The following is a 72,089-nucleotide window of genomic DNA, read 5'->3' on the forward strand; positions in this document are numbered from 1 at the left end:
ACAAACTTCAAGGGGAGAAATGTCACACAATACCTCATCCATGAAGGGCTTGATGTTGTATGGAAGGTGACACTTTTGGCTCACATGAAGATCATGTCCTTGGTGAAGCCACCCGATGGTGTACGATTGTGGATGTACTGTGGCTAGTAAGCCTAGTTTCTTCACGACCTCTAGAGAAATGAGGTTCTTTTGGCTCCTGCTATCAATAATGAACTGTAGCGGGGAGCCCTTTACCCACATCTTGGAGTGGAAGAGATGCTCCTCCTCCTCTGGATCTTCGGGTTCCTCCTCCTGGATCTTTGTGGTGGCAACGATGGCGTTGGGCTCCACATTGATAATCTGTTTCCCTTTATCATTCCCTTGTCAGGTTTTGACTCAGAGTTGGAACATGCATATGATTCTGAAACCTTTAGCTTGGCCACTAGTGACTGCTTGGCCTAACATTCACTTGTGTTGTGAGTGGAGCTCTTATGGAACTCACGCCACTTTCTTCTGTCCTTTTCAGCTTTGTGGCACTATTCTCTGCTTGCAGCTTTGGCACGTTGTCTTTGGATTCACAAACCCAAAGTCTTGCTTCTTCCATTTAAACTTTTTCTCCACCTTGAGGGCATATCAGTATGCCTTGATGAGCAAGGAGATGTTCAAGAATTCTATTTCTTCCTGAATGTACTTTCGTAGGCAACCACGGTATTTGAGTATCAAATGCTTCTCCAAATCCTTAATACCCAACTTTATGCGAAGGGTATGGAAAATATTTGTAAACTCCAGCATGTCTTGGTCCCTTCCATGCCATAGCGTGGTCCACTTTATGTATTGATCCTCATAACCTCTGATAGGGTAGTACTGCTCCTTGATGGTATCCCAGAATGAATTCCAAGTGGGTGTGGCTGAAAATAGTGAGCCTGTACTTTCATCCTTCTTCTCGTAATAGGTTTCCCACCAGTCCTTGATGTGGAGGGCTGCTTTGAGAAGAGCGAAAATAATATTTTCCTGACTAGAAAAATCATGAACAGAAAAATAACCATCTAGCATATTTAACCATTTATTGACGACATTTGCATCTATCTGACCCTCGAATATGGGGATTTCAAAATTAACTTGTACCTTAAACAGTGTGGCATTTCCAAAGTAGCTGTTGGAAGTCGATGCGTCACCCCTAGGTTGTTACAGGGAAAAGTGTCTATATAGAACTGCTTATCCCACTAAGGTGTGGTAGCTACCTTAGAAACAAACAAAGTAAAGTTACTTTCATTTTTCCTTTATGAAATATAGATGAGAGTAGAATAGAGGAGACCAACCTCCATCTTGCGCTTAGATCCTAGTTCGATTCCTCTCTCTTCTGATAGTCCTTTGCTACTTTCTTCCTTGTACGCCCAGCTTCACAGAGTACCTGTAGAATCCGAGTAGCATAACACTATAAAAGAACATGGATCTATAATCACAAACAATCTAGGATCAGATGTAAATTGACCATACAAATGTATAAAACATAAATGACGCAAGGGTATGGAGGAAAACTTGAATAGCTTTTATTGATAATCAAGAAAGAGCCAAGGGAGTTACAACCAGTTGTTCTGACCCAACATCATCCTCTCAGCAAGTAAACCCTTCTTCACCTCATACAAAGCTTAGATCACCCAACACTATGATGTTATCTCAAGTGTAAATGGGAAAAGTGTGTATATAGAACTTCTCTATCCCACTAAGGTGTGACAGTTGCCTTAGAAACAAACAGAGAAAAACTAATTATGTTTTTCCTTTATGAATTATAGATAGAGATGAATAGAAAGACCAACCTCTGTCTTGCGCTAATCCCTTGATTCGATCCCTCTCTTCTTTGATAGTCCCCAGCTACCTGCTCCCTTGCACGCCCAGCTTCACAAAGTACCTGTAAGATCACAGAAGCATAGCACTATACAAAGACATGGATCTATATTCATAAACAATCTAGGATCAGATGTAAATTGACCATACAAATGTAACAAGCATCAATGATACAAAAGCATGGAGGAAAAACTCAAATAGCTTTCATTGATAAACAAGAAAGATCCAGGAGGAGTTACAACCAGTTGTTCCAACCCAGCATCAACCTCCCAACAAAGAAGCCCCTCTTCACCTCAAACAAAGCTTAGATCACCCAACAATCTGATGTTTGTCTCTAGAAACCAACAGCAATTCCTTACAATATGCAAAATTCCAGCCTCTCGATCTCTGGGATGAGGGATCCATATATAGATATCTGTAAGGGGGATGAGTCAGCTTGTGATTTGATTAGTGTCTTCTCTCTGACAATTCTTGCTTCCACTTGGAGACTAAGGGCCTCTTACTCATCCTTGGTCGAATTCAGTGAGGCAAGTGTCACAGGAGAAGATTTTGGAAGCTTCCATTGCCTCTCCACCTCGCGGAATGACACTGCCATTTGTCATTTCTCGCCCATCGCATTCCATAGAAGGGACTTTTGAAATGCAACACACCCTCACAGTGTATTTGGGTGAGATGCAACGCACCTAGCCAGTGGAGCAGCTGCAATGATCCTGTTTTGACCAATTCTGAGTAGTTTTTCATGGAGAAATTCTGGGAGAAGTTGTAATATGTTGACCTTGTTCCTTTAGGGGTTAGAACAACACTTTTAGGGACTTAGGAGCCCTTGGTTTATGGAAATTTCATGCTTGGGGTTGTAGGGCACAAAAATTTCTATAACAGCTGCCCCCTAAAGTATGAGGCCGTTAACCTTTTGGTGTCGGGTGAAATGCTTTATTATGAGGATCTGAGGTTCTTTCAATGCTGGGAGGAGACCTGTAATAAGATACAATACAATACATTATCTTCATAATATTTTCATGATCTAGCTGAGGCGGGCATTCCCATGCTCAGATTTATAAATTCATTTTCATGTACATAGGACAGACAACCGTCTCAGTGTAGATTGATGATTCTGATAGAGCCATCATCCTTTTGATAGGATGATTATCTGTGCTGCAATGATGTACATTTAATGTCTTTATTTCCCTAGATATATATCGCAGCCTGGATGGATGGAACTAGATCCGAGGTCTTGAATCTCGTCCGATCTTCACTCAATGTACAAGTCGATCCATGTGAGAAATGTCTTGAAGTCGAACATGGAAAGACATCGCTTGATTACCAGTCAATGATGTAAACTGTTAACAAGCACGAGAGGAATCACCGATAATGATAATGACCCTCAAGGTACTGCAGTACAATTCACGTGGTGTGAATAAAGGACTTGGCGTCGAACACCACGAAAAATCTTTCAGTCGAAGGCCATTGATGTATACCTGTCACCAGAAGTGAGAAACTTGCCATTGAGGCATGCAAGCTTCAAAGTACTGAATGGGGTGTTCCTAGATCAACTTATTGGATAATGAGCTGATGTCGACAAGAAGTGATCCATCACAGGAGGGCCTTAATGAATCCCACATCAGTGAAATGGAACGGAGCAAATGATTTTAATGGAGGTGAAAACGATCTGGTGATATAAGGTTCAGGGTGGCGGTCATGAAAGAATGAAGTATAATGTATGGTAGTGGGTGAGACACAGGTGAATTCTCTGAATGACTTCTCTTGAACATATCGACAAAACTGATGTGATCGATTGGTAGCATTAACCCCAAATGTGGATGGTATGGCGTGACCATGGTGATGTGACCGGTGAATGAAACAACCCAACCCGACTCGACACGGAGCGGAAGTGTCATGTTCAAGAGCGACTTGCTACCAACAAAGTCTCTTTGAGTTTTCTTCCCAATTTTTCCCCAGTCATTGCTGACCAGTACCTCTTTATTTTTGTCTAGCTTGAGGAGGATAACATATGCTTGTTCTATAATTTTCCCTTCGGGCAAACCCATCGCTATGTTTTAACGAGCCTAGCGATAGTGAAACTCGTTCTCGTCTAAAGACAAGTTTGTCGCTATTAGTTTTTTTAACGAGTTTAACGACAAAGATAACTCGGTCCTTTTCAATTTTAGAGAGTCTAAAAAGGAATGTAAAGGTAACTCCAAAATTCCTTTTTCGTCATCTAATCACTTAAGTCTGAAAAAGTATAAAACAATACAGAAGGGATGTATTTTCGATACTTTTAACGAGCCGAACAAAACAAGTGCTCGATCTTTTTGTGTAATAATCCCTCAGGTCCAAAAAGATTAAAATCTAGAGGAGGGATAGCACTTCTTATCCCTTTAACGAGCTGGAGAGGCCAATGGCTCGGCAATCTTTTCATATTTTACGAGTCAGTTGAAAATAGCTTAAAGGAGACTCATCTTTTGAGGAACGAGTGATAAAACGGGTAGCAGCTGATTCCAAGTAAGGTTTGGAATTTTCCAATCATGGCAGTGTCACAAGGATGGCTAGTGAAATCACTCTTCGCAGTTGTTCCTCAAAATGGGTAAACAATCAAATGGAGGTGAATGATCGACCAATGAAAAAGTGGAGGTGATGGTGCAAACACGACCAAGGCTTTAATGGCTGAAGTACTACATTCACGATGGTTATTTACTGGGGAATAGTTCATTTTTTAACGAGCTTAAACACGGGTGGAAAAATTTGCTCATGTCTTATGTTTATTTTTTAACGAGCTTGAACTATGTGCTAAAACTGCTCGATCAATCCAGTCGTGTGATAAGAATGTCTCATATAAAATGACAAATTTTAGAGTTTTGCCCCACATCCTTTCCTTATGCAAGTTAGGAAACGACCAATCCAAAAAACAGATAAATGATCGCTTTTTGCTTGCACTCCAAAAGGCTTGCATGCCCACAGGTATAAAACAGAGTTTCAAGGTTATCCTTTCTTTAGTCTGTTAAAACATTTGTTTTACCGAGAGAGGCCTACCTCTTACAGGTTACCAAATATAGTTCTATTTACGGCGTAAAAAAAAAACTTCTCTGGCGATGTCTACCGAAATAAACGAAGGTGAGTAGCGATGCCAGCCAACTCACATAACTTTGACAAGAGAATATTGTTCTAGAATAACCCCCTCTTCCAATCACAGACGGGGGGTACAGACTAGTCATATTCTCCCGCGGAAACCTACCCTATACCCGAAGCTTTCCTGCTGAAGCAGACCAGGGTGCATGCTCCCTAGGTTTCAGTCATGTCCTCTCGAATCACTCGCGCTCATCGGGTGGACGGACTGGAGATTGAGACATTTCTTGCGTGAAAAGACCATTTAGGGATGGTATATGACTATTTGCGATGCGTGATCCGGGAAATGAAAGCTGGTCCACGATCTTGACCACTCTTCCTTCGTGCCAAAAACACATTACTCTAAAGAGTGAGGAGACAATTGCTCCCATGCAATAAATATAGTCTCATCCAAGGAGTAGATTGTAATCCAGGGGTCCTTGAACTACCATTATGTTCATGTGAACGGTTTTCCCTTTCAATCTTATGGGCACATTGGGAAGGATCCCTAATGGTCGACTGGTTCCTTTATCAAAACCTGTTAGATTTCTCATCTCAGGCAAAAGCGATGGCAAACCAAGCGCTTTCCAAGCAGTTGAGGAAAGGATACTCACAGAAGCCCCCTCATCTATGATGGTACCAGCCATAACCATTCTATATATTTGAACAATTATCCGGAATGGTATACTGGCCGGTAAACGGGGTCTGCCTAGTTGATTCTAGTCAAAGGAGACAACTAGGTTGCTTGGAGGTGGGACCGAATAGATGGCCGAGTACGACTCTGACGAACTCCCTTCCTGCGATAAAGGAACGGGTAAATTGCCCCCATTTTCGTTGGAGTCTGTGCTTATGAAAATAATTTGGATAGTGTCATCCTTGTTCTCTTCAGTGACTGTATCATCTAAAGATGGAACCTCTGAAGGCAAGACCGGGTCAACTGCCGCCTCGACCTTTTGACTTTCGTCTGGCATGGATTCAGATGGTTTATCCTCAATGATAGGTGCTTCAGCCGACCACCTGGACGGGCCAGCCAGATTTTCAACTAGTGACGGACTCGGCAAGAGTTTTTTATATCCAGGAGGAAGTCGTAACGATGAAACCGTACGATCATCCAAAACTCTTTTAGCTTCGTCTAAGAAGGGACAACGGTGGACGGCATGATCGCCTTGACACAGTTTACAAGGAAATATATATTTTCCTTTCTGTCCTAGGGCTTCACTTTCACTAGTTGACGGTGTGTTTTCAACATGATCATCAGAGGTTGATGACACCGAGTTGTGCAAATGAGGAGACCAGTCCCTTAAGATCCGAGGGATGCAAGGACAATCTCTGTGATAGTGGTCTCCTTTCCAAATGACACATGGCGATTTAGGCCTGGTCAATGCAGTGTGTGGATTTTCGTTAGACGACACTCATTTGCCCCCATTCGCTTTTGGCTCCTTCTTCTTCTTCTCTTTCTTCTTCTTCTCCTTCTTCTCCTTAGGTACTTGACTTTTGGCTTTACCAGCCCCATCAAGCGAAGAGGAAGGAGGAGAGGAAGAATTAGAGGAAGTAGAAGGTTGGTGGGTAACTCTGGACTCATCTAATTGCTGATTCGATTGTTCAGGAATTGTGGTGTTCTGAACGACAGAGGTTGAGAAGAGCCATACAGGAAAACCAATTGTCAATCCTGGAAGCGACAATGTGGCCATATGGGGTGCACCAACATCTCCCCAAGAGGAGAAGGGACTAGGATTTCCTCCAAGGGGAATTCCTTGGTTGGTGGATTCCATTTTCTCAACCCAAGATCAACGTAGGAAAGGGGTAATGAATATTCCATTTAAAATAAATTTTAGACGCTTTGACACAACTTGTTTTTTCAGTTTTTAAGAGTCGAGAAAAAACAAAATATGACTCTAGTCGCCTTCGATTTTTAATGAGCCTGAAGTGACAAGTGCTCAGATGGACCTTTTCTGTTAAGGAGTCTCAAAAGGAACGAAAGGGACTACTCTAGAAATCTAGGTAGAGGGAGTACTAAACCAGTCGCAAAACTGCAGAATACTTTTTATGGTACGACAGTCAATCTTCCCGAATGTTGTGTTCAATGCATTGCGATCGATAGGGTGGCAGACATGGCTTCCTATGGATAAAGGATTTAAGCCTATAGGGGTCTCCCAAAATATACTTGACAGTACGTGGGAGCACAAGTCCGTACTGGCACTTATTGTCTCAAAGTGGAGGAATCACCCAACCATCAGCGAGAACAACAGTTACCAGGCTTTACGACACCGGAATACGTCTCTAGCGTAGACCTCTAAATGTTGTGCGTTAAGATCCAAAGCGTTGTTAGATTCATTGAATTTATTTTAAGTTGATCTTGCTTATGAAGTTTGCCTTTCGGGTTCACCACGAGATGTAGTTGTAATTCCTAAAATGCAATCTAAAGATGATAAACAAACTTTTTACCTCTTTTGTGCAATGAAAATCCTAGCTACTAGGGAAAAGAAAGACAGAATCTTTTCACAAAGAGCAAAGAGCACACTGTAAATGCACTTTCCTAAATCAAGCCAAACAGACTGTCTATATGCAAATGCACATGCATGTATTTGTTTTCAACTTTCTTAATATATGGATGCTAAAAATAAAATTGATGTACAAATCTGAATTTCTTTTCAAGCGACAAATATAAACAAGCTTCTTTTCAAAATAAAAAATAGAGACGATTACGACACCTTACGATTTTGAAATGAATACTTGTTTTGACACTAGAAAATTACAAATTCAGACAAAAAGCAATAGTAATAGGATAATCGACCATCAACAACAATCAAACTTTCTCCTATGATTGAAATCGACACTTGCGACAGATCCAAATCAAAGGACGACAGTACGACTATGCTACTTTTGCAAAGGAGAACTGTAAATGACTCAACAAACACACAAAAACATCTACAGTTCTTTTGTACAAACGAGGCAGAATAACAACAAGGAAAAGGGGTTTCAAATAGACATATACTGATAATAGGCAGTAAAATTCAGGAAGAGAACTGGAAAGGATGATCCACAAAAGCCACAACTGCACAGCTAGTCTGATCAGCGCACCTGTAACACAGAGAATCAGAAATGCAGCGCAGGTTGTCCACTCGGGAAGTGCGCTGAAATTCAGAATCTCTGAACAATACCTGTGCTGGGCCAGAAACGAGACTCTGTTCGGGTTCCGGGTCACAGTTTGCAGTTCGGTTCTTGGTTTTTGGCCGAGTAAAAAGCAATCAGTAATGCAACAATCAGGGGTAGATCCAAGGAGGATCTAAGAGCTATCACAAGGGAAATCAGATAGTTTGTGAATCATTTGTTTAAATCATAAACAGATCCAGTGGATGGATTGAAGCAGTAGTTATCTACTTAGCATTTGTTATGGCAAATGCAGTTCGAATGCTACTTATAAGTTTATGAAACAAACAACAAAGAATGATACACAAACAAACTAATTAGCTCCCTAGCGGAGTCGCCTTTTGTTACAGGGAAAAGTGTCTATATAGAACTGCTCTATCCCACTAAGGTGTGACAGTTTCCTTAGAAACAAACAGAGAAAAACTACTTCTGTTTTTCCTTTATGAATTATAGATAGAGAGGAATAGAAAGACCAACCTCTGTCTTGCGCTAATCCCTTGATTCGATCCCTCTCTTCTTTGATAGTCCCCAACTACCTACTCCTTTGCACGCCCAGCTTCACAAAGTACCTGTAAGATCACAAAAGCATAGCACTATACAAAGACATGGATCTATATTCATAAACAATCTAGGATCAGATGTAAATTGACCATACAAATGTAACAAGCATCAATGATACAAAAGCATGGAGGAAAAACTCAAATAGCTTTTATTGATAAACAAGAAAGATCCAGGAGGAGTTACAATGACTTGCTCCGACCCAACATCAACCTCCCAGTAAAGAAGCCCCTCTTCACCTCAAACAAAGCTTAGATCACCCAACAATCTGATGTTCGTCTCTAGAAACCAATAGCAATTCCTTACAATATGCAAAATTCCAGCCTCTGGATCTCTGGGATGAGGGATCCATATATAGATATCTGTAAGGGGGATGAGTCAGCTTGTGATTTGATTAGTGTCTTCTCTTTGACAGTTCTTGCTTCCACTTGGAGTCTGAGGGCCTCTTACTCATCCTTGGTCGAATTCAGTGAGGCAAGTGTCACAGGAGAAGATTTTGGAAGCTTCCATTGCCTCTCCACCTCGCGGAATGACACTGCCATTTGTAATTTCTCGCCCAATGCACCCCACAGAAGGGACTTTTGAAATGAAACGCACCCTCACAGTGTATTTGGGTGAGATGCAACGCACCTAGCCAGTGGAGCAGCTACAATGATCCTCTTTTGACCAATTCTGAGTAGTTTTTCATGGAGAACTTCTGGGAGAAGTTTTAATCTATTGACCTTATTCCTTTAGGGGTTAGAACAACACTTTTAAGGACTTAGGAGCCCTTGGTTTATGGACAATTCGTGCTTGGGGTTGTAGGGCACAAAAATGTCTATAACATCAAGAAACCAACAACAATTCCTTACAAGATGCAAAATTCCAGCCTCTGGATCTCTGGGATGAGGGATCCATATATGGATATCTATAAGGGAGATGAGTTAGCTTTTGATTTGATTAGTGTCTTCCCTCTGATAGTTCTTGCTTCCACTTGGAGATTGATGATCTCTTACTCATCCTTGGTCGAATTCTGAGAGGCAAGTGTCACAGGAGAAGTTTCTGGAAGATTCCATGCCTCTCCACCTCGCGGATTGACACTGCCATTTGTCACTTCTTGCCCATCGCACCCAATAGAAGGGATTTTTGAAATGCAACACACCCACAAAGTGTACTTAGGTGAGATGCAACGCACTTTGCCTATGGAGCAGGTGAAATGATGCTGTTTTGACCAGTTTTGAGCAGTTTTTCATGGAGAACTTCTGGGAGAAGTTGTAATCAGTTGACCTTGTCCCTTTAGGGGTTAGAACAACACTTTTATGGAATTAGGAGCCCTTGGTTTATGGAAATTGTATGCTTGGGGTTGCAGTGCCCAAAAATGTCTATAACAGTTGCCCCCTAAAGCATGAGGTCGTTAATCTTTTTTGATGTCGGGTGAAATGCTTTATTATGAGGATCCAAAGTTCATTCAAGTTTGGAGGAGACCTGTAATAAGATACAATACAATACATTATCTTCATAATTTTTTCATGATTTAGCTGAGGCCGGCATTCCCATGCTCAGCTTTATAAATTCATTTTCATGTACATAGGACAGACAATCGTCTGAGTGTAGACTGATGATTCTGGTAGAGCCATCATCTCTTTGATTGGATGATTATCTGTGCAGCAACAATTTACATTCGATGTCTTTATTTCCCTGAATATATATCGTAGCCCGGATAGATGAAACTAGATACGGGGTCTTCAATCTCATTCGATCTTAACTCCAAGTACAAGTCTATCCATGTGAGAGATGTTCTAGAGTCGAACATGGAAAGACATCGCCTGATTACCAGCCAATGATGTAAGCTGTTAACAGGCGTGAGAGGAATCACTGATAATGATAATGACCCTCAAGGCACTGCAGTACAATTCACGCGGTGTGAATAAAGGACTTGGAGCCGAACACCACGCAAAATCTTTTGGTCGAAGGCCATTGATGTAAACCTGTCGCCGGAAGTGAGAAACTTGCCATTGAGTCATGCAAGCTTCAAAGTACTGCACGGGGTGTTCCTAGATCGACTTCTTGGATAATGAGCTGAAGTCGACAAGAAGTGATCCGTCATAGGAGGGCCTTAATGAATCCCACATCAATGACACAGAATGGAGCAAATGATTTTAATGGAGGTGAAAACGATCTGGTGATATAAGGTTCAGGGTGGCGGTTATGAAAGAATGGAGCGTAAATGTATTGTAGTGGGTGAGACACAGGTGAATTCTCTGAGTGACTTCTCTTGAACATATTGGCAACACTGACATGATGGATTGGTAGAATTAACCCCATATGTGGATGGTGTGATGGGACCATGGTGATGTGACCGGTGAATGAAACAACCCAACCCGACTTGGATGCGGAGTGAAAGTGTCATGTTCAAGAGCAACTTGCTACCAAAAAAGTTTCTTCAAGTTTTCTTCCCAATTTTTCCCCAGTCATTGCTGACCAGTACCTCTTTATTTTTGTCAAGCTTGAGGAGGATAACATATGCTTGTTCTATAATTTTCCCTTCGGGCAAACCCATCGCTATGTTTTAACGAGCCTAGCAATAGTGCGACTCGTTCTTGTCTGCTATGGATAAGTTTGTCGCTATTAGGTTTTAATGAGTTTAATGACAAAGATAACTCGGTCCTTTTCAATTTTAGAGAGTCTGAAAAGGGACGTAAAGGAAACTCCAAAATTCCTTTTTCGTCATCTAATCCCTTAAGCCTGAAAAATTATAAAACAATACAAAAGGGATGAATTTTCGATACTTTTAACGAGCCGAACAAAACAAGCGCTCAATCTTTTTGTGTAATAATCCCTTAGGTCCAAAAGATTAAAATATAAAGGAGGGATAGCACTTCTGGTCCCTTTAACGAGCTGGAGAGGCCAATGGATCGGCAACCTTTTCATATTTTACGAGTCAGTTGAAAAGAGCTTAAAGAAGACTCGTTTTTTGAGGAACGAGTGATAAAATTGGGTAGCAGCTCATTCCAGGTAAGGTTTGGAATTTTCCAATCACGACAGTGTTACAACGATTGCTAGTGGGATCACTCTTCACAACTATTCCTCAAAAGGGTAAACAATCAAATGGAGGTGAATGATCGGCCAATACAGAGTGGAGGTGATGATGAGAACACGACCAAGGCTTTAAAGGCTGAAGTACTACATTCACGATGGTTATTTACTGGGAAATAGTTCATTTTTTAATGAGCTTAAACGTGGGGAGAAACATTTGCTCATGACTTATGTTTATTTTTTAACGAGCTTGAACTATGTGCTAAAACTGCTCGATTAATCCAGTCGTATAATAAGAATGTATCATATATGAAAACGACAATTTTTAGAGTTTTGCCCCACATCCTTTCTTTATGCAAGTTAGGAAATGACAATCCAAAAAACAGATAAATGATTGCTCTTCGCTTGTACGCCGAAAGGTCTACATGCCCCCAAGTATAAAATAGAGTTTCAAGGTCACCTTTCATTCTACTGACAAAACATTTGTTTTATCAGGAAAGGTCTACCTCTTTCAGGTTACCAAAGATTGTTCTATTCACACTGCAAACAAAACACTTCTTCGGCGATGTCTACCGAAATTGACAAAGGTGAGACAATCCACTCACATAACTTTGACGAGGGAATCTTATTCCAGTCTAAACCCCTTTTCCAATCACGGACGGGAGTACAGACTAGTCATATCTCTCTTGTGGAAACCTACCCTATAACTGAAGTTTTCTTGCTGAGGCAGACCAGGGTGCATGCCCCCTAGGTTTCAGTCATGTCCCCCGAATCACTCGCGCTCATCAGGTGGACGGACTGGAGATTGATGAGAAATTCCTTGTGTGAAAAGACCATTTAGGGATGGTATATGACTATTTGCTATGCGTGATCTGGGAAATGAAAGCTGGTCTACAAGCTTGACCACTCTTCCTTCGTGCAGAAAACACATTACTCTAAAGAGTGATGAGACAATGGCTCCCATGCAATAAATATAGTCTCGTCCAAGGAGTAGATTAGAATCCAGGGGTCCTTGGACTACCATTACATTCATATGAACAATTTTCCCTCTCGTGTTATGGGCACATTGGGAAGGATCCCTAATGATCGACTGGTTCCTTTGTCAAAGCCTGTTAGATTTCTCACCTCAGGCAAAAGCGATAGCGAACGAAGCGCTTTCCAAGCAGTCGAGCAAAGGATACTCATAGAATCCCCTTCATCTATGACGGTACCAGCCATAACCATTCTATATATTTGAGCAATGATGCAAAATGGTACACTAGCCTGTAAACAGGGTTTGCCTAGTTGATTCCAGTCAAAGGAGACAACTAGGTTGCTTGGAGGTGGGACCGAATAGATGACCGGGTACGACTTTGACAAACTTCCTTCCTGCGGTAAAGGAATGGGTAAATTTCCCCCATGTTCATCGGATTCTGTGCTTACGAAAAGAATTTGGACGATGTCATCCTTGTTCTCTTCGGTGACTGTATCATCTAAAGATGGAACCTTTGAAGGCAAGACCGGGTCAACTACCGCCTCAACCTTTTGACTTTTGTATAGTATGGGTTCAGATGGTTCGTCTTCAATGATAGATGCTTCGGCCGACCACCTGGGCAGGTCAGCTCGATTTTCAACTAGTGATGGACTCGGCAAGAGTTTTTTATATCCAGGAGGAAGTCGTAACGGTGAAACTGGACGATCGTCCAAAACTCTCTTAGCCTCGTCTAAGAAGGGACAACGGTGGATGGCATGATCACCTTCACACAGTTTACAAGGAAATCTATATTTTCCTTTTTGTCCTCGGGTTTCACTTTCACTAGTCGACGGTGTGTTTTCAACATGATCATCAGAGGTTGACGACACTGGGTTGTGAAAACGAGGAGACCAGTCCCTTAAGATTCGAGGGATGCAGGGACAATCTCTATGATATTGGTCTCCTTTGTAAATGACACATGGTGATTTAGGCCTGGTCGGTGCAGTGTGTGGATTTTCGCTAGATGATGCTTGGTTGCCCCCTTTTGCTTTTGGCTCCTTCGGCTTCTTCTCTTTCTTCTTTTTTTCCTTCTTCTTCTCAGATACTTGATTTTTGGCTTTACCAGCCCCATCGAGCGAAGAGGAAGGAGGAGAGGAAGAATTGGATGATGTAGAGGGTTGGGGGGTAACTCTGGATTTGTCTAGTTGCTGACTCGATTGTTCAGGAATTGTGGTGTTCTGAACGACAGAGGTTGAGAAGAGCCATACGGGCAAGCCGATTGTCAATCCTGGAAGCGACAATGTGGCCATATGGGGTGAACCAACATCTCCCCAAGAGGAGAAGGGACTAGGATTTCCTTGGTTGGTGGATTCCATTTTCTCAACCTAAGATCAATGTAGGAAAGGGTGATGATTATTCCATTTAAAATAAATTTTAGACGCTTTGACACAACTTGTTTTTTCAATTTTAAAGAGTCAAGAAAAAACAAAAGATGACTCTAGTCGCCTTCGATTTTTAATGAGCCTGAAGTGACAAGTGCTCAGATGGACCTTTTCCGTTAAGGAGTCTGAAAAGGAACGAAAGGGACTGCTCTGGAAATCTAGGTGGAGGGATTACCAAACCAATCGCAAAACTTCAGAATACTTTTTACGGTATGGTAGTCAATCTTCCCGAATGCTATGTTCAGTGCATCACGATCGATAGGGCGGCAGACATGGCTTCCTATGGATAAAGGATCAAGCCTATTGTGGTCTCCCAAAATATACTCGACGGTACGTGGGAGCACAAGTCCATACTGGCACTTATCGTCTCAAAGTGGAGGAATCACCCAACCATCAGTGAGAACAACAGTTACCAGGCTTTACGACGCCGGAATACGTCTCTAACCTAGACTTCTAGATGTTGTGCGTTAGGTTCGAAAGCATTGTTAGATTCATTAAATTTATTTTATAGTTGATCTTGCTTAAGAAATTTTCCTTTTAGGTTCACCGCGTGTTGTAGATGTACAATTCCTAAAATGCAATCTAAGATGATAAACAGTCTTTTATCTTCTTTGTGCAATGAAAATCCTAGCTACTAAGGAAAGAGAGACATTATTCTTTCACAAAGAGCAAAGAGCGCACACTATATGCACTGTCCTAAATCAAACCAATCAAACAGTCTAAATGCAAATGCACATGCATGTATTTGTTTTCAGCCTTCTTAATATGTGAATGATAAAAAGAAAGCTAATGCGCAAATCTGAATTACTTTTCAAGCGACAATTACTAACAAGTTTCTTTTCAAAATAAAAAACGAAGACAATCACAACACTTTACGATTCAGAAATGAATACTTTCTTTTGACACTAGAAAAACTACAAATCCAGATCAAATACAACAGTAATAGGGTAATCGACTATCAAGAGCAATCAGACTCTCTTCTATGACTGAAAATGACACTTACGACACTTTCAAATCGAGAAACGATAGTACAACTACGTTACTTTTTTGCAAAGGAGAACTGAAAATGACTCAACAAATACACAAAAACATTTACAGTTCTTTGCACAATGGAGGCATAATAACAAGAAGGAAAAGGGGTTTCAAATAGAGATATACTGACTACAGGCAGCAAAATTCATGAATAGAACTGAAAAGAATGAACAAAGAAACCAAAACTGAAGAACAATGCCTAGTCTGGTCAGTGCACCTGTAACACAGTGAACTTGAAATGCAGCGCACCTACTACACTTGGGAAGTGTACTAAATTTCAGATTCACAGAACAGAGCCTACGCTGGGCCAGAGACGCGACTTTGCTTAGGTTCCATGTCATAGTTTGTAGTTCAGTTGAGGGGTTTTGGCCAAACAAATGGTAATCAGTAAATCAACAATCAGGGTTAGATCTAAGGAGGTTACCAGAGCTACCACAAGGGTAATCAGAGAGTTTGTAAATTAGTTGTTTAATTCATAAACAAAACCCAAAGATTAACTGAAGCTACATTTATCTACTTTGCATTTGCATAGCAAATGCAGTTCGAAAGCTACTTGGCTCGACTTCAGGCTCCATTTATAAGTTTATAAAATAAACAACAAGGAAGATAAACAAACAACCTAGTCACTCCCTAGTGGAGTCGCCATTTTGTTACAGGGAAAAGTGTCTATATAGAACTGCTTATCCCACTAAGATGTGGTAGCTACCTTAGAAACAAACAAACTAAAGCTACTTTCATTTTTCCTTTATGAAAGATAGATGAGAGTAGAATAGAGGAGACCAACCTCTGTCTTGTGCTTGGCTCCTAGTTCTATTCCTCTCTCTTCTGATAGCCCTTTGCTACTTGCTTCCTTGTACGCCCAGCTTCACAGAGTACCTGTAGAATCAAAGTAGCATAACACTATACAAGAACATGGATCTATAATCATAAACAATCTAGGATCAGATGTAAATTGACCATACAAATGCATAAAACATAAATGACACAAGAGTATGGAGGAAAACTTGAATAGCTTTTATTGATAATCAAGAAAGAGCCAAGAGAGTACAACCAGTTGTTCTGACCCAACATCATCCTCTCAGCAAGTAAGCACTTCTTCACCTCATACAAAGCTTAGATCACCCAACACTATGATGTTGTCTCAAGAAACCAACAACAATTCCTTACAAGATGCAAAATTCCAGCCTCTGGATCTCTGGGATGAGGGATCCATATATATATATATATATATATAAGGGAGATGAGTCAGCTGGTGATTTGATTAGTGTCCTCCCTCTGATAGTTCTTGCTTCCACTTGGAGATTGATGATGTCTTACTCATCGTTGGTCGAATTCAGAGAGGCAAGTGTCACCGGAGAAATTTCTGGAAGATTCCATGCCTCTCCACCTCGTGGATTGACACTGCCATTTGTCACGTCTCGCCCATCGCACCCCATAGAAGGGCTTTTTGAAATGTAATGCACCCACAGAGTGTACTTAGGTGAGATACAACGCACTTTGCCTATGGAGCAGGTGAAATGATCCTGTTTTAACCAGTTCTGAGAAGTTTTTCATGTAGAACTTCTAAGAGAAGCTGTAATCAGTTGACCTTGTTCCTTTAGGGATTAGAACAACACTTTTAGGGACTTAGGAGCCCTTGGTTTATGGACATTTTATGCTTGGGGTTGCAGTGCCCAAAAATGTCTATAACATAGGTAGCCGCTGGAGGATCTTGGAAAAGTTTTCCATCATCATGTTCCTTTGTCGCTCGATAGCTTCTTCGATCAAGATTTTGATAGGATCTCTTTCCCCCTAATATTTCTTTTCACCTACCATGGGAGGCTGTTGGGATTTGTGAGTGTTAAGTTATGGTATGTTCTATGCTTATAACAATTTACTTCTTTTTCTTATTATATTCCATAGATTAGCAATCACATGTACATAAAGTAAAGTGCAGATAGAACATTAAATGATCGATATAAAACAAGCTAAGACAAGAGACACAAGATGTGGAAGCTAGCCAGGGAAAAACCCCACAATGTGTGGGGAAAACCTTTGATAAATTCTTCTTTTATCTTCAATAATTCAGTAGAGAGAAATAATACGATAAATCTGATTTATATCCCAGTAGCAAACCCTAGATCAACAACATCACCATTTGCAGCTTCATTATCAAACTAGGGCAGACGATATCTCACAAACGGACCATCGGATCGAGTTTATTCCACCACCAAAAGTTGCGGCTTTCAGAGGAGGTTCAGGTGAACCTATAGTGCAGTTCAGATGTGGAGATCTTCTAGTCCACATAGGTCAAACTTCACTTCTACAGTTACAGCTTTAGCTTTAGCAACTTCCTTCAAACTAGGGCAGTCGATATCTTGTAAACTATCCATCAGATTGACTTAATTCCACCACTAAAAGTTATGGCTTTCATAGGAGGTTCAGATGAACCTACAACGCAATTCAGATGAGAGAGATTCTAGTCAACACAGGTCAAACATTACTTCTGCAGTTGCAGGTTCAGTTTTAGTAGCTTCCGGCTTCACATGTGTGAGGGAGAGACCCTTTTCTGCGTAGTAGAGAAGAGACTCTTTTCTGTGCAATAGAGAGAGGGATGTGAAGAGATGAGTGAGTCCAAATGAGGAAAATTCCTCCTATATTTATACACAATGTGGGTGTTTGAATAGATGCGACTGTTGGGCTTTTGAGCCTACATGAGTTGTAGGTCAGCTTGATAATAATTCCATAATCAAAATAAATTCATATCTCCATGAATACTTACGGAATTGGATGATGTTTATATCAATCCTACACCTCTCAACGAGAGGAATCTAATGAACATATCGTCAGCCATGAACAAGATGACCCACATGAAGTTTTTCCCTAGTTTCCAATTTTAACTCTCCCTCTCAATTAGGGAGAACTTCATCTGCAATTTGTCTATCAGTCATTGCTATTCATCCATCAAATGCACTACCCTGTATAGCCTGACCCTTCCCCTGCTCTCCTCTATTATTCCTATTCTGCTTTGTCCTGTTCTGCCCTGTACTGATCTGTACGGCTCTGCTTTGTTATGTTCTTCTCTAATTTTGTTCGAATTATGAAGAAGAAGAAATGATCGAGGATGTATCATACTGACTCTAAGTCATTCTCATAGTATATACCACTCGTCCCAGACTAGTCTCAACCAACCTGAAGTCACTGTCATAGTGAGTACAACTCCACGGGTCCCAAACCAGTATCATCCTCCACTAACTCAAAGTCAGTCTCAGAGTGCGTACCACTGCTCCCAGACCAGTCTCAACCAACCTGAAGTCAGCTTCATAGTAAGTACCACTCCTACCATTGGTCCTAGACCAGTATCACAGCCTCATAGAGTGTACCACTGGTCCCAGACTAGTCTCAACTAACCTGAAGTTAGCGTCATATTATGTACCACTCTCATAGGTCCGTAACCAGTACTGCACTAACACGAAATCAGTCTCAGAGTATGTACCATTGGTCCCAGACTAGTCTCAACTTACCCAAATTTAGTGTCATAGTATGGTACAACTCCTACCACTTATCCCAGATCGGTATCATTGATCCCAGATCAATGGAGGTCATCCTAGCGTAGGTAGTATGGTAGATACAATGATGTGTCCATCAGTACTACTATGGTCGCTAGATTCATTTCCCTGCTCATTGATCAAACAAGAGGTACTTCCCATGAGTCCCAGACTGCATGGGTAGGATGCCTCGATAGGAGAACTAATCAATCTTGTCCTCATAGGAGAACACATGAATCATGCTACAATCGCCATGGAGAAAACATCAATCCATTCTGCCATGGAGAACACATCAATCCAAGCCTCAGAGGAGAACACATCAATCCTACTACAATTGCCATGGAGAACACATCAATCCAGGCCTCACAGGAGAACACATGAATCCTAATACAATCGCCATGGATAACACATCAATCCAGGCCTCACAGGAGAACACATCAATCCTGCTACAATGTCTCCATAGGGTGTACATGTATACCATCAGGTGGTAGTGAATTATCCTGTGGTCATATGTTGCTCCAAGAAGTGCCCCACACCCTCCTAGAGCTCCCAGACATCAATGCATCATACACGTCCCTCATCGGAGGGTCTTTGAACAACTCCAAGCTGTTCTTGGAAAGTCAGAAGTTTTACTTTCCTAAGTGGTTTTGTTAGAATGCCAGCAACCTGTTCATCTGTACCGATATGTTGGAGCCTTATAGCTCCCCGTTGCACCATATCTCGAATATAGTGGTATCTGATATCGATATGCTTAGTGTGATCATGAAATACATGATTCTCTAACAAACGAATCCCACTTTGGTTGTCATGAAGGATCACGGTGGTATCCAATGTAAATCCAAACAGTTCACTGAAGAGCTTTTGCTACCAAACTACCTCATAGGAGGCCATGCTGGCAGCAATATACTCTGCTTCGGCGGTACTTAAGGCCACCGACTTCTACTTCTTGCCCATCCAAGATATCGAAGCAAATGCCAAGGAGAAACAACACCCGTAAGTGCTCTTACAGTCCTCCACAATGCCTAACCAATCAACATCTGTGTATCCAAATAGTCTCACATCTCCAGTAGTGTATCTTATCCCATGTGTGATAGTTCAACGAAGATATCTCAATAGATTCTTGGCAACAATCCAATGTATGTGGTGGGGTTCAACTATATGTTGACTTAACGTGTTGACTGTGAAGCATATATCTGGATGGGAGTTCACTAAGAACATTAATACTCTGACGAGTTGTGGATACTACTGGCATTTCGTAAAACAGGTCCAGTAGCACTGTCGTTTAACTTCTTGAAGTCAAGCTCCATAGGGGTAGTTACAGACTTGCAGTCCACCATACCGAATCTTTCCAATATCTTCACCACATATTTTCCTTGAGATAGGAAAGTTTCCCCTGGCTTCTGCCATACTTCAAGTCCTAGGAAATAGTGCATCAGTCCTAGGTCCTTCATTTCAAATTCAGAAGCCAACTCCCTCTTACATTTGAGAATGAGAGGGTCTACACTTGTTAGAAAGAGGTCATCCACATACAACACCAATATGAGGGGTTTATCATCTTCAACCTTAAAGTAAAGGTTAGGATCGGCTTCACTCTTAGTGAATCCCAGCTTCTTCAAGTAGTTGTCGATCCTCTGATACCATGCTCAGGGTGCTTACTTCAGCCCATAGAGAGCCTCTTCAATCTGCATACATGAGATTTTCGATCGTAAATCTCAGATCCTTCGGGTTGCTCCATGTAGACCTCTTCTTTGATCGAGCCATGAAAGAACGCGGTCTTCACATCCATCTGATGTAGGTTTCATCCTTGTGAAGCGGCAAGGGCTATGATGGAGCGGATGGTCGTATATCTGGCAACAGGTGCAAATATCTCATCATAGTCTATACCTTCCTTCTGGGAGAAACCACGAGCAACAAAACGAGCCTTATACTTTTCCGTACTTCCATCTGCTGCATGCCTTATCTTGTAAAGCCATTTGGAAGTAACAATTGTCTTGTCCTGGGGTCTGGGAACTACTTCCCAGACATCATTCTTCATAATAGACTCAGATTCTTTGGTCATATCATCCTTCCATACTTGATTCTTGATGGCATCTGAAAATGATTAAGGCTCATTTTGTATGATCGTGCTCATGATGGTCAAGTATCCCTGATACCTATTAGGTTTCTTACTTTCACAAAATGTTCCTTGGGATGCAACATGTCCTTCAGCATCATCAAGTAGCTACCTAAGCCATGAAGGCCTCTTCCTAGAAGAGGAAGGCTCATGTGGAGGAGGATCGATCAGATCCATGGGTTCTTCTACATTAGGCATTGATTCATCATCTTTTTCTTAGGGTTCCCTGGTGTTGGCTTCTTGAGAGCTCCTCAAACTCAGAAGATTGTCCACCTTTCTGAGAGCCATATCTTCGTCAAAGGAGACATCATGACTAATCACGATTTCCCTTTGACTGGATATACGTAGATCTTATAGCCTTTAGTATTTTCACCATAGCCCACGAAAATTCCCTTCTTTCTAGATGCACCCAATTTATTTCTTTTCTCTTTCGGCAGATGAAAATATACAAGGCTTCCAAAAATTCTAAAATGAGAAACATCAAGTTTCTTACCAGTGAACTTTTCTTCAGGTGTCTTGGAACCCAATGCTTGATGAGGGCATCGATTTTGTACATATATGGTAGTGTTTAAAACTTCAGCCCATAGAAACTTCAAAAGTCTTTGATCATGTAGCATGGCCCAGACAGCTTCCATAATCGTGTGGTTCTTCCTTTCTGCCACACCATTCTGTTTAGGAGTATATGGTGTAGTAGTCTCCCTCTTGATGCCAACCTCTTTACAAAAATCATGGAACTCATTAGATTCATATTCAGTCTCATTATCAATTCTTAAGATCTTGATCTTCTTTTTGGTTTGATTCTCGATCAGGGCTTTGAAGTGTCGAAACCAAGAGAACACTTCATCCTTCTTTTTCAAGAAGTATATCCAGGTCTTTCGAGAATAGTCATCTATAAAAGTAAGATAATATGAATATCCTCCCAAGGAGTTCACAAGCATCATACCAGATATGTCTGAGTAAACTAGTTGTAATATATCACAGGTCTTGCTTTGACTTGAGGGGAATGGTCCTCTTTTGAGCTTTCCTTTGGCACATCCCGGACATACACATTCTTTCTCTACTTGGAATTCAGGTTTTCCTATTACCATCTGTCTTACATCGGGTAGAGCTTTGTAATGAAGGTGGGAAAACCTACGATGCCAACGTTTGGTCTGAAGAGTTGTGTCACAAGACATGATACCTAACGGACTTCCACTTACCTGAAATAAAGAATCAACTCGAAACCCAAGAGTGAAAGCATCTTTAACATTATTTTTCCATATACGTACCTTGCCATCACTAAAGGTTACCTTGTAGCCTTTGTCTTCCATTTCCGAGATGGATACTAGGTTCTTTTTTAGATCAAGTACATATAATACATCTTGTAAGTGGATTGTATTACCTTGATTCAATTTGAGAGATACATTGCCTACACCTTTCACGGGGTATTTCATGTCATCTCCAAGGACAATTTCTAGGTTAGTTTCTTTGTCTACCATATTATGGAGTACTTCTTTGTAACTAGTGAAGTGGCTTAAGGCACCACTATCAATGAGCCAAATTCCCATTGAGTCCAAAAGAGCGGAGCTAGATAGAGTAGCTAGTAGATAATATTCAGCCTACTTATTGTCAACAGTGTTAGATTCATACCTGGAATTTCTAGCGTTGAATGGTTGCCCTCTTCCTTGATTTCTAGCATGCCTTTTACCTTTTCTATTGAATTTTCCATTCCTTCGATTACCATGAGAGGGATTTTGATCATTGTCATGGTGAGAGTCCTTTCTATCAAGGCATTCCCTTACATAGTGACCTGCTTTATTGCAAATGTAACATCGTCCTTTTCTTCCACCCTTAAGTCCAACCTTTCTTTTCGATTTAGACACTGAATTATTTCTTTTATTAGCATGAGAAGAAAAAGCAGTAGGAGGACCTTTAGGCAAGGGCATTTCTTACTCTTCTACCCTTGTTTCTTCTTGAATGCATCTAGCCATTAATTCCTCACAACTAGGAATTACATTATTGTTTAGAAGAGTAGTCCTGAACACGTACCATTCAGATGGTAATCCTCCAAGAGTCGTGAGTGCCATTTCTCTGTCAGTAATAGTCTCCCCAATAGATAGGATATCGTTATTGATCTCAGTGATTCTTAAGAAGTATGCTTGCATACTCTCATCTTTACCCTTCTTGATTTCCCTTAGCTTATTTCTAAGAAACAAAACTTGATTTGCATCATTAACTTTAAATAAACTCACGAGTCTATCGTAGATTTCCTTGGAGGTGTCCAGTTCAGAGATGTATGCCACCAAGTGCTTGTCGATAAAGTCCTAGATGATCTTCTTTTCTTTAACTTCTCCATTCTTCAATTTGTTCCTGGCAGCAGGAGGTGCATTTGATGGAGGCTCAATAATATTGCCTCTCACATGATCCAACACTCCTTGATCCTCAAGGGTTAGATTGGTAGACATCTTCTGTTCATCATAGTCAACTTTCTCACAGAGCATGTCTTCGATAGCAAAGAGTGTTGAGGACCCCATCGTTCTTTCAGGATAGCCTTGCTAATCTTCTCTTCGGTGATTTCTCTTGCTCTTGCTCTTTCTCGGGCTTTGTCTTCACCTCATTTCTGATATCATGTTAAGTTATGGTATGTTTATGCTTATAACAATTTACTTCTTTTTCTTATTATATTCCATAGATTATCAATCACATGTACATAAAGTAAAGTGCAGATAGAACATTAAACGATCGAAAGAAAACAAGCCAAGACAAGAGACACGATATCTGGCGGCTAGCCAGGGAAAAACCCCAGAATGTGTGGGGAAACCCTTTGATCAAATCTTCTTTTATCTTCAATAATTTAGCAGAGAGAAATAGTACAATAAATCTGATTTACATCAGTAGTAGCAAACCCTATATCAAGAGCATCAAGATTTGCGGCTTCATTATCAAACTAGGGCAAACGATATCTCACAAACCGACTATCAGATCGACTTTATTCCACCACCAAAAGTTGCAGCTTTCAAAGGAGGTTCAGATGAGCCTACAGTGTAGTTTAGATGAGGATATCTTCTAGTCCACATAGGACAAACTTCACTTATGCAGTTGCTGCTTGAGTTTCAGTAGCTTCCTTCAAACTAGGGCAATCGATATCTTGCAAACCATCTGTCATATTGACTTGATTCCACCACCAAAAGTTGTGTCTTTTAGAGGAGGTTCAGATGAACCTACAAAATAGCTTAGATGAGGAGATATTCTAGTCCACGTAGGTCAAACTTTACTTCTGCAGTTGCAACTTCAGTTTCAGCAGCTTCCAGCTTCACATGTGTGAGGGAGAGACCCTTTTCTGTGCAGTAGAGAAGAGACTCTATTCTGCACAGTAGAGAGAGAGAGAGATGTGATGAGATGAGTGAGTTTGAACGAGGAAAAGTCCTCCTATATTTATACACAACATTGGTGTTTGAATAGATGCCAATGTTGGGCTTCTGAGCCTACATGAGTTGTAGGTCGGCTTGATAATAATTCCATAATCAAAATAAATTCATATCTCCATAAATACTTATCGGAATCAGATGAATATCAATCCTACACCTCTCGAAGAGAGGAATCTAATGAACATATTATCAGCCATGAATAACATGACCAACATGAATTTTTTCCCTAGTTTCCAATTTTAACAGCGAGTCTGGTCTTGCAAAGGTTGCACCAGTTCAAGCCCTAACTCCTTATATGCTGACCTCATTGGGGGCATGAAAAGAAAAATAGAGAAAAGAAGTAGACCACTATGATACCACTGATCCAGATTTAAACAAGAATTCAACAAATTATAAAGACAACCATAAGCACAGAGATGTAGCGGAAATAATACCTCACTTCATTAATGTAAAATACATAATATGCTTACACAGAAAAATGGAAATAAACTAGTTAGGGTGATGGCAGCTTATCCCTAAGAAGAGATGTGACAACGACATGCCTCTAAACTCCTTACAATGAAGCTCAAGGGCATTTTTCTTATTGAATAATAAGAGCAAACCCTAAACAACCAAAACCCTAACCCAAGGAAATGTAACACCAAGAGTTTATGGGCCCCATTGGGGTGAGTTAGATAACCAACTTCCGGGGGTCGTGACTTTGTCATATTATCTCCATTTGATGTGAATGATAACCTGTTGGAAAGATCTCTCTGAAGACTACGACAAAAAAGACGAATTTAGATTAAAAAATTGTTGGAGATATATTTCCAAAAAAACGTCATTTAGGGCCTCAAAACGACTCTGGAAGTTTAGAACCCGAAAAACTGCTAAAAATAGTAAACTGTGCTACAATTAAGGAAACTAAAAAACTAAAAGAAGAGATTGTGGGGGTCCAAGTGGAATTTGTGGGTGGCCACCAATATCCCCCTGGATCACGCACCTTGCCTTGCTAACCTTGGTTTATCGACAAGACATGCTCCCTTGATCTCATTTTCCAATGTATTGACCTCTCCATCTATCAAAATGCTTTTCTTCCCTAACCATACCCGGTCCATTTCAAGTTCATGAAGTCCAAGGTTCCCTTGCCAAATGGCTTCCTGAAGTATTATGTGTCCTGCTTCACGTAGCAATGTGATTTCCTCGTCCTGGGCTTCACTCACTGTCACAGCTATGGGTTCTATTGCGTGTGGATTCATCTTCTCATGATACTTTGAAATTACAGTCCTTACTTCAGTGCGCCTCCTTGGAATTTATTTCACAGTGAGGGTTTTGCATATGGTCCCATAGGCCCATCGAACTGCTGGTACGTGCAAGTCCCAATCAGTGAGTCTCACCTAGTGAACCTTGTTCAACACTTCGCACACCATGTCGAGTGATTCCCCATGGATAATCGTTAGCACGTTTCACCTTTCTTGTTGTTGTGTTTTGTTTCGATTCTCTATTCTGGGAGTGGTGTGCGCTTGTGCAGGATGCATGTCATATTTCTATATCCATCGGGAAAGGTGGGCACACAAGTTGCTTTTCCCCTCGTAACCAACTCTCATCCTTTGCTGGGGTTTTCGAAATCGTAGGCACATCATCCTCTTACATCCATGCTAGTCCTTAAAACTTCCCTAATGTGTACTCCACTATCTTGTGGGCGTCGGGCACAATTCCCATTTCAAAGCGTCAAACCGCTGTTGTTCTGGCACTACGCTTTCCAAGTTGTCCAAGAATTCATCCACCATTGTCAACCCATCATACCTAGGCAGATCATGTACCTCTGTTGTCACATAGCGCAATGATCTAACCATCATGTTAAAATTAAGCATGGTTACTTCATGTAGTTATTTCTACCATTGCTCTATTTCTTCGTCTGAATCCAAAGTGTAGCAGCTTTTGCGCTCCCACAAAATCCTACCATCTTCTGTTGGATTCACCCAATCCTGTTCTCACACAGTTATCTTGTAGATACAATCAAGATCATCATCACTATCATCGTTGCACACTGTTATGAAACCAGCTCAAGAAAAGATAGAAAAGATAGATCAACGCCTTAGAATTCAGCCTCTTCGAGGGGGCAACCTCCTTTACATTACATAAATGAACAATTCTTTGATGATTCAAATGACAAAAGCTCCTTTCTATATATAGGAGTCTAAGGAGTCACAATATAATCCAGCCGACCTATCAATAATAATATAAAGCCACAAAAATAACAAAAGAGGGATTTTATGGGGTACAGAAATAACAATAAGGGGGTAATAGGGGCACAACAATATAAATAAGGGGTATAGCTATAATAGTAATGGGGTAATCACTAGTATTATAGGGACCCAACATGCCCCTCTCCTTCAAAAAAGTGTTGTCCTCAACGCTTGAGTAATTCTGGATACTTCTGCATAAAATTCTCATCCTCCCATGTGGAATCTTCAGCGGATAAGTTCTTCCACTTGATAAGATACTCTGAAATTGATCGATTTCGTAGCTGTCGAGTTCTTGTTTCTGTGACTACTTCCGGTTCCAATATAATTTTTCCTTCCTCGTCAAGTTCTGGAAATATTGTTTGAGTTGGGAGCTTGTCGCCTATAACCTTATTTAAACATGAAACATGGAAAACTGGGTGCAATCGAGAAGCTGCAGGAAGCTCCAATTTGTATGCCATAGTACCAATATTTTGCAACACCTTGTACGAACCATAATACTTTGGTGATAATTTATTATCCTTCTTAGCTTGCTTTAGGGACATTTGCTTATATGGTTGTAGCCGTAAGAATACCCAATCACCTACATCAAAACTTCTTTCACTACGATGTTGATCTGCCTGTTGTTTCATTCTATTTTGTGCCAACACGAGGTTATCCTTTAAGAGTTGGAGGACTTGTTGTTGATGTTCGATGTGATGTTCCACTGCCTGAACCTTAGAATTTTCTCTTAAATATGATGTGATGGATGGTGGTTGATACCCATAAAGTGCCATAAATGGGGTCATTTTTGTTGCTGTATGGAAGGAAGTGTTATACCACCATTCAGCCAGAGGCAACCATTTGACCCATTGTGTCTGTTTATCAAATACAAAGCAACGAAGATATCCTTCCAAACATTTGTTTACTATCTCAGTTTGCCCATCAGATTGACGATGATAAGATGAGCTATGAGCTAACTGAGTACCAAGACAAGAAAATATTTCTGTCCAGAAATTTCCAGTGAAAATGGGATCTCTGTCACTTACAATAATCTTTGGGTTTCAATGTAGCTTTTGAACTGTTCCCATAAATGCAGTAGAAACTGTAGTGGATTTCAATGGGTGTGATAATGCACAAAAGTGTGCATACTTGGTAAGTCTGTCAACTACCACCATGATGACACTCTTTCCCTCAGACTTGGGTAAACCTGCAATAAAATCCATTGAAACCTCCTCCCAACGTTGGCTTGGAATGGATAAAGGTTGTAATAGACCCGGTGTCTTAATTGTTTCAACTTTATTTTGTTGGAAAACCAAACATTCCGCCACAAACTTTTGAATATCTGATTTAAGGCCATCCCAAAAAAATTCCTTCTTAACCCTGTGGTAAGTTTTTAAAAATCCTGAGTACCCTCCTAAGGGAGAAGTGTGCAATTCCATAAGAATCTTTTATTTTAGCTGGGAATTCTTACAGAGGTATAAGCGATCTTTGTACCATAATGAATCATTTTGCCAGCTAAATGTATTAGAAGTACTGGAATATTGTTGTAGCTTTCGAATAAGTTCCCACACTTCTTCATCATTCTTCCATTCCTCCCTTTCTTTGTTTATCCAATCTGGTTGGATAATAGAAATGGCACACAACAATGCTTCCACATCCTCATCCTTTCTTGAGAGTGCATCTGCCACCACATTTTGCTTCCCTTTTTTGTAGATGATTTCAAAGTCATAACCCAACATCTTTGTGACCCACTTTTGTTGCTCTTCAGAGGATAATCTTTGTTCTAAAAAGTATTTAAGGCTATCATGATCCGTTTTTACCTTGAAGTGTCTTCCCATTAGGTAGGGTCGCCATTTCTTAAGTGCATGGAGTATTGCCAACATTTCCTTCTCATAAATAGCTTTGCTTAAAAACTTTCCCTTGATTGGACGACTTTCAAAAGCAATGGGTCTTTCATCTTGCATTAGAACAACACCAATTCCATTTCCTGAAGCATCACATTCCACAGTAAAGGTTTTTGTGAAGTCCGGTGTAGCTAAGACCGGTGCTTGGCACATTGCCTCTTTAAGATGTTCAAAGGCCGTTGTTGCTTCCGGAGTCCCTAAAAATGAATCTTTCTTCAATAATGTTGTTAGAGGTGCTGCTATTCTCCCATAATTCTTAACAAACTTGCGATAATACCCTGTCAACCCAAGAAATCCTCGCAGATGCTTTATCGATGTGGGGATTTTCCATTCCTTAATGGCTTTAATTTTGCTAGGGTCTACCTTAACTCCTTCATGAGATACAATATGACCCAAATATTCCACCTCCTAGACTCCAAAGAAACATTTGGATCTTTTTGCATATAATTGTTTCTCCTCCAATAGTTGTAGCACCCTGTCAACATGTTCAACATGATCCTTCCAAGACTTGCTGTAGATTAGTATATCATCAAAAAATACTAACAAAAATTTTCTAAGGAATGGTTTGAAAATTGAATTCATCAAACCTTGAAATGTTCAAGGTGCATTGGTAAGGCCAAAAGGCATGACCAAAAATTCATAATGACCCTCACGCACGCATAGGCCACATAATTCTGCACATAAGGGAACCAAGTCTAGTTGGGTCTCCTGCAGAACTAGAACAAGTCACGACCCTGCTATCATGGCTATGCGAGTCGTGAGGCTGCCCCTATTGCCGATTCCACTGTAATAAAAAAAAAATACAGCATGAACCATTGTGAGCGTCTCTAGAGCAACTCAACTCTGCATGGCCATGTGAATGAAATATTATGTGCGAAGATGTGTGGTGTTCAAATCCCCCTCATTCATGCTTCGGTGAAAAATAGGGATATGTACCTCCTTAGAGTTTATAGTGTTAGTGGTTGGAATCAACACCATGTCACGAGTACAAGACCAACCTAGTTGTGGATTCTGCTAGTAAAAAAAAAACCCTAACATGAACCATTGTAAACCATAATGTAACATTAATAAATTGATGTAACAATAATACGTTAGTGCATCAATGGTTAACCATGGTCAAACTTGGTCAACCTTCTTCAATGTGAGTGAATCTCATCAACTATGCTCAATAAATCCACCCCACATAAATCCTTTATCACTAATACAACTACCTTTATTAATATATCAATAAAATTTTCTACCTTTTATAAATTATATCCTAATCAATAGACTTATATCAACCACATTAATAAATGTGATTATACTAATTTATTAAAAATTTAATTTAACTATCCACTTCCACATTTTGGCATACTTAATTATTTCACGCGTAGGATTTTTGAAAATTAAAAATCTATTAAAAAAAAAGTGAACGTTAGCAACAAACCTCTTTAGGGGTATGAAATGAAATTGAGAAGTGTCGCTCCAATTCGAAAATTATAAATATGGTTTCTCTTCTGCTTCAATACCTGTAACCGAAGTCGTATTTCGCAGCATGGTTAACGATTTTCTGTGACGTATCTCGATTCCAATCTGCGAAATATTCTACGTTTTCGTCCTTCACTGTTTTCGCTTTACTGGGATTTTGTTGTTGTAGGCTCGCCTGTTTCAGCTGGTATTAATTTAGTTTCTTTCCTTCAATCCGCACTCCATTCTATAATACTCAGAAGCTTTGGGGTTTTCTTGATTGTTTTACCGGCAGGAAAAATGTCTGAAATTGAGTACTCGGAGAAATACTACGACGATAACTATGAATACAGGTTATAGCATTTCCCATAACTTCTCCTTTCAGGGTCTACAAAGTAGGGTTTGAAGACTCATTACAAATTAGGGTTTGAATGTGATGTTTGTTTGTTTGGTCAGGCACGCGACGCTTCCCCCTGATGTTTCCCAGCTTCTTCCTAAGGATTGCCTTTTGACTGAGGTAAGCTTCGGGTCCAATTTAATGTCATTATTTTCTTATTGGTCGAATTTAATGCCACACATTCTCTTGTTCTGGGCATCATTTCTTTCGATAATAAGAAAATAAATCGCATGTTGCGTCTGTTGGGCACTTAGGATTTAGCTTTCAGTTACATTGTTGGAACAACATTATATGAATCTTTATCATGGGATTATTCTATTTAAGATCATGAAGAAAAATTTTATTTTCTGTATTTTTCTGAAATATGATATTATTTTTCTTTTGGAAGGGTTTACTTTGAGCTGAATTGAAGTAACTTATTTCGGAATTTTCGCTCAATTATATATGTTAAAAATATTGTGGAATCTGCAACCAGTATATCTTTGCATACATCATCAACTGAATTTAATATTTACATGGTTTGAAATATATGTATTTACAAACTTGAACTAAACAAATTATTCATCAACTACCAGAGCTAAAATTCTTATTATTCATTCACCAACCATCAGAGCTATAATTCTTATTACTCACCAACCACCAGAGCTACAATTCATTTTCTTTATTGGGTTAGATGTAGAAGTAGCTGGAGGAAAGTACCCACGAATGAATCTCTCCAAATATCATGCGTACACTAGTGGTTGGCTTTTGCAATTTATTGTGGCCTTTTCTGAAGTGAGAGGGCTCTTATTTTCCCTCACAGTATTTGGGCTCTTACTTTCTGAAGTTATTTTGTGTTATATTTAGTTATTTTGCATTGGGTTCTTGTAGAGAAGATTGTGTCATTAATCGCTGCCAATGATCAAACTACGTTGTCTTTGCTGCCAATCATCAAACCACTTTGTCTTTCTTCTATTTTTAGCGGGTTTATTTTTTTAGGATATCCTATTTTATCTTCTTAGTTTATTATACTAATCATTTTATTGGGCAGTGCTTTTCTTCTATGTTTTAACAAAGAGTTGGATTCTGTTTATGGTTTTAGTTTTTTTAATGATGTGGGTTCAATTGATTTGAACTAACTTAGTTATTTTTGCAGAATGAGTGACGAGCACTTGGGGTTCAACAGTTGCGGGTGGGCGCACTATGCTATTCACCGCCCTGAACCCCAAGTTTTGTTATTCAAAAAACCTTTGAATTACCAGCAAAACCACCAACACGAAGCCCAACAAAGTTAATGACTTGCATTCAAGCTATGAGTAATTTCACTATACATTTAGAATAATAAAAGTATGAAATCTATATTAATTCTTATTGGTTACTTCAAGTGAAGTTGATGTTGTTGGAACTACTACACATGTACATGCGGACTCTTAGTTAGAGCATGGGACTACATGCAAGATTCCTTATGCATGATTTACTCCTTGATTTGCTCCTTCTTTAACTCCGCAACTCGTTAGTTCTTCTGCATGATTTACTCCCTAATTTGCTCCTTTCACTCCGCAACTGGCTAGTTTTCTCCGGAACTTGTTGTAGGTGTTGAATCTTCTCATTGATCACCACAATGGTGCATTACCTTGGGATCTTGTAACATATTTTCGAATGAATCATTCTTTTGTTCTTTCGATTTTCTTTTAGTGTTTTTGCTCTGCAAAGCTGTTGTTCAACCTTTACTAGCTAGATTCATCTCTGCATGTTTTCTAGCACATTTACATGGTATCAGAGTCCACAGGTTGCTAGATAAAAGGCACGCTGGTACTTTATTTTGCAGGTATTACAGCTTGGAGATCGAAGATCGATAGAAAAATGGAGTTTCCCAAAGCATCGATCCTAACACCATACAACTATCACGAATGGAAGGACCAAATGGCTCGATACCTTCGTAAAAAAGGGTTGTACAAGATTACCATGGCTACAGAAGTGGAAATCCAAGTACCTCAACCGCATGGATGAGGCCCACAGATCCATATGCATGTGCATCTCCCAGAGTTGTAGTTTCATCTATCTGACTACAATACTCCCAATGAGATTTGGAAAAAGGTTGAAGAACTCTACAGGAAATAGGATGAGATGAAAGGACATCTCCTCAAAATGGAGTTGTTGTCATTGGATCCACGGAACTATGACAGAATTCAAGACTTCTTCACCAAATATAATGATCTATTACTGCAACTCAAGGGTTGTGGAATTGACAAATCCAAGGAGGAGAGTCGCCAAGTTCTCTCTGTTATGTCAAAGCTTGGACTGGAATACTCTGTTTTTGTGTCTACATTTCATTCAGTAAGACTCGCAACAGGTAAATCCTATACTATGCCTTCTCTCAAACAGTTCATGGAGTCCCTTACTTTTGAGCAAGATAAACTCATTGGCATGGGGAAAATCAAACCTCCAAAAGCGCATGCACTTGCTGTGCATGATGGCAGCGACAATAAAAATCACAGATCTCATTTAAATCAGAAAAATCAGCAGCAAAAAGACAAGGGAAAAGCGCATTCCCATCCAAAGAATGAAGGGTACACCAAGTCCTTCAATGACTCCTCGAGCTCAAGAAATGAGAAAGGGAAGAAAGGAAACAGATGCACCTACTATCAAAGAGGATTCCATCCAGAATCCTCTTGCATGAAGAAACAAATTAACCTAATGGCAGAAATCCTTCAGAAGCACAACCTTGGGGACCACATCCCTCAAGGCGCCAAGAAGAAAACTGAGGATCTGCCACACAGGAAAGGTAACAATTTTCATGCTTTAGGTGCAATTAATTCTTCCCCTGATGCATGGATTATAGATTCTGGTGCATCACATCATATGGCTGCTGCAAAGGAAGTCTGTTCCTCTTTGGATGCATGCAAAGGACCTCCCATCTTCATGGGAGATGACTCACCTATTGAGTTCACCGGAAAAGGTAGAGTGGAACTTTTACATGGAAGCTTTGAAGATGTCCTTCATGTTCCAAAACTTTCAGTAAACCTACTTTCAGTTTATCAGATCACTCATTTCAGCACTGGAAAGAGAGTGGAATTCACTCCAGATGGAGTGAACATATATGACCTACATAGCAGCTCTAAAATTGCAACCGGTGAGGTAAACAATGGAGCCAGACTGTATACATTTTCTGAATTTATTGAATTTGAATCCTCCTTATTGCTTACACATGTTGATGATAGTAGTAGGCTTTGGCACGAGAGTTTTGGTCACTTAAATTACAGGTATATGCAGCAACTAAGCAAGCATGAGATGGTGGAAGGCTTGCAAAATATCAGTTTCTCCAATGGATTTTGTGAAGGGTGTGTCCTTCGTAAACATCCTAGAGAAAAGTTTGACACTAGCAAAACTCACAGAGCATCCTCTCCTCTAGATCTGATCCATAGTGATCTCATGGGGCCTTTTCCTCATCCTTCCATCAACAAAGCAAGGTATGTGCTTACACTTATTGATGATTTCTCATGGTATACTTGGGTGTATCTTCTTAGGAACAAATCTAACGTTTTTGCGCACTTTGAAGATTTCAAAGCACTAGTTGAGACATAGCCAGAGAGAAATATCAAAGCCCTCCATACAGAAAATGGGGGGGAATATGTTAACACAACACTTCAGAACCTTTGCCTTGATTCTGGCATACAGTTGCAGTACATAGTTCCATACACTCCGCAGCAGAACAAAGTTGCTGAGAGAAAGAATTAATCTCTCAAAGATATGGCTTTTTGCATGTTTCATGCTAACTCACTGCCTCATAAGCTATGGGCTGAAGCACTTAATTGTGCTAACTACATTTAGAACAGATCTCCTCATAGGTCTGTCAAGGATCATACCCCCTTTGAGGCTTGGAGTGACACTAAACTAGAGGTCACCCACTTCCGTGTTTTCGGCTCCCGAGCATGGGCGAGGATCCCCTCTTAAAAGAGGAAAGCTCTTGATCCACAGAGCATTGAGTGCATATTTTTTGGATACACTAATGGTGTGAAGCGATACCAACTATTGATTTCCTCTACGGACAAGCTCATCATTGAGCGAAGTGTCAAATTTGAGGAAAGTCTCTCTCATGCACCTTAATTTCTGCATGCAGACACCTTTTATCTACCTCATGTCCGAGATGATGACTCAGTACACTCAGATGCAGATACAGAGCATGCAGATGCCGCGGTAGAGCATGCAGATGCAGAGACAGAGTCTTCAGATACAAATCCAATGCATGCATATGATGATCCACATCCAAGCCCAGATCGAGCTTTGAGCAGTGAATCAAATTCCTCTGTCATAAATCAAACAACAAGGAGCATACGTGAGATATATGCACAAGACCACCCAACTGCTAGAAATGGTCTTGTGGGGGATAATTCTGATCTGCATAAGACTAGCTCAGAGTTTATTGAGCCTCCTCTTGTCCTCACTGCCACTGAACCATCGCCATCCTGGCATTGTCATTTGGTTCAGTCTTCTGATCCACAATCTTATGGTGAGGCTGCTAGGCATCCATCTTGGGAGTCCGCCATGGAGGAGGAGTATAACTCCCTCCTCGAGAACTAGACCTGGGATCTGGTCCCCCTTCCTTAAGGAAGGAAACTTGTCCGATGCAAATGGGTCTACAGGACCAAGAGAGATGCAGATGGGAAAATCACCAGACGGAAAGAAAGGCTAGTAGCCAAAGGCTTCCAACAAGTGCATGGCATTGATTATGACGAGATCTTTGCTCCAGTAGCAAAGATGGATTCCATATGCCTTACACTTGCCATTGCGGTTGCCCAGGGGTGGGAAGTACATCAAATGGATGTGAAGAATTCCTTTCTTCATGGAGACCTATGTGAGGAGATCTACGTGGAGCAGCAACATGGTTTCATTCAGGATTCATCTTTGGTCTGTAGACTGAAGAAATCTCTCTACGGCCTTAAGTAGGCCCCAAGAGCTTAGTATGCGAAGATGGATTCTTTTCTCTTATCACAAAACTTTGAAAGATGTAAGTCTGATCCAAATGTTTACATGTTCAGGGCACATGATTCTCTTCTTATCTTAGTTTTTTATGTGGATGATCTCCTAATCACCTGCAACTCGGCTTCAGCGATTGCTACAGTCAAGAGGGCTTTGCATGATAGGTTCTTGATGACGGACGTGGGTCCATTACACTTCTTTCTTGGTTTTGAGATGAGCTAGGATGCCACAGGCATCAAACATTCTCAGGCTAAGTATGCATGGGATCTCCTCGAGAGATTTCACATGATTGACTGCAAGCCAGCACCGACTCCTTTTCTGTCTGGGGTTCGCCTTGAGGATGGAGGTGACACTCCATTAGTTGACAACACTCTCTACCGATAGCTAGTGGGCAGCATATTGTACCTCACCCACTCCAAACCAGATCTCTCATATACAGTAGGGGCAGTTTCTAGATACATGCAGGAGCCACATGAGCTACACTGGAATGTTGCCAAGTGCATCCTCCGATATTTGCAGGGCACCATAACCTTCGGGATTCACTATGCAACAAGCATTGCATTGAATCTCCTTGGCTTCACAAATTCTGATTGGGCGGGAGACAAAATTGATCACAAGTCCACCTCCGGATATTCACTCAGTCTAGGATCTGGCCCTATCTGTTGGTCGAGCAAGAAGCAAGCTGCTATTGCTCTCTCTTCAACTGAGGCCGAGTACAGAGGAGTAGTCAGCATCACCATTCAGGCTCTGTGGCTACAGCGCTTCCTCACTGAGTTGGACGTCCAGTTTCACCAGCCCATTCTCATCTGGTGTGACAACCAGAGCACTCTCAAATTTTGCAGGGATCGAGTACAATGGCAGTGGATGAAGCACATAGAGATCCATATGCACTACATCAAAGACTTAGTACATGATCGGGTCATTGATTTGCAGTTTTGTCCTTCAGCAGAACAGACTGCATACATCTTCACCAAGACATTCACTAAGCAAAAGTTTCGCTCTCTGCGTGATCATCTTGGAGTGAAGGACACAGTTGCTTAGCAACTATCTTTTCTTCCTCTTTTCTTCTGATTACAATGTATTTTGGGGGGGGGGGTTTCCCACGAGGTTTTCCCTCTTTCCTCAATTTTAGTGCAAGTTGCACTGTATTTTGGGTGACCTTTGACCTTAGTTGCGACGACCCATTTCCTATTTTTCCCCATAGTGGTGTTCAAGGGGGGGGGTTTGTTGGAACTACTACACACCTACATGCAAACTCTTAGTTAGAGCATGGGACTACATGCAAGATTCCTTCTGCATGATTTACTCCTTGATTTTCTCTTTCTTTAACTCCACAACTCGTTAGTTCTTCTGCATCATTTACTCTCTGATTTGCTCCTTCTTTCACTCCGCAACTGGCTAGTTCTCTCCAGAATTTGTTGTAGGTATTGAATCTTCTCATTGATCACCACTATGGTGCATTACCTTGGGATCTTCACCCAATAATGCTATATCGTCAGCATTGTAACCTATTTTCTAATGAATCTTTCTTTTGTTGTTTTGATTTTCTTTTAGTGTTTTTGCTCTACAAAGCTATGTGTTCAACCTTTACTAGCTAGATTCATCTGTGCAGGGTTTCTAACACATTTACAGATGTTCAGAAATAAGTTTCCATGATAGCTCAATTTTGGCAATGTGCATGATTTTAGTGAATTTAACATTGTTAAAAAATAAAGTTTACAAGCTGATTGATTAAGGTTAGCAAAGTTATTATTAAAGTTTATGATTTGAGTCTATTTCATGTTTGTCTAAGACTGTAAAAATTTAGTGATCCAATTAGATTTATTGAAATCTTCCCTAATTTGGTCTTAAGCTTTAACATCAATATATTATTAGAAATAACTATATAGAGAAGATGTAAATAATTTTTATAGATGTTAACCTATTGTAATATGAATAATTTTAACTGGATAATAGTATCTCATAATAAATTATTGTTCACATATTTTTCTGCTTTGTTGAATTTTCAAATTTAAAATTAATAAATATAATTTTTTAAATCTAATAATTTCAATTATTTAAAATATTTTCATAAAATAATTTTTATTTAAGAATAAAAAATCATAACAAATTTATCATTATCTCAACTAGCTATACAAATCCCAATCTTAATTATCGTAAAACCATTAATATTAAACTACTAACCAAAAGTCTCGATATTCATGAGAGAGCATAAAAATCATTGAAATTCAACATTCCTTAGAAACGTAGTATATGATAGCAGTTGATGTCCAGGCCTGCCTCGCTGCCACGCCTAGTGGTGAGAAGTTGAATCATCTTCATCTTGAATATTGAGAATTCGACGAATCTGTTGGGGGGTTTTACCTCTGATCATGTGAGCGATAGCTTTACACGTCAAGTCGAGAAGACTCTTTATACACAGATAATTGGCTGCCACTACCACTTTCAAAAGGGTTTCATGATCATCGAGGCTTTCAAGGAACTCTGAATCCCACCTACTGCTGTTAACATCATCAGCCGCATGGTATGTGCAATATTGGATCACCTTTTCCAAGATGTTTCCGGTAACGAGAGGCAGAGGAATAGCTGTGTGGGTGCCCAAGTCGTCCATCACCTTCTTTATAATCTGGGACTGAGAGGCCACCGCGTCCTCCACTTGGAATATTTTTCCATCACTGCTCATCAATCTCACAGTACCTGTATTATTACTCTGACTGGACTCCATTCTCAAGGCACGAGTAGACACGTCAATGAAATGAAGAAATGGATTAATGTTGCAGAAAGCGTCTCTTGCAATGTTGCGTCTGACTGAAATGAGTTCCTGGGGTTCATACTAATACAACACAATTCTTGCACACAACCAATTTTCGAAGGGCCGACAGAGACGTAGACATGATTTCGATCTTTGGGTTTTCCTTGTAGTAAAAGTGGGAAAAAAATTTGTTAAGAGAGATTTTTATGATGTTAATTTATTTGATGGTTTTTTTAATTAACTAATTTAATTAAAAAAATGAAAATAGCTTGAAAATAATCTTGAATTTTTATTTACAAATTTATAAATTTAAATATTTTATATATAAAAATAGTGTTAAGCTTAGCTCAAATTATTTTAATTAATTATAAAATTACCATATATATATATAAATGGAATTATAATCTACTTTTAGGCCTCCACCCCTTCACTTCTTCCATGCAGATTAGGTTTCATACATTTTAAAATTGGATTCTCAATCTATTCAACATGACCAACCCAATAGCACCATCATTTGATAACATAAAGTGTGAATAAAAAATTAGGTGGCTACTTCTACTCTTTTTGAAAAACTGCTACTTCTAATCTCAAATGGTTTAGTCATGCAAACGTACAACTACACAATGGTGCTTGTCTATGCCATGACATCTTCTCAACTAAATCTCAGCCACGAAGATTTGATCTAATACATTATGCCTCTAATTTTCTCTTACAACAACCTCTACAACCTCTGTCACTGACTCCAAAATTAAATCTTCCTTTTCAATTACTAAAATAAATCTCTACATGCATTTCACTAACTTCTAATCTTCGCCATTGAATTCTATGTGTACCCCTCTCTAGAAACTTGACCTTTGAATGTTCATCTATTGTAGGAGATTTCTATTCTCTTTCTGCATTTAATTTTTCTCGCCCTATTCAATATTCCAACCTAACAATGGTCAATTTGGTCCTCTATTTAGACAATTTCTACGACCATCTCCACTACTTAATTCATAATGAATCCACGCCTAAATGATCATCTATCTGTAGATGAAGTCAAATTAATTTTCCAACCATTACCATGGGCTATTACCTTGGTTAAATCCATTGGAAATCATTTGAGTACAGGAACAATAAGGAAAAAAGTCATTTACAGGAAGTAACCCAAGGCATGCCTTCAAGAAGAGAGTTACTAGGATGGGTAACACTTGTCTAATGAAGGAAACTTGAGTCACTAATGCTCGCAATGCACTCGTAACCTTTGTTACCCATTCTTCAACTCCAAAACTAAGTTAACTCAGCTCTGACTCCTGAAACCGATTATCTATGCCTGCAACCATTTCCCAATCTTGTAGAATCATTACATCACCTTATCAAGCACATTTCAAGGTTCTATAGAACCATCCAAAACTCATTGAATGATGAGTATGTCAAACAGGCTGAAATCATGCTAATAAGTCTCTACTCTCCCTAAGACACCTCCACATCTTCGACATATCAGTGAGACACCCTAAAACTAGTCACACTCAACAAAATCAATAGACACACTCATCTATCATAATACATCCCATCAAACATGACTTGATAGTATCCAACCACTATCAACTAGTAGTAGTTTCTCCACACCCTTTACAAATCAAGCATGTGCATGAACAAATATCTACAACACATGCTACCAGGTTGACATCAATGTCGACTATCAACATTGCAACTCATCACCAAAACCATCTTGTTGACGTCAATGCCAACAAACAACTAAGCCATAATGCCAACAATCTTCCCCTTTGGCATTGATGGCAATCCCAATTGAACCATATAACTGGCCTCTAAAAACAAGCCCCAATTGAACCATCCAAAAAATATATCTCCTAACTCTTGGCCTCTGACATACAATTTTTCTAAGTCTCTCCACCTTTGACATCAATGGAAAAGGGATAAGGACCTTAAGGGTATAAAATATTTATCAGTCATCCAATAATTTTGCAATAGAATACTCTCTCACTCCCTATGGAAATAACAAGAAATAATAACAATAACTCAATCACATTCTCTCTCGCTCCTAAAGCATCAATAACAAACTCTCTCTATACAATGACATCGCTCTCAAGCCAAAAAAATTGTGTGAAATTTCTATGAAAACTAATTTTTAGACAATGCAATGAAACAAAAACTAGCATCACATTGTGCCAAACGAACTAATGCGACAAAGAGAGCAATGTCACACGTTGTAACAAACATGTTTTGATTTCAAAATGGTACATTTTTATCCAATGTTGCACTTAGATAAATTTGTCTCACATGTAGATGTGACAAATATTGTGGCAATGTGTCATTACACTGGAATGTATATATTGACCAAATGTGAAAAATGTTACTGTAATATGCCATTACAAAAATAACAAACAATTTATCCAATATAGCAATTGGAAAAACATTGTCACGATTTGACATTACAAAACCAACAACATGATCTGATTGCATAAAAAGGTTTGTGCACAACTACAATAAAAATAAATGTTTGGAAATTCTGATGAAAAAACTAGCGTCACATCATTAAAAATGACTAACATGACAACGAAACTAATATCACATTATAACAAACACGCTTTGACATCAGATTGTAGGAAAAATTATCCAATGTCACAATGTGAGAAACATTGTTCAACTTTGCAATGGCATAAACATTGTCACTACGTGACATTGCATTATAATTTATCCAACATCTTAATGTGAAAAAAAATGTTTTTCTGTGACATACATTGCCACAATGTGATATAAATTCCCAAAATAATGGACACATATTCTCAATGTCACTATAGTCAATAATGGTCATAATGGTCAATCGTTATGACATGTTTGACCATAGTCAACGTCATCACATAGTCAACACAGTGAATGACATCCATCACATTCAACGTAGTTAACCATAACTAAAATATCCAACATATAAAATATGTTCAACCATATTCAGCCATAGTGAACCTACTCAAATGTAGTCAATGATGTCTAACCTTGCTAGAGAAAACTTGATCAACCATGGTCATCCATGGTCAACCATATCCCTGGTCATCTATGGTCAACATGGTCAACCATATCCATATATTACTAAACATTTCCAAGCATGGTTAACCATTTTCACCCTTAGTTAACCATACTTGATCATAGTGAGCAATGTTATTATAAGCTCATCTCTGGTTGAACACATCGACCATGGTTAAACATTGACAAGAATTTCAACCATAGTAAAAAAAAATAACAATGGTCAACCATGGATAACATGATCATTAGTGGTTATCCATAGTTAACCATATGTCATGATTATCGATCCTTGTCACCAATGGCCTATCATGGTTATCTATCATCAATCCTCATGAACCCTAAGTCAACCATGGTCAATCCTCATAAACATTGCTAACCTTAGTTGGCCATCATCAATAATCATCAACCATGCTTGATCCTCTTAAATCACTATTAAACATGACTATCTACAATAAAACACAATAAACCTTAATCAACCATATTTTCACCAAAGTCAACCATATTTAGCTATAGTTAAACACAATCAACCTTAGTTAGCAATAGTCAACCATCGTGCACCATATACAACTTGAAAACCATGGTCAATTAAGGTTAAATATGGTAAATATATTTTCAATAATGGTCTCCAAGGCCAACATGGCTGAACATGGTTGACCATAGTCAACATGGCCTTATTGGTTAGCCATGGTTCACCACAGTCATCTATAGAAAACACTCACAACCTTGATCAACCATGAACACCTATAGTGAACCATATGTTTACCATATTCAACTAGGTTTGACCAACTCAACTATGGTTAGAAAAACTTAATGATGGTTAAACATGGTTAAACATTGTCACTCACTAACACCCATGATGAACCATACATAACCTTCAGTACTGATAGTTAACCATGGTCAACCATAGTTGGCCTTGGTGAACCTTAGTCAACCATGATCATCTCTAGTCAACCATAACCAACATAGAACAACCCATGCTCTACCACATCTTGATGGCCAACCGTGGTTAGAATGGTTGAACAAGGTCAAGCAATATCTCTCTGCTTAAATATGGTCAACCATTGTCCACATGAGAAACCATAATTTCTCATAGAAAAACATGGTCAACAATAGGTAAATATGCAAAACCATGTTCATCCATGGTCAACATGGTCAAACCATGGTCATCATGCCGAACAATAATGAACCATGGTCAAACATTATTAACCATGATAAACATTGAAATCCATGGTTAAGCATGGTAACCATTACCAATCATACAACCATAGTAAATGGTGAACCATGGTGAAAATTTTCAAACCATGCTCTAACGGTTTACCATGGTCAACATTAATGTAACAATATAACAATTGAAAACATTAATGTTATATTGCTATATTAATGTAACATAAATACATTATTGGTTATGGTTAACCATGGTCAAACTTAGTCAACCATGTTAGTCCACAATCAACACTCTTCATTCTTGGTCAACCATAGTTAACAATGATAAACCAAGGTCAACCTAACCTTTAATCCTTAGTCAATTATGGTAATCATAATCAATCATGGTCAACTATGGTCCACCATTTTAATCATTGTAAATTGTTGGGAACGGGTCCTCTAGGGTGAATTTTGGGGTAAAGAGCCCACGTTTTGGGGAAGAAAGCCAAAGTTTTGTATAAGAAGTGTAAAGTCTCTGCATTTTGTGGTCATAGAGCGCGAAGATGTAAACTTTCATAAAGGGTTTCCCCCCTTTGTTTAATGTAAGACATGTCAGCTTTAGGAGATCTACCGAACCATGGGATTGTATAAAACAAAGCCTTAGAAGAGTCTTTTAGTAGTTCAGTTCATATGGGTTTTTGAATATTCATTAATGTAATGGGTCTGTGAGAGCTAAGAGCGAAGAGTCTTAGCATAGGAAAGAGTTTCTACAGTTGTGTGCATAGAAGCCTAGGGTAGAAGTCTGCAGCTGAGTGCGCGGACCCCTGCAGCTATGTGTGTAGAGTAGTTAGAGTCTGTAAGGGAGATCTGAATATCAATAAAGAGAATTATTCTAGAATTACCTACGTATGATATATTTTACTTTTATTATGAATGAATGCAATTATGTTATGTTGAATATTGGGTTTATGATTTATTGTTGTATTTATGCACGAATCTATGTGTTTTACTTTGTTATATGAATGCAAGTAAGAATATCTGTTTATGAGAAGATAATCATAATGCATGTTGAATCTATCCACTACTTAAGCTAATGTGGGTAAATACAAGAGTAATAGTAATTACATAGGTGTGTAAATGTTTGATTCTTCTATTTAGGGTATGCAAAAGATATTCGTATACCTTCACGAAGGTCGAGAGGAGGACTAAGGGGAGTATATCGCTAAGACCTAAAAGGCTTATCAATGTGCTTGAAGGAAGATTTAGGGTATAAAGCAGCATCTTTGCCATCTCACGGTGTGGAAACTCGGTTGCTGCATCCCCCCATACTGTTGCGAGTGAGACTTCAGTCCATGCTCCGTGGATTGATGCTGAAAGGGTCATTAGTGTAGGGATTCGCTTAGCTAATTAATGCTGAACCTGGGTTAGGCCCCATCAATCCAACAAATGGTTCTATTGTGGGGACCAAGATCTACATAAAGAGATGTGTCATGTCGCATCACTGGAATCCAACTAAGAAGGAGATCGAAGACTGGTTGGATAGAAAGATCCACGAATTCGTAGCACAAGAGAACATTAATCCATGATTGATGAAAGAACAGTGGTTGGACAGATATATGTACACAAAGATAAATGAGATCTTTTTTTGATCCTTCTCGATCGAATTGTAAGAGTGGATTGTGAAATTGGCAAATGACCAAGGAAGGTGGAGGCTTGCCAGTCCAATAGTCTGGACGCTAGAGTTAGTGCAGAGATTAAAAGCCTCTAAAGATAAGATCACATGCATTGTTGATCTTTGGCTCGATTGTATCATAGGAGGGTTGGTGGTAGATTTCGCGTTCAATACCTCAGTCAGTCACAACGAAGCAGAGCATCGCTTCTTCAAGGGGTTGAGAGGTAAGTATTTAAGGTCTTTCAATAACTCGATTAAGATGTTCTTGTGTGAAAAGTAGGTTATGTATCTACCTTGATGTTCGGGGCTACGCGAAGTGGAAAGACCTTAAGGAATAGAGGGATAATAGGCCATGAATGTAGTTCAATGATTGAACCTCCTATGGGTGATGATGAGGAAGTAGCGCAACCTTCTCACAGAGCATTGTTCATTTGATAAAGCAAGGGTTCCCACGAATACCCAATCCACCCACACCACCTCCATCTTCACCTCCATTGCATACACATTCAACTACACCACCACCACCTTCGCCACCATTTAGTATGGCGAACTCAGTAAAGCTATGTGTGTTCAAGGGCTTGGGAAATGAGGATCCCGACCAGTTTTGGTTTTTCGCAAAGGCTATATGGGAAGCTTAGGGTATCACAGATGATCAAATGAAGAAATCAATGTTTTTTAGTGCTTTGTAGGAATGCGCGCTAGTGTGGTACATTAAGTACTGCACTGATAACCTGACATCTGTGTTGGTAGATATTCAGATCGTGTTGAATAAGGAATTTAGTAGACCTAAGTCTAAAGCACAATCAATTGTGGGATTCAAATAAATCACAATGAAGGTTGACGAGACACCCTTGGATCTGGATCAGAGATTGAAGTGTACAATCTGCGAAGCTAACATGAATCTGACATATGGGCTGCATCACAAATTTTTTATGGCTTCACTCCTGCCTCATCTAAGGGTTGTGCTATCACAACAAAATATTGGGACCCAGGCCGAAGCTCTAGAAATTATGATGAGATTGCATGACACACCAATGCAAGATGCTAATTTGGGGGTTCAACAGATCCATGCGTGGTTGTAGAACCTTTTCCTAGAAATGCAGATTCTGAAGAACGATGGAACAGTTTAGCCAGAGGTGCATGAAGAAGTTTGGTGCTTGAAATGAAAAAGCCAATAGGATGAAAAATATCACTACTGAATCTTCACTAATGATGTTACGGCAGGATGACCAATGTCTCTAAGGCCGGAGGCTCAAGAAGGGCTAGGTGAAGGGCTCACGATATGGTGTGCTATCTATTGCATGGCTGGAAAACACGTGACGGGCAATTGCCATTTGCTGTAGAAATTTATACAGACACTGCAAAAACTCTTCTAAAACTTTTGTCAATCAGTGGGTCATGATGAGTGAAATTTCCGCAATTAAGAGTTAATGATGGATAAGATGCCCACAGATAGGGTGCAGGCAGAAACCTAGCCTCTTGACCAAGGTGTTGGGACAACCTGAGGTGAATATTAGGGGTGCAGACAAGGTTGAGGTGGACGAGGAGAGGGTAGAGGTCAGGGATACGTCATTTGTTGCAATTGTGGAGGACCAAGACACTACACATGAGATTGCCTGAATCTGACATGTCTGTCATGCCAATATTGTACTCAGTTTGACCACGCAACCAAATATTGCCTCATATTGCTATCTAAGATATGTGAAAAGGGGGCGCAACCTCTGCAACTGACTTATATCCTACAGATGATGAGGGTTGAGCCTGATGAAGAGAATCCCAAGGTAAATATTGTGCTGTGAAGTGGGATGACGACTCGCGAAGATAAGAGGAAGCAACTAGAAGAAAGTGAATGGGTCCCCAAAGCTCTAGAAAAGGAGATCGATTTTGATCTCAAGCGTGCATGGTAAAAATTTATGGAAGCAAAGGAAAACTTCACTGAGGTCTCTACCTTAGGAAGTCAGGATAAGCCAGCTGAAGAGATGGACCCTTCCATGTTTACTACTTTCTTATGGACCTGTATGAAGCTATTGTGCAACAACAAGGCTATGAAATGACTACAAGAACTGATAAATAAGTGTGCAAGAAAGAAAACGATCCTGATTAACCACGTGTAGTTAGGAATATTGGTAAGGATAAGGCAAGAACGGGGTGTGAGATGAGGCTCACTACGCAGATACGAGAATATGAGATGGACCAAGTCATTCTGGAACTGGGGTTATACATGAATGTTCTGCCTAAAGAAACATGGGAAAAGATGCTAAGACATACACTGCAGTGGTCTCTGATTCAATTAAGGATGGAAAATCAACAAAAAATTATCCCCATGGGAGGATTGTAGGGAGTGACAATGGATATTGAGGGAATGAGTGCATTGCTTGACTTCAAGGTGATAGAGATTGTGGATGAAAGAAATCCCTAGATTGTGCTCCTTAGGATTGATTAGGCTACTGACATGAATGGGGTAATCAATTTGAAGAAGCAAAAGATGATATTTGAGAAGAAATCGCTCTGCGTAGTAATGCCCCTAGACCCTGTAGAAGGACCACGCTATACAGAACCTTTTCGCGATTATGAAAGACACGATGACTTCGACCATATTTATAAGATAACGACTCAAGATCCTGATTGGGTGAATCTTACAGCGAATGGATGTATTGCATGGGACCGCAAAAGCTCTTGAACTTCATATTCAGATGAGGAGTTGGAACACTCGCAGAACCATTTGCATGAAGTATCTACACTATGCTATAATATGATGACCAAGTCGCTACACTTTGTATCATCAGAGGTAAGAAATCTACTTTATTATGATGGTTTAACTGATGTTGATAAATTTTTGGATACATTTAAGAGGGAAGTGCCATAGAAGAATCACTTCTAGGCCTTGGATTTGCTGTTGCGCGCTATGCCTATGAGATGGTGAGGTATGCACAAAGACAATTTTGATGATTGGCGCGTGTATAGAAAGATGATGAGAATACGATTTGGTCACCCAAAAGTGTGGCTAACAGAGGAATATGATGGAAGGGATGATCTGTGTGATAACCTGGCCAAATGGGCTAACGTCTATGGAATGGATCCTCAGCCTGAATGGGTGCATCTATTTTTTCATACTTTGGATGTAATACCGATGAACTGGTACTTAGAAATGGGGCTCCACCATGGCACTGAAGAATGGGATGTTTTTCAACAAGGTTTCTTGATGACATTTAGTTTTGAGGATGGATTTGAATGTATTAACGAGGCATTGTAGGAAGTTAAGGTAGTGATCTTCATAATACCATGGGATCCCTTCAACTTAATTCAACCAGATTGGACTACCCATCTGCGCCATGCGTTGGAGTGCTATAATGTGACTGCTAAGGAAGAGGATGAAGACCCGAGGAACATTAATATCCCAGTGACTGTAGGTCACCGCGTAGTTGGAGGACCCCAAATTGAGAATCCAGATATCATTGAGCTACTAAGAACAAGACAAGTGAACATTGGGATAGAATTAGAGCCAAAATTTGCAAAAATTGGGGACTACTAGGATGATGCAATGGTAGATAAGGTTTTTGAATTGCTCCAAGAATATCAGTACTTGTTCCCTACGAAGTTTTCTGATTTGAAAGTGATAATAAGGGACCTAGGAGTCATGAAAATGACATTGAAATTAGACGCAAAGCCAATTAAGCAAAGGGCTTATCGCCTTAACCCCAAGTATAAAGAGAAGGTCTGCTTAAAGTTGGATAATATGCTTCCACAGGTATTATTGAACCGGTTGAAGAATCTGATTGGGTGAGCCCAATAATGGCTCAGGAAAAAAAAACAAAATCATGAAATAAGGATATGCATAGACCTTAGGAAGTTTAATGATGTATGCGTACATGATCTCTTTCTAACTCCATTTACCGATGAGGTACTGGCTAATGTTGGCAGTCAGGAAGCGTATTCATTCATTGATGGGTTCTCTGGGTACCATCATATCAAGATCGTGCCAGAGGATAGAAGTAAGAAAAATTTTGTGACTAAATCCGGATGCTTTTAGTATATTGTGATGTCGTTTGGACTCAAGAAAGCATCAGCGATATTTTCACGTGTAGTCATTGTTGCGTTCAAGGACTTCACTCTTAAGTTTTTGGAGGTATACTTCGATGATTGGACAGTGTTTGGGTTGTTAAAGCACCATGTAGCCAGTCTATGCTTGATAATGGATACATGTCATAAGTACAAGGTCGCACTCGATTTGAATAAATGGTTGTTCTGTGTCCCTTTTAGTATCTTGCTAGGTCACGTGGTATGCATACAAGGCTTGATGATAGACCCCGCTAAGATCACAATTATAATTCATTTGGAGGCACCAAGAAGTGTGAAACAATTACTCGCAATGTTTGGGCATACAAGATACTATAGAAAGTTCATGACAACCTATACCTAGATTATCGCACCAATGGAGAAGCTGCTTGCTGGGCAATTTAATTGTCTGCTAAATTCGTGTCATTTAATTTATCAATCCAGGGTATCATAAACTTAGAAGCAAACCAAAACATATGGGACCTCAGATGAAACAGGTGTAGGAAGTCTGTTTAGAATGGAAATGCATATTACAAATCTAAACTATCAGATCTATTTTATGAAAGCATAAAAAAAAATGTTTGATCAATGGAATTATTTTACTTTAGAAGATAGAGAAGAGTCTCTTGTTCAAGAGTCCTATAATAACATTACCAAACACCTAAGAAAGCAATAAAGAAAGCATATAAATGAAATCAAGTAAATATTGTTTTCAGTTCAATTCTTAGCTCATGGAGAAGAGTTTCCTAACTTAGGAGGACTTGATTGCCCTTCTCACATAAAAACTATATACTGACAGGGAATCAATATTTACATAAATGTAATCTAGGAAGGAATATGAGAAAGTAAATCTTATTTCAATTTAATCTAGCTCATGGAGAAGAGACTCCTAACTTAGGAGTTCCTGGTTGTCCTTCTCACATCAAAACTAGCTACTGAAAGGAGATCAACCTTCACACAACAAAACATGGCCACAACATGAATTCATACTGAAATTATCTACAAGTATTTACAAGAAAGAAATAAGATGAACATCATAATTAAAATTAGTATATTCACAACATTACTTTACAACAAAGTGCACTTATCTCAGTATGGGGATCCTTCCATTCCTCAATGAGCACACATGAACAACTATCACACCTTAAGAATCAAACAACACTCATAACTCATGATTTGGAGAAAGTGGTATTATTCATGTTGAATGAACATAAATCTAATGCTAATGAATAACTGATAATTTTTTTCTCTCCCTCCTCCCTTTCCTTTGAAGGATGCTCTTCTTATTTATACATGAATTAGGGATATCTACTCAATAAATGTAGATCCCTTAAATATCTACTAGACCCATACTTGTCTCAACTTATCCCTAAATACTAGATACAAATCCCATGACACATCAAAATCTCCATGATCTTTCTCCTTGGAATATGGTCCACCTCTTGAGTTGAAATTCGAATTTTAGCTTGGGAGGCCACATAAGGGTGCCTTGGAAACTTCCAAATGATCTACACATGTCATCAAACTCAAGCCACTTTTAGGTATAAGCAAATACATGTTATTTCTCTAACTTTTAATCATAAATTCACTCTAAATACATGAAATTAATAACTTTGGAAAATGAAAATATAAACTCATATGGTAATGGAAATATAGGGTTATGTAATGATAATATGATGAAATGAGGTGACAAAATGATGATAAAGGTGAAAATGGAGTGAAAATTGATGTTAATTTGGCGGCCCAACACTGCTAAAGAAGGATGCTATGTTCTGTTGGAATGAAGAGTATCAACAAAGCATAGATGTGTTGAAGGAAAAGATGGTCACCGCATCGATGCTAGTCTTCCTGTATTGGAAGAAGGAATTTCATGTGCATGTGGATGCGTCATGTTTTATGCTTAGGGCAGCACTAACATAGAATGATGAGGGAGAGATGGATCACCCTATCACGTTTGCAAGTAGAAAATTGTCTAAAGCCACGAAGAGATATTCAACGACAGAGTGCGAAGGATTGGCTGTGGTGTACGTGCTTCAGAAGTTTAGACATTTCTTATTAGATGGACACTTCAAGATATATACAGACCATTCTGCATTGAATTACCTCGTTAACAAGCTTGTGTTGTGGGGGAAGATATGCAGATGGTTGCTACTGTTTCAGCAATATGACTTTGAAGTTATCGTAAATCTAGGACGACTAAATGTAGGACTAGATCATTTTTCATGCAACTCTTTGCAGTACGTGTTGTAGATAATCACTTTTCAGATATCATACACTTCCTGATGATGGGGACGACTCTAGAAGGGTATACTAGTCAACAAAAGGAGCTAGTGGTGTGCGTAGCAAACTTTTCTGTCATTCTAGGGAATTTATATAAAATGGGCTCGGATGAAATTATGCAACATTATGTACTTGACTTTGATTGAAACATCATCCTTGTAGAAGCTCATGGAGGAGCCAGGGGAGGACATTATGTAGGAAAATCTATATCACAAAAGATTTATGCACCAGGCTGTGGTGGCTAACGCTTCATAAGGATTTGAAGGCTTATTGTAAGGCATGTGATGCATGTCAAAGGACAGGAAGGCCATCGCGGAGGGATGATTTGTCTCTGAATCTATAGATGTCATTATAGCCATTTTAAAAGTGGGTGAATGACTTTGTAGACCGATTTAGCCTCGAGGGAAGAAGACAATTGCGCAACACCTCATCATTGCGACTAAGTATTTGACCAGATGGGTGGATGTGTGACCTATGAAGGACTGTATAGGGGAAAAAACAGAAAAGTTCATCTTTGAGTATGTACTCACTAGATTTGGTTGCTCGAAGACTTTGATGGACAATCGTGGTACGCATTTCCTTAATGCGAAAATCAACGTGCTAATGGAGGAGTTCTAGGTTTATCATCAGAAGAGTACACCATATCACTCATAGGATAATGGGATGATGGAAGCATTTACTAAGATATCAGAGAACACACTGACGAAGGTTTTCATGTGCAAAGGAATGACTGTGATATGCACATACCCACAGTTCTATGGGCTTATAGAACAACTTGCAAAAATTTGACTTGACAAACGCCTTTCAGGCTGGTTTATGGCATGGAAGCTATGATGCCAATGGAATATGTTGTACCTAGTCTGTGCATCATTTAATTCATAGGATTAGTGGATCACAGAGCCCTATAAGAAAGTCTCACGTAGTTGGAAGAGCTAGAGGAGGATAGATTTTTGGCTGGATTCCATCAATAAGTTCAAAAGGAGTGCGAAAAGGCATGGCATGATTGTCACATCAAACTGTGCACCCTCAAGGTAAATGATTTAGTATTATTATATGATAGGAAGTTTGATAAATTTCTAGGAAAAATTCAGATTCATTGGCTGGGGCCCTAAGCCATCAATGATATTACCGATGGTGGAGCAGTTTAGCTAGTGAACTTGAATGGAGATCCATTTCCAGGGAAGGTAAATGGTAGTCGATTGAAGCCACACTAGGGATTCGTCCATATGAATATATGGTGGAGGCACAATCTTAGCATTCCAGGTAGCTGGAAGGTAGCACAGGACTATAAAATACACTACCCAGGTTGTAGAGTTGTGCAACTTGGGGATTTCATGGAAGGGAGGAATGTCGCAGTATCAGCAGAAGCACAAAGGGAGTTGCAATATAGAAGGAGAGACCGCACAGAGTAGCAAAAAAGTGACCGTTATGGTCACTGTTCATGAGTTGACAGTGGGAAAATGGGTAAGTGGAGCGGGGGGGTGACATTTAAGTCAGAATTTAAGAGTGAGATCTTTGAAAATATGCTGCTAATCTAGCATTTATGAGCAAATTTTGGGGGAAACAGTCGGATTCAAATTCGAGTTTGCCTATAAATTACAGATGGTTGCCCAACGAAAAATGCTTTTCATTCTAAGAATTGAGGTGTTGATCTATTAGGCATGCATGAACCTTGAGAATTTCAAGGCTTTGGTGGTTAGTTCAGTATATGACAAGTTGCCTAAAGCAACCCAGGAGCTTATTACTAGACTGATGTCGGCGCCCATGGAAATCACAAGTGCTTGAGGATCGATGGCATCTAAGGGAGTTGTCCCTGAGAATGCAAGTGTAGAAGTTCCCACAGAAGTGCCAAAATCTCATACGTGACCCAGGTCGAGGCCTACACCACCCAAGGAGGGTCTCAAGACAAAGAAGGATAAGCATAAAGCAACACAACTAGTGCGTGAGTCACCAAGAAATCACTAGAAGTAAAAGCCCACTGCGCAAGTGAAAGGCAAGGTGGTAGACTTAGAATCTAGGGAGGGCACCAAAGATATGGATATGGGTGTAGAGGACATTGACATTGAGGGTGTAGACCCTATCTCAAGTCTACCCGAGTACATTCCTCCACACCAGGGTAAGGTGAAGGTCCCAAAGGATCTGGATGAATGGAAATTTATGGTAAATACCCCATTGCTGGGTTTGAAGGGTTGCGCTTGGCATGCTTTTTCTAGCTCTCAAGCTGGAGGATTGGGACTTGGAAGACACAGAGTGATTCCCCCACTTGGTGACTGATACCTTTAAGACCCGTGCATTTTATAAATAATTTGGTGTCACCACACTGGAGCCGCGACATTGGATTAAAGGAGTGGACAAGGTAGGACTCTTAAACCTGCTATGGGTGCTGCATTACCACCATGCTCCCATAACCTTGATGGTGATGAAACAATTGCTATGCTTAGCACACAATGGTTTCTTGTGGTTAGGAGAACCGATACCCATCATAGATATGTTGATCTATAGGGTCACATTGCTACCAGATTTAGGGTTGAATCCAACCATGGCATTTGGCGGAAAGAGGGGTGAGTGCCACCTCACCGTGAGAATGAAGGACAAATTCAAGCTCATAAATAAACCACACAGATACTCAATTTATAGCATAACCAACCTCATGGTTAAGGTCACCACCCTGATTTTGGCTGGGAAAATAATGAGGAAGTTTCGAGCAGATGAAGTGTCGACACCAATTGTGTCATTAGTGGCTCAGTGCATAGAGGTTGTACAATTTAATTGGGCATGTTATCTCTGCGGTGAGTTCCTCATGAACTGTAGAGAAGTGCAAGACAAGAGTAAAACTTTTCACTAGTCTTGGTTACTGTTATCAATTGTGAAAGTTGCATGGGAATTACTGGAGGATAACCAATTTCCTCCTGTTGCATTAGATCTAACAAAAGAAGCGAATTTCGCTTTGCTCTGGGCCACCAAGGATGCCACGAGGGTCAAGGACGCTAAAATATTTTGGGTTTTGATGGAGGCAAGCATCTACGGCATGATAAATAGCATGTCACGGTTATCCCCAACTATCTTCGATTTGTTGTGAGGATATGTGGAGTTCAAAGCAAACTTCCACTATGTTTCCATCTAGGCATAGAAGGACCCCAAGAAAAAATGGTATGACCTTACATACCTGGCAGCAGACGATGTAATTGCTGCAGTCTTTGAGAGTTGGCCATCAGAGTGGTGCACAAACTCAAACTTGTCAGCTGGGTATAACAAGTCTACCACGAAGCAGAAGAAGGAATATGCCCTGCTGAAGATGCAGCAGTTGGCTGATAGAAAGAAAAAGGAGGCTGAAGATAAAGCTAAAGTAGAGCACGCTGCTAAGAAGAAGGTAGAGGAGGAAGAAGAAGAGGAAGATCATGACTCTGACAAAAGTCATAAGTTTCCTTTGTTGTAGATGGAGGAAGAAAAGCAACAATCAAGACAGGGAGGTGCAGACCCGAAGACTACTCCATTCCATGTTTAGAGCACTAGGGAGTAGGAAAATGTAGAGCCACGGAAGAAGTACAAGGCTAGCAAATCATCACTTGACCCAATCATTTTGATTGAAGGTGATCTAAATGATATCAAGGACATAGTGAGGGACACAACTATGGAACTACTGCAACAATTTGAGCAGCAGTAGAAGGAAGCCTTGGTCGCCATTCAGATGGGTTTGCCCGAGTTTTAGATCTGGGCCACTCAAGTGCAGACCAGTGTGGGACAGCGTAGCGTGATGTCAACTATCTTGGTGCCTCGTACCTCAGAAGCAGCGGAGCTGGTCCTCTCCTTGGATCCCAAGCCGTCGTGCTACTAGATAGAGCATTTACTACAAAAGTGGAAGCTGACAAGGCCACCGTCACCACTCTCAAGAAAGCTGGGTTGAACTTGGACACACTACCAAGTGAAGCACTTCACACCCTGCAAGATCGTTTGGTCGCGGAACTTCGGGCCAGAGAGCAGCACGCGTTGAATGTGATCAATGAGCAGAAGGTCAACAATGCCCAGATGTTCATAGAAAAGACTTCTGTGATTGATCTCCTTAAGAAGATCACAGAGAAGAATGAGTGCACCATAGCTGTGGTAGCTGAGGTGATCCAAGTGGATATTAGTGGCCACCTGCCAATTCCACTTGGACCCCCACCATTGTTTCTTTCAATTTTTCGGTTTCCTTAATTGTAGAAAAATTTACTATTTTTAGTAGTTTTTTTGTGTCCTAAACTTCCAGAGCTGTTGAGGCCCTAAACGACGTTTTTTTTGGAAATCTACCGATCGATTTCGAAAACGACATCATTTAGGGCGCCAAAATGACTCTAGAAGTTTAGGACCCGAAAAAATGCTAAAAATAGTAAACTGTGCTATAATTAAGGAGAATGAAAAATTTAAAGAAGAAATTGTGGGGGTCCAAGTGGAATTGGCAGGTGGCCACCAATATCCACCTGGATCATTCCTCCCCACTTAGGAACCAATGGTCCCCATTGCATTGATTTCCTCCATGAGATGAGAAAACTTCTGCTAAACTTGGTTCCTAGTGAGCCACTTGCCCCGGTGAAGCAGTTGGCCTGCTTTTACAACTTGATACAATTGGATATTCTGCTGACAAGTGTGCTTTATCTATGTGTCCATGACCTAATCAGTTATAGCTTGTTCCATGCAATCTGGATTCAAATTTGTGGGTGTGAGATATTATGCAATGTTGGATGTGTCTAGTAATGGTGGAAAGTATGGACGAAGGCGGTCCACATTGAACACTGGGTGCAGGCCAAGGAATGGGGGAATGTTGAGCTCAAATGCATTGTATTCGAAAACCTTGGTAATGTTGTAAGGACCATATCAAAGTTTTCTGAGTTTCTGATAGGCTCTGATAAGGCATTCCTTTCACAAATGTAACCAGACTTTGTCACCCACCTGAAACTTGTGTGGCACCCGATGTTGATCATGTCGTTGCTTGTACTTGGCATTTGATTTCTCCAGAATGTCATGGACCTGGTGGAGAATATGTTGGATATGCTCAATGAAGCTTTTTTCCTTATCTTTTTCAGACTAGACATGAGCCAAATCTATTTGAGTAGCTGCAAATGGCTTGGCCACATCAATGGGACATAGTGGCTAGAATCCCAAGCCCACCTGAAAAGGGTTGTGGCCAGTCGAGTTGTGGAGAACCCATTGTAACTGTGCTGAACATAAGGGAGGCTCTCGTCCCATGTGCATGGATGCTTTGAATTGTACATTCGTAGAATGTGTACGATAATCATGTTGACAACCTCTATCTGGCCATTAGTTTGAGGATGGAAGGTTGTGCACTTAGTGTGTTTGGTGTCTAGCATCGACCAGAGACTAGACAAAAATGTATTGAGGAACCTGTTGTCCTAGTTTGAGATGATAGATTATGGGATCTGAAAGTGTACCCACACTCCTTTAAACAAGAGTTTAGTAGTGGCTTCTGCTGTGATATTCTTCTTGCAAGCCACCATAATGGCCATCTTCGAGAACCTGTCGATGACCACAAAAACAAAGTCATTTCCATGCTTAGTGGAAGGAAGGCCTGCCATGTAATCCATGGAGATGGATTCCCAAAGTCGAGTAGGGGTATGCATTGGGGTATAGAGGCCTTGCTTCTTGATGGTCAGTTTGGCAATGGCACAAGGAGTGCATGATCTGATGTACTTCCTAACATCATCTCGATGATTTGGCCAATAGAAATAGTTCTGTAATATTGCCACCTTTTTCTCGACCCTTAAATTCCTAACAACCCGACTATAGTCTACTTCCTAAATCATCTTGGTAGGCTCTCTTGAAGGAACACAAAGGTGACCCAGATGGCATAACAGGGCATCCTAGAGGTGAAAATCTGGAACATGCTGACCCTCCTAGAGTGTCTGGTATGCATGGCCGAATTTTGGGTCGCTTTTGTAGAGAAGTGGCCAATTAGAAGTCTCGTGCCCATAAGAGTTGAGCATGGTGGTTAATGCCATGATCGGTGGTTGACTAAGGAAATATGCAACATTATTGGCGCTACCCTTCTTATACTTGATATTCAAATGGAACTGTTGCATGTATGTGGACCACTTCTAATGGCGATCATTCTGCAATTTCCCTTGGGTCTGTATGAACTGCAGGGGTCGGTGGTCTATGTGGATGACCGTCTCCTTCCCCAAAATGTAATGCTTCCATTGCTCGCAAGCCTGCACAATGTAATATGTCTCTTTGTCATAAGTGGGATATTTTTGGATTTTGTCTGAAAGTGTCTCACTGTGATAATCCATTGGATGCTCGTGTTGAGTAAGGACTTCCCCAATGACATAGTCAGAGGCATCTGTCTCGACCTCAAATGGTTTTTTCAAGTCTGGTAATGCGAGCACTGGTGTCGAGCAAAGGCAATCTGTCAACTATGTGAATGCCTTCTATTGAGATTCATACCAAAAGAATTTTTATTTCACTCCTCCCTTGGTGACATGACTCAAGGGCCAAGTGATATGACAAAATCCAAACATGAACTTGCAGTAGCAGTTGGCAAGACCTAGAAAGCTGTGGAGCTCTATCAGAGTGGTTGGGGATGGCCAATCCCAAATGGCTTGGATCTTGGCTAGATCCACATGAACCCCTTGTTCATCAATAATGTATCCCAGATACTGAACCTGGGCCATGCCAAAATTGTATTTCTCCAAATTGGCACATAACTTATGTTGCTACAGTGTTTGGAGAACCTGTCGGATGTGGTGGAGGTGCTCTTCCCAACTCTGGCTAAAAATTAGGATGTCATCCAAGTATACCACTACAAATGAGTTATTTAATGAACACAAGATGTCATCCATTAGCCTCATGAAGGTTGTAGGAGCATTCGTCAATCCGAAAGGAATAACCAACCATTCAAAAAGGCCCTACTTGGCTTTGCAGGCAGTCTTCCACACATCAGAGGGTTTGATTGGCACCTGGTGATATCTTGACTTCAAATCTATCTTGCTGAAATATTTTTCCCCCTTTAGTTGGTCCAAGAGGTCATCAATCCATGGCATTGGGTACCTACTATGGATAGTGATATTGTTCAGCACCCGATAGTCAATACAGAGTCTCCAAGTCCCATCCTTCTTCTGTACCAACACGATCAGGCTCCCACAGGATGATGAACTTGGATGGATGTGACCTTTATGTAGCAGCTCTTGAGTTTGCCTCTTCATTTCATCCTTCTCTGGAATGGAGCACTAATAGACTGGTCCATTAGGCAGCGGTGCACCTGGGGTCAGATCGATGGAGTGCTTGACCTAGAGGAACCCGTGTGGGGGAGGTGAACATGTCATCGTACTCCTCCACGGCCTTGTTCAACTATAGTTATCGTGTGGAGGGTCCCTATCTAGAGGTCATGGCCACCGTATTCTTCTTTCCTTGAGAGCGTATCATCAGGAAAGAAAATTTCCCAGTTTTTGAAATGAGGTTACTGCATTGTTTTGCAGTAACCAAAGAGATGGCAGTAGGTGGTGCTACCTCCGATATCTTGTACAACTTATTTCCAAAAGTAATGATAACGACACATGGCCTTGATTCATACATATCATGTTGCATCCACAAGTATAGTTGTCCTAATAATACATCACAAAATTCAAGGGGAGAAATGTCACACAATACCTCATCCATGAAGGGCTTGATGTTGTATGGAAGGTGACACTTTTGGCTCACGTGAAGATCCTGTCCTTGGTGAAGCCACCCAATGGTGTACGATTGTGGATGTATTGTGGCTAGTAAGCCTAGCTGCTTCACGACCTCTGGAGAAATGAGGTTCTTTTGGCTCCTGCTGTCAAGAATGCACTGTAGCGGGGAGCCCTTTACCCACATCTGGGAGTGGAAGAGATGCTCCTCCTCCTCTGGATCTTCGGGTTCCTCCTCCTGGATCTTTGTGGTGGCAATGGTGGCGTTGTGCTCCACATTGATAATCTATTTCCCTTTGTCATTCCCCTTGTCAGGTTTTGACTCAGAGTTGGAACATGCATATGATTCTAAACCTTTAGCTTGGCCACTAGTGACTGCTTGGCCTAACATTCACTTGTGTTGTGAATGGAGCTCTTATGGAACTCACACCACTTTCTTCTATCCTTTTCAGCTTTGTGGCACTATTCTTTGCTTGCAGCTTTGGCACGTTGTCTTCGGATTCACAAACCCAAAGTCTCACTTCTTCCATTTAAACTTTTGCTTGACCTTGAGGGCATATCAGTATGCCTTGATGAGCAAGGAGATTTTCAAGAATTCTATTTCTTCCTGAATGTACTTTCGTAGGAAACCACGGTATTTGAGGATAAAATGCTGCTCCAAATCCTTAATACCCAACTTTGTGCGAAGGGTATGGAAAATATTGGTAAACTCCAGCATGTCTTGGTCCCTTCCCTGCCATAGCGTGGTCCACTTTATGTGTTGATCCTCATAACTTCTGATAGGGTAGTACTGCTCCTTGATGGTATCCCAGAATGAATTCCAAGTGGGTGTGGCTGACAATAGTGAGCTTGTACTTTCATCCTTCTTCTCGTAATAGGTTTCCCACCAGTCCTTGATGTGGAGGGCTTCTTTGAGAAGAGCGAAAATAATATTTTCCTGACTAGAAAAATCATGAACAGAAAAATAACCATCTAGCATATTTAACCATTTATTGACGAAATTTGCATCTATTCGACCCTCGAATATGGGGATTTCAAAATTTAATTTTACCTTAAATAGTGTGGCATTTCCAGAGTAGTTGTTGGAAGTCGATGCGTGACCCCTAGGTTGTTACAGGGAAAAGTGTCTATATAGAACTGCTTATCCCACTAAGGTGTGGTAGCTACCTTAGAAACAAACAAAGTAAAGCTACTTTTGTTTTTCCTTTATGAAAGATAGATGAGAGTAGAATAGAGGAGACCAACCTCTGTCTTGCGCTTGGCTCCTAGTTTGATTCCTCTCTCTTCTGATAGTCCTTTGCTACTTGTTTCCTTGTACGCCTAGCTTCACAGAGTACCTGTAGAATCCGCGTAGCATAACACTATACAAGAACATGGATCTATAATCATAAACAATCTAGGATCATATGTAAATTGACCATACAAATGCATAAAACATAAATGACACAAGAGTATGGAGGAAAACTTGAATAGCTTTTATTGATAATCAAGAAAGAGCCAAGGGAGTTGCAACCAGTTGTTCTGACCCAACATCATCCTGTCACCAAGTAAGCCCTTCTTCACCTCATACAAAGCTTAGATCACCCAACACTATGATGTTGTCTCAAGTGTTACAGGGAAAATTGTCTATATAGAACTGCTCTATCCCACTAAGGTGTGACAGTTGCCTTAGAAACAACAGAGAAAAACTAATTATGTTTTTCCTTTATGAATTATAGATAGAGAGGAATAGAAAGACCAACCTCTGTCTTGCGCTAATCCCTTGATTCGATCCCTCTCTTCTTTGATAGTCCCCAGCTACCTGCTCCCTTGTACGCCCAACTTCACAAAGTACCTGTAAGATCACAGAAGCATAGCACTATACAAAGACATGGATCTATGTTCATAAACAATCTAGGATCAGATGTAAATTGACCATACAAATGTAACAAGCATCAATGATACAAAAGCATGGAGGAAAAACTCAAATAGCTTTTATTGATAAATAAGAAAGATCCAGGAGGAGTTACAACCAGTTGTTCCGACCCAGCATCAACCTCCCAACAAAGAAGCCCCTCTTCACCTCAAACAAAGCTTAGATCACCCAACAATCTGATGTTTGTCTCTAGAAACCAACAACAATTCCTTACAATATGCAAAATTCCAGGCTCTGGATCTCTGGGATGAGGGATCCATATATAGATATCTGTAAGGGGGATGATTCAGCTTGTGATTTTATTAGTGTCTTCTCTCTGACAGTTCTTGCTTCCACTTGGAGACTAAGGGCCTCTTACTCATCCTTGGTCGAATTCAGTGAGGCAAGTGTCACAAGAGAAGATTTTGGAAGCTTCCATTGCCTCTCCACCTCACGGAATGACACTGCCATTTGTCATTTCTCGCCCATCACACCCCATAGAAGGGAATTTTGAAATGCAACACACCCTCACAGTGTATTTGGGTGAGATGCAACACACCTAGCCAGTGGAGCAGCTGGAATGATCCTGTTTTGACCAATTCTGAGTAGTTTTTCATGGAGAACTTCTGGGAGAAGTTGTAATATGTTGACCTTATTCCTTTAGGGGTTAGAACAACACTTTTAGGGACTTAGGAGCCCTTGGTTTATGGACATTTCATGCTTGGGTTTGTAGGGCACAAAAATCTCTATAACAGTTGCCCCCTAAAGTATGAGGCCGTTAACCTTTTGGTGTCGGGTGAAATGCTTTATTATGAGGATCCGAGGTTCTTTCAATGCTGGGAGGAGACCTGTAATAAGATAAAATACAATACATTATCTTCATAATATTTTCATGATCTAGCTAAGGCGGGCATTCCCATGCTCAGCTTTATAAATTCATTTTCATGTACATAGGACAGACAACCGTCTTAGTGTAGACTGATGATTCTGATAGAGCCATCATCCTTTTGATATGATGATTATCTGTGCTACAATGATGTACATTTAATGTCTTTATTTCCCTAAATATATATCGCAGCCCAGATGGATGAAACTAGATCCGGGGTCTTCAATCTCGTCCGATCTTCACTCAAAGTACAAGTCGATCCATGTGAGAAATGTCCTGAAGTCGAACATGGAAAGACATCGCTTGATTACTGGTCAATGATGTAAACTGTTAATAAGCGCGAGAGGAATCACCGATAATGATAATGACCCTCAAGGTACTGTAGTACAATTCACGTGGTGTGAATAAAGGACTTGGCGTCGAACACCACGCAAAATCTTTCGGTCGAAGGCCATTGATGTATACCTGTCACCGGAAGTGAGAAACTTGCCATTGAGGCATGCAAGCTTCAAAGTACTGAATGGGGTGTTCCTAGATCAACTTCTTGGATAATGAGCTGATGTCAACAAGAAGTGATCCATCATAGGAGGGCCTTAATGAATCCCACATCAATGAAATGGAACGGAGCAAATGATTTTAATGGAGGTGAAAACGATCTGGTGATATAAGGTTCAGGGTGGCGGTCATGAAAGAATGGAGTATAATGTATGGTAGTGGGTGAGACACAGGTGAATTCTCTGAATGACTTCTCTTGAACATATCGACAACACTGATGTGATGGATTGGTAGCATTAACCCCAAATGTGGATGGTATGGCGTGACCATGGTGATGTGACCGGTGAGTGAAACAACCCAACCCGACTCGGACACGGAGCGAAAGTGTCATGTTCAAGAGCGACTTGCTACCAACAAAGTTTCTTTGAGTTTTCTTCCCAATTTTTCCCCAGTCATTGCTGACCAGTACCTCTTTATTTTTGTCAAGCTTGAGGAGGATAACATATGCTTGTTCTATAATTTTCCCTTCGGGCAAACCCATCGCTATGCTTTAACGAGCCTAGCGATAGTGAAACTCGTTCTCGTCTAAAGACAAGTTTGTCGCTATTAGTTTTTTTAACGAGTTTAACGACAAAGATAACTCGGTCCTTTTCAATTTTAGAGAGTCTGAAAAGGAACGTAAAGGTAACTCCAAAATTCATTTTTTGTCATCTAATCCCTTAAGTCCGAAAAAGTATAAAACAATACAGAAGGGATGGATTTTCAATACTTTTAACGAGCCGAACAAAACAAGTGCTCGATCTTTTTGTGTAATAATCCCTCAGGTCCGAAAAGATTAAAATCTAGAGGAGGGATAGCACTTCCTGTCCCTTTAACGAGCTGGAGAGGCCAATGGCTCGACAATCTTTTCATATTTTACGAGTCAGTTGAAAAGAGCTTAAAGGAGACTCGTCTTTTGAGGAACGAGTGATAAAATGGGTAGCAACTGATTCCAGGTAAGGTTTGGAATTTTCCAATCATGGCAGTGTCACAAGGATGGCTAGTGAAATCACTCTTCGCAGCTGTTCCTCAAAATGGGTAAACAATCAAATGGAGGTGAATGATCGGCCAATGAAAAAGTGGAGGTGATGGTGCAAACACGACCAAGGCTTTAACGGCTGAAGTACTACATTCACGATGGTTATTTACCAGGGAATAGTTCATTTTTTAACGAGCTTAAACGCGGGTGGAAACATTTGCTCATGTCTTATGTTTATTTTTTAACGAGCTTGAACTATGTGCTAAAACTGCTCGATCAATCCAGTCGTGTGATAAGAATGTCTCATATAAAACGACAACTTTTAGAGTTTTGCCCCACATCCTTTCTTTATGCAAGTTAGGAAATGACAAATCCAAAAAATAGATAAATGATCGCTCTTTGCTTGCACTCCAAAAGGTTTGCATGCCCACAGGTATAAAACAGAGTTTCAAGGTTACCCCTTCTTTAGTCCGTTAAAACATTTGTTTTACCGAGAGAGGCCTACCTCTTACAGGTTACCAGAGATAGTTCTATTTACGGCGTAAACAAAACACTTCTCTGGCGATGTCTACCAAAATAAACAAAGGTGAGTGGCGATGCCCGCCAACTAACATAACTTTGACAAGAGAATCTTCTTCTACAATAACCCCCTCTTCCAATCACAGACGGGGGGTACAGACTAGTCATATTCTCCCACAGAAACCTACCCTATACCTGAAGTTTTCCTGCCGAAGCAAACCAGGGTGCATGCCCCCTGGGTTTCAGTCATGTCCTCTCGAATCACTCGCGCTCATTGGGTGGACGGATTGGAGATTGAGACATTTCTTGCGTGAAAAGACCATTTAGGGATGGTATATGACTATTTGCGATGCGTGATCCGGGAAATGAAAGCTAGTCCACGAGCTTGACCACTCTTCCTTCGTGCCAAAAACACATTACTCTAAAGAGTGAGGAGACAATTGCTCCCATGCAATAAATATAGTCTCGTCCAAGGAGTGGAATGTAATTCAGGGGTCCTTGAGCTACCATTACGTTCATGTGAACGGTTTTCCCTCTCAATGTTACGGGCACATTGGGAAGGACCCCTAATGGTCGATTGGTTCCTTTATCAAAACCTATTAGATTTCTCATCTCAGGCAAAAGCGATGGCGAACCAAGCACTTTCCAAGCAGTTGAGGAAAGGATACTCCCAGAAGCCCCCTCATCTATGATGGTACCAGCCATAACCATTCTATATATTTGAACAATAATCCAGAATGGTATACTGGCCGGTAAACGGGGTCTGCCTAGTTGATTCCAGTCAAAGGAGACAACTAGGTTGCTTGGAGGTGGGACCGAATAGACAGCTGGGTACGACTTTGACGAACTTCCTTCCTGCGATAAAGGAATGGGTAAATTGCCCCCATGTTCATTGGAGTCTGTGCTTATGAAAATAATTTGGATGGTGTCATCCTTGTTCTCTTTAGTGACTGTATCATCTGAAGATGGAACCTCTGAAGGCAAGACCGGGTCAACTGCCGCCTCGACCTTTTGACTTTCGTCTAGCATCGATTCAAATGGTTTATCCTCAATGATAGGTGCTTCGGCCGACCACCTGGACGGGCCAGCCGGATTTTCAACTAGTGATGGACTCGGCAAGATTTTTTTATATCCAGGAGGAAGTCGTAATGGTGAAACTGTACGATCATCCAAAACTCTTTTAGCTTCGTCTAAGAAGGGAAAATGGTGGACGGCATGATCACCTTCACACAGTTTACAAGGAAATATATATTTTCCTTTTTGTCCTAGGGCTTCACTTTCACTAGTTGACGGTGTGTTTTCAACATGATCATCAGAGGTTGACGACACCAGGTTGTGCAAACAAGGAGACCAGTCCCTTAAGATCCGAGGGATGCAAGGACAATCTCTGTGATAGTGGTCTCCTTTGCAAATGACACATGGCGATTTAGGCCTGGTCGGTGCAGTGTGTGGATTTTCGTTAGACGACACTCGTTTGCCCCCATTCGCTTTTGGCTCCTTCTTCTTCTTCTCTTTCTTCTTCTTCTCCTTCTTCTCCTTAGGTACTTGAATTTTGGCTTTACTAGCCCCATCAAGCACAGAGGAAGGAGGAGAGGAAGAATTAGAGGAAGTAGAAGGTTGGTGGGTAACTCTGGACTCGTCTAATTTCTGATTCGATTGTTCAGGAATTGTGGTGTTCTGAATGACAGAGGTTGAGAAGAGCCATACAGGAAAACCAATTGTCAGTCCTGGAAGCGACAATGTGGCCATATGGGGTGCACCAACATCTCCCCAAGAGGAGAAGGGACTAGGATTTCCTCCAAGGGGAATTCCTTGGTTGGTGAATTCTTTTTTCTCAACCCAAGATCAACGTAGGAAAGGGGTAATGAATATTCTGTTTAAAATAAATTTTAGACGCTTTGACACAACTTGTTTTTTCAGTTTTTAAGAGTCGAGAAAAAACAAAGGATGACTCTAGTCGCCTTCAATTTTTAATGAGCCTGAAGTGACAAGTGCATAGGTGGACCTTTTCCGTTGAGGAGTCTGAAAAGGAACGAAAGGGACTACTCTAGAATTCTCGGTAGAGGGAGTACCAAACCAATCGCAAAACTGCAGAATACTATTTACGGTACGACAGTCAATCTTCCCGAATGTTGTGTTCAGTGCATTGCGATCGATAGGGCAGCAGAAACAGCTTCCTATGGATAAAGGATTTAATCCTATAGGGGTCTCCCAAAATATACTCGACAGTACGTGGGAGCACAAGTCTGTATTGGCACTTATCATCTCAAAGTGGAGGAATCACCCAACCATCAGTGAGAACAACAGTTACCAGGCTTTACGATGCCAGAATATGTCTCTAGCCTACACCTCTAAATGGTGTGCGTTAAGTTCCAAAGCGTTGTTAGATTCATTGAATTTATTTTAAGTTGATCTTGCTTATGAAGTTTGCCTTTCGTGTTCACCACGAGATGTAGATGTAATTCCTAAAATGCAATCTACAGTGTTGGGTTGTGTTATATTCTTTCCACGTAGTTAATAGGGGGTTTGAAGGGCACCTGTAACCCCACTTTATGGGGTCTGGGGCAGTGCCCCGGAAAATTTTGGTTTTGGACCATATGTTAGGTTGGGCGGACCCACCTATAGTTTTGTGCATGATTTTCGCACATGTTTTTTGGACGTGATGTTTTTCGGTCCATGGTATTCGACGCGATGGTTTTCGGTCCATGGTATTGGATGCTTCGACATGTATAAATATGTATTGTAACATTGAAAGGAACATAATGAAAAATCAAGCTGGTAGTCCCGGTTTTGGGATCCAGGGAAAAATCTTTGTGCATATGTGTTTTATGGGTTATGCTCTCGCATTGTTTATTTTCTTTGTTTAAGAATTCGTATGCAGGTAATTTCTGTACAGGGTTAAAACCTACATTTGGTATCAGAGCTGTTTTGGCTTCAAGGGGATGCCTTTGTTGATGAGGGGTTTCGCTTGGGCCTGTGGTAGACCCTGTTCAGTGGGAGATCTACGAGATCAATTCTGGTGGTGAAAGAAGATGGCGAGCAGTGGAAAGATAGAGATTGATAAGTTAAATGGTCAGAATTTTTAGTTGTGGAAACTCAAGATGGAGGATCTGTTGGTGGATAAAGATCAGTGGATCGCGGTAGATCCGGGTACTAAACCATCGGGAGTGACCGATGAAGAATGGAAGAAGTTGGATCGGAAGGCAAAGAGCACAATACGATTGTGTGTCTCGGATTCAGTATTGTTGAATGTATCAGGGGAAGCTACGGAAAAGGCTTTGTGGGTCAAGTTAGGGACTTTCTACCAATCTAAGTCTCTGGTGAATAAACTGTTCCTGCGGAAAAAGCTGTATAACCTGAGGATGAAAGATGGAGACTCGGTGACAGAGCATCTGAATGCGTTTAAAACTGTGGTAAGTCAGTTATTATCTGTTGATATTAAAATTTCATATGAAGATAAGTGCATCAGTCTGTTTTGTTCTCTACCAGATTCATGGGATAGTCTGGTTATTGCAATAGGTAGCAATGCAACTGCTTTGCAGTTTGATGAAATAGTCTCAGCCTTGCTGACGGAGGAGATGAGACAGAAAAATATGGACAATCAGAATGGTGATGCCTTGTCTGTACGAGGACGGTCCCAGAACAGAAACAAAAATAAGTCATCGAGTGGGAGATCTAAATCTCCAGGAAAACCTACAAAGGTGGTGTGCTGGAAATGCGGAAAGGAAGGGCACTTCAGAAGGGATTGTAAATCTAAAGCTCCTGATAAAGGAAAGGGATCTGATGATGCTCCTTCTGCAGAGGCGAAAACCACCTCAGATGAAGGTGGGGATGTGTACTTGGCTTCTTCAAGTACACATGTAGATCATGAGGCATGGTTGATTGACTCAGGTGCATCCTTTCACTTCACTCCCCATAGAGAGTGGTTCTGCGAGTATGAGAAATACGATGGTGGTGATGTCTTCTTAGGAGATGATAGGAAGGCTAGAATCATTGGTCGGGGAAAAGTAAAGTTGAAGTTGCATGGTGGAAGGGTTAGAACACTTCCGGGTGTTCTACATATTCTTGCATTGGCCAGAAATCTGATTTCTGTAAGCAAGTTGGATGATGCAGGTGTAAAGACGGTGTTCGAGAAAGATACCTGCAAGATGGTTCGAGGAGCACTGATATTAATGCGGGGAGTTCGGATTGGAACTCTGTACAAGATGCAAGGTAGCATTGTTATTGGTGGGTGCAATAGTTCTATGGTTCCTGAAAATGGAGTAGAGAATATAGTGGTCTTTGGAGAGAAGACCATGTTGTGGCATCAGAGGCTTGGACATATTGGAGAGAAGGGCCTTCGAATACTTCATGGTAAAGGTATGGTAGAAGGTATGAATAATAGCTCTCTGGATTTTTATTTCTGTGAAAATTGTGTATATGGGAAGCAGAATCGGGTGAGTTTACCCTCTGGTGGTAAGAGGACGAAAGAGATATTAGAGCTTATGCACAGTGATGTGTTTGGACCTGTGAAGGTTCCATCACTCGGTAAGTCTGTGTACTATGTATCATTCATAGATGACTTCTCAAGGAATACATGGATATATTTTCTTAAGAAGAAATCTGAAGTCTTTGACAGGTTTAAAGAATTTAAGGCTCTGGTGGAAAATCAGATAGAGAAGAAGATAAAGGTGCTGAGGACAGATAATGGTGGAGAATTTTGCAGCAAGGAATTTGAAGAATTTTGTAAGAAGTGTGATATAGCACGACAGAATACTACTCCATATACACCTCAGCAAAATGGAGTCGCAGAAAGAATGAACACGACGTTGATGGAAAGGGCAAGAAGCATGCTCAGTGGTGCCGGGTTAGGACAGGAATTCTGGGCAGAGGCGGTGGATACTGCATGTTACCTTATCAACAGATCACCTTCATCAGCGTTGGAGGATAAGACTCCACAAGAAGTATGGACTGGTAAGAAACCCTCTCTTTCACATCTAAGGGTATTTGGATGTGATGCATATGTACATGTTCCAAAGGAGAAACGAACCAAGTTGGATAGTAAATCTGAAAAGTGCATCTTTGTTGGGTATAAGGATGGTTTAAAGGGTTATAAGCTTTGGAACCCAGTCACACGGAAGGTTGTGTACAGCTGAGATGTGTTGTTTAGAGAGGTAAAAGATGTTATTCAACATAAAGTCCAACAAAAGGAACCTGAGAAGATAGAGTTTGAGCCAAAGGAGGAAGAATCAGACTCTGCAGCAGAGGAGGAATCAGAAGATGAAAAGCCACAAACTCCGGCTGTGAGAACATCAATTCGAGAAAGAAGGCAGCCAGAAAGGTATAGTCCATCTGCTTTCAGTTCAAATTTTTCTTTGTCTGTTACTGATAATGATCCCAGAACTGTGAAGGAAGCAGTGGATTCAGAGGATGGAAAACTTTGGAAGGAGGCCATGGTCGATGAAATGGCACCTTTGCACAAAAATGAGGCTTGGGATCTGGTGGAGTTGTCAGCTGGAAGGAAACCCATTGGCAGCAAATGGGTGTTCAAGAAGAAGACAAATGCAGAAGGAAAGGTGGAGAAATACAAAGCTCGGTTGGTAGCAAAAGGTTATTCCCAGGTGCCGGGAATTGATTTTGGTGATATTTTTTCTCCTATTGCCAAGGTAACTTCTATTAGATTACTTTTATCTGTTGTTGCTGCTTTTGATTTTGAGGTAGAACATATGGATGTGAAGACAACATTTCTTCACGGGGATTTGGAAGAGGAAATCTACATGAAGCAACCTGAAGGCTTTGTGGTGAAGGGTAAGAAAGAACTGGTATGCAAGTTAAAGATGTTTCTATATGGGTTAAAACAGTCACCAAGGATGTGGTATCAGAAATTTTATACATTTATACGGGGACTTGGCTTCACCAGAAGCAAAGCATATGATTGTGTGTACTTTAAATTAATTGGTGACCGTATTATTTATCTGGTCTTGTATGTGGATGATATGTTGTTGGTTGGAAATGACAAAGAAATTATCTAGGATTTGAAGACCCAATTATCCTCCAAATTCGACATGAAAGATCTTGGTGCTGCAAAGTATATTTTGGGCATGGAAATTAAAAGATATTGGTCAAAGAGGAAGCTCCAGTTAAACTAGAGGAAGTATGTCGAGACAATACTCCAGAGGTTTAATATGCAAGATAGTAAACCGGTGAAGGTTCCTATTCCTGTAGGTGTGAGGTTATCTGCTGAACAGTGTCCCAAGACACAAGAAGAGGAAGAGGACATGTCCCGTGTTCCATATGCAAGTGCAGTGGGTAGCCTTATGTATGCAATGGTCTGTACTAGACCAGACATTGCACATGCAGTGGGAGTATTGAGCAGGTTTATGTCAAAACCTGGGAAGGAGCACTGGACAGCAGTGAAGCGGGTTTTCAGGTATTTGCGTGGCACTAGTGATTATGGTTTGTGCTACCAAGGAAGGCTAGGATTGGACAGAGTGTTGGATATTCATGGCTTTGTTGATGCAAACTGGGCTGGAGATCTGGATCAGAGAAGATCTACAAGTGGGTATGTGTTTAACGTATTTTGAGGTGCAGTCAGTTGGATGAGTAAGAAACAATCTGTAGTGGCACTATCAACTACAGAGGCGGAATACATGGCAGCCACTCATGCAATCAAGGAAGCAGTTTGGTTGCAGAGATTTTGTTCAAGTATGGGGTTAGTACAGGGAGCTATAAGAATACACTGTGACAGCCAAAGTGCAATTTTCTTGGCAAAGAACCCTGGTTATCATTCAAAGACAAAGCACATTGATGTTCAATATCACTTTGTGAGGGATATAATAGAAGACAGAAAGGTGTTGCTGGTAAAGGTGGACACTTTGAAGAATACTGCAGATGCATTGACAAAATTTGTGAGCTCTGAGAAGTTCTCTTGGTGTAGAGAAGCAATGGGAATCTCAGGGCTGAAAAATGACTAAGCTCTCCTGTGGCCCCCTGTGGAAAGAAAACAAAAAGTGGGAGATTGTTGGGTTGTGTTATATTCTTTCCACGTAGTTAATAGGGGGTTTGAAGGGCACCCGTAACCCCACTTTATGGGGTCTGGGGCAGTGCCCCGGAAAATTTTGGTTTTGGACCATATGTTAGGTTGGGCGGACCCACCTATGCTTTTGTGCATGATTTTCGCACATGTTTTTTGGACGCGATGTTTTTCGGTCCATGGTATTGGACGCGATGGTTTTCGGTCCATGGTATTGGATGCTTCGGCATGTATAAATATGTATTGTAACATTGAAAGGAACACAATGAAAAATCAAGCTGGTAGTCCCGGTTTTGGGATCCAGGGAAAAATCTCTGTGCATATGTGTTTGATGGGTTATGTTCTCGCATTGTTTATTTTCTTTGTTTAAGAATTTGTATGCAGGTAATTTCTGTACAGGGTTAAAACCTACATAAAGATGATAAACAAACCTTTTATCTCTTTTTTGCAATGAAAATCCTAGCTACTAGGGAAAAGAAAGACAAAATCTTTTCACAAAGAGCAAAGAGCACACTGTAAATGCACTTTCCTAAATCGAGCCAAACAGACTGTCTATATGCAAATGCACATGCATGTATTTGTTCTCGACTTTATTAATATATGGATGCTAAAAAGAAAGTTGATTTACAAATCTAAATTTCTTTTCAAGCGACAAATATAAACAAGCTTCTTTTCGAAATAAAAAATAGAGACGATTACGACACCTTACGATTTTGAAATGAATACTTGTTTTTGACACTAGAAAATTACAAATTCAGACCAAAAGCAATAGTAACAGGATAATCGACCATCAACAACAATCAAACTTTCTCCTACGATCGAAATCGACACTTGCGACATATTCAAATCAAAGGACGACAGTACGACTATGCTACTTTTGCAAAGGAGAACGGTAAATGAGTCAAAAAACACACAAAAACATCTACAGTTCTTTTGTACAAAGGAGGCCGAATAACAACAAGGAAAAGGGGTTTCAAACAGACATATACTGATCACAGGCAGTAAAATTCAGGAATAGAACTGGAAAGGATGATCCACAAAAGCCACAACTGCACAAAGCTAGTCTGATCAGCGCACCTGTAACATAGAGAATCTAAAATGCAGCGCAGGTTTTCCACTCGGCAAGTGCGCTGAAATTCAGAATCTCTAAACAGTACCTGCGCTGGGCCAGAAACGAGACTCTGGTCGGGTTCCGGGTCACAGTTTGCAGTTCAGTTCTTGGTTTTTGGCCGAGTAAAAAGCAATCAGTAATGCAACAATCAGGGGTAGATCCAAGGAGGATCTAAGAGCTATCACAAGGGCAATCAGATAGTTTGTGAATTAGTTGTTTAAATCATAAACAGATCCAGTGGATGGATTGAAGCAGTAGTTATCTACTTTGCATTTGTTATGGCAAATGCAGTTCGAATGCTACTTATAAGTTTATGAAACAAACAACAAAGAATGATACACAAACAAACTAATTAGCTCCCTAGCGGAGTCGCCATTTTGTTACAGGGAAAAGTGTCTATATAGAACTGCTCTATCCCACTAAGGTGTGACAGTTGCCTTAGAAACAAATAGAGAAAAACTACTTATGTTTTTCCTTTATGAATTATAGATAGAGAGGAATAGAAAGACCAACCTCTGTCTTGCGCTAATCCCTTGATTCGATCCATCTCTTCTTTGATAGTCCCCATCTACCTGCTCCCTTGCATGCCCAGCTTCACAAAGTACCTGTAAGATCACAGAAGCATATCACTATAAAAAGACATGGATCTATATTCATAAACAATCTAGGATCAGATGTAAATTGACTATACAAATGTAACAAGAATCAATGATACAAAAGCATGGAGGAAAAACTCAAATAGCTTTTATTGATAAACAAGAAAGATCCAGGAGGAGTTACAACCAGTTGTTCCGACCCAACATCAACCTCCTAGCAAAGAAGCCCCTCTTCACCTCAAACAAAGCTTAGATCACCCAACAATCTGATGTTTGTCTCTAGAAACCAACAACAATTCCTTACAATATGCAAAATTCCAGCCTCTGGATCTCTAGCATGAGGGATCCATATAAAGATATCTGTAAGGGGGATGGGTCAGCTTGTGATTTGATTAGTGTCTTCTCTCTGACAGTTCTTGCTTACACTTGGAGGCTGAGGGCCTCTTACTCATCCTTGGTCGAATTCAGTGAGGCAAGTGTCACAAGAGAAGATTCTGGAAGCTTCCATTGCCTCTCCACCTCGCGGAATGACACTGCCATTTGTCATTTCTCGCCCAACGCACCCCATAGAAGGGACTTTTGAAATGCAACACACCCTCACAGTGTATTTGGGTGAGATGCAATGCACCTAGCCAGTGGAGCAGCTGCAATGGTCTTGTTTTGACCAATTCTGAGTAGTTTTTCATGGAGAACTTCTGGGAGAAGTTGTAATCTATTGACCTTATTCCTTTAGCAGTTATAACAACACTTTTAAGGACTTAGGAGCCCTTGGTTTATGGACATGTCATGCTTGGGGTTGTAGGGCACAAAAGTGTCTATAACATCAAGAAACCAACAACAATTCCTTACAAGATGCAAAATTCCAGCCTCTAGATCTCTGGGATGAGGGATCCATATATAGATATCTATAAGGGAGATGAGTTAGCTTGTGATTTGATTAG

At 40.4% G+C, this 72,089-nt stretch overlaps 2 pseudogenes; one reads left to right on the top strand and one right to left on the bottom strand.

The window, feature by feature from the left end:
- Positions 1-29,976: 29,976 nt before the first annotated feature.
- LOC149147471 (cyclin-dependent kinases regulatory subunit 1-like) lies at positions 29,977-31,347 on the top strand (annotated as a pseudogene).
- Positions 31,348-37,325: 5,978 nt separating this feature from the next.
- On the bottom strand, positions 37,326-37,757 carry LOC149147472 (SKP1-like protein 13 pseudogene; annotated as a pseudogene).
- Between the last annotated feature and the right edge of the window lie 34,332 nt (positions 37,758-72,089).

The sequence above is a fragment of the Pinus tabuliformis genome, chromosome 9 (genome assembly GCF_031772625.1).
Source record: "Pinus tabuliformis cultivar Carrire ecotype Pingquan chromosome 9, CPIR1, whole genome shotgun sequence".
Taxonomy (NCBI): Eukaryota; Viridiplantae; Streptophyta; class Pinopsida; order Pinales; family Pinaceae; genus Pinus; species Pinus tabuliformis.